Raw genomic sequence first — 60,948 nt, 5'->3', positions numbered from 1 at the left:
ACCAAACTCTAACCTTTGCTGAGTTAGAATTCTTTAAAATTGATATGGCTTTCATCTTGTTATTCTTCATTCTGATTTTAATTTAATGGGGTACATCAGAAATACTTCTTCATTTATTTTCATATTAATTTCAAAAAAAAAATTTTCACTACCCATATCATGAGAGTGCATAAAAATAGCAGTCCGCCATATTGGACTCAGAGTGAAGAGAATTTCATAACACATAATAATATATTAATGACTTATGAGTAAACATCGAAATATAAAATATGGGTAGTGAATCAAAAATTGCGTGTGATACTTTGTTTGTTCATGTAATGAATTACAAAATGTTTCAATCGTTTCGGGTAATGTCTATTACCGTCATATATCATATAGTTTTGTAGACTGTGGAACATCTCTTTCGGTCAATGTAAGTGGTAACAGATATATTTTTGTATTACCAGATCACTTTGGGTTTGAGGTGACTCCACAGTGACATATAATAAACAGGTTTTTCACACTGTAAGTGAAGGAATAATACAACTATTTTATTGAAAATTAACCCTTTCATTTGATAGATATATCATAGAAATGCATGAATAGAAAATTAATATTCAGCTTTTTGGGCTGTCCTTAGACCTGCTCTCGTCCCCTCTCACGAACGACAACCCTCAAAAGTCGAATCCTGTGGAAGAGTACTTTTTAACTTATGGTTCTCAGCGCGGGTTGGATGAAGAGCAGTGAAAAGCGATCCGGCCGTAGGGCTTGAACTACTACAGCGTTTCACGTAGCGGTCGACTGAACGAGTAGAATTATCCACTAATGCCAATTCATACGACAACCGATTTTTAACACGCTTTCATTAGCTTCACCTGTATGTATATATGTTTGTTTGTCAGTTTGTTTGAAACTCTCAAGCTCCGAATCTGTATTTGACAGAATTATTGACATTATTGCTTGATCTATTCGCGGACAGATCGCGCTGTACGTAACCTCCTTGATATTATTCGAAATCACTTTACATGAATTTCTTCATTTCAAAAAAGTATTTTTTTATTAACACGCGGGCCCCCTGCCTCATTTTTAACCCTCCTTTGCGCGCTTGCTGCCTTCTTTCGGCTTGGTAGCTGATCATCAGGCTCCCTCTCCGGAATCCGAAAATATCGATGGTCATTTTTGTAAACAGTATACGGCTTATTGATCCCAAAGTTTAGATAAAATAAATAAAGTTTAAAAAGACTAAAAAACAGGCTTTTATAGCATACAAAACTAAAAAATGAATACAGTTTAAAAAAATAATAAAAACTCGCTTTCAAAGAACATCCATATAAAAAGTTGAAAATATTTTTTAAAAATTAACTCAAAACAATAACGAACAAAAAATACTAGTGTTATTGTGAAAAAAGCGTGGGCGTTTGGTGCCATATTTTTTGTATATCAAGCGCCCATCGCTTTTTTTCAATAATACTAGTGTTTTTCGTTAATTATTGTTTTGAGCTTATTTAAAAAAAATTATTCGAGTACAGTAGGTCTAATTCACAGTATCAATCGCCCTCTTGTACGATGAACTCAGAAGTTTTCAAGTTTCTATGAGAATAAATTATGTAGTATCTTCATTGTTATTATTGTATATGAAAATGAATATCGATTGTGAATTGGTATCAGAAGTACGGTCCTGATCATTGAAAAATTCCAGGGATTTTCAAAGTATGCAAATCATTGTATGTGATTACTGAATATACTCGTAAATAGAATAAAATATAATTTATTCCTGATATCAAACAGTAATCAATGGAAATATGTTATTGTGATTGAAAATCAAATACAATTCAAAATTAGATTAATGTGTTGTGTGCTTACCAAAAAAAAATCCAGCGTAATAATAAGGATTTTGCTTACCGGGGAAAATGTTAAAGAAAAGTCTTTAGGACTTCACATATAATATTCATGTAACATTTCGATCAAAAAATTCAATTCAGCATATATGTCTCTCCAGATGAAAAAGAGCACTGATATTGTTTGGAGAAAAAAAGAAAGAAGTAACTCTCATTGTTCCAGAGGTATTTCAATGTTCACATTTAAAATGATTGTTGGATTGCCAAATTGAAAAAAAAGCTAGACTTTACGTAAAAAGTTTTAACAGTTTATGTGGTGTCAGTAACATAATTTTTTGCACTTTTGAATTCAAATGAAGAAATCCTCTTAGACTCATTTACATTTCAAAGGATCATTTTCTATGACGAAAGAAAACTCCAATGAAAATTTGAGCCAGAAGAAATTCTGATTTCAGGTTTTTTACTGTTAGGAGAGAATGAAACCAAACACTGAGATTTGTTATTTAAATTTTTCAAAATTATCTACCATCCTTCGTACAATAACATACCATGTGTGTCATAAGCGCTAAAACCTCTGAAAAAGAACTAGCTTGGATGATGAAAAAATGTAAAACATAAGCCAAAAGTATATCTTCACAGTGTACGTTGAGAGTCTCTTCTAGCAGATTTCAGTATCGTCAGGCACAATCAAACCAATCACCACTGAAATCTACAAAAAAAAAATGCAGATATATGCCGATTGAAACCTGATGGCACTATTTCATTTTTGAGAAAATACAAATTTCATTTCAATATTTATTTAGGTCGTTTTCCGGCATTCCATGGTTAATTTGTCCTCTTGAGTGATGAACCATAGATATTCCGCTCTTATTGTCATCTCTTTTGATTTCATGAACAGATGTTATATCAGCCGTTCCATTATTCTTTAAAAATAGGTACCCTGATGCTGCCAGTCCTGTAAGTGATCCAAATAGAATTATCCACTTGCTCACTTTCACTACTTTTTTCAGAGTAAATAGACTTTTTAGTTGACCTGTGTAGGTTCTGTTCAAATCCACACCCTGAAAAAATCAAATGTCATTATTGAAACAATATTTCTATTTTTCTATTTTCCATCAAATGATATAGACATGAGATGAGTTCGTTTTGTTTTAACTGCTTTCAGGCTCTTCAACACTTCATTCATTATTATAATTGAGTCGTGTTTACTTGATCTCCCCAGTACTGGGGAGATCCAATAAAAGATTCGAAAATTCATCTGAACCAGTCGATCACCTCAGTACATTGATTTCTGCTTACGGGGAATTACTTGTAATGCGTTTCGGAACCATGAGTTGAATATAAAATATAAAAGTCCACTCAATCAAGTATTAGACAACCAGAAAACTGCAACAACCAGTTTGTTGGTTTTTCATATCATTCATCATCTTAATCATCCAATACTTCGTAATTTTTCAGATTAGCTTTTGGTTTAGGGGTTACTGATTTGCCTAATGAGAGGACGAATGGCCAAGGTGGAAATATTGAGAATCACTTGGCCATTGTATAGCAGCCTTGGTTGAACCTTCAAAATTGATTGTGGAAGAGAACAAGGAGGACAATCAAAGCATTACCTACATCGCAAAGTGAACTCAGTTGATATCAATGTATGCTATCAATTTATGCTCAACAGATTTTCCTACTGAAGAACCAATGGTGATTAAACTGAAACTGAAAAATCTCAATGAACTTGTAATATAGTTTCATTTCAAAATGGTGGAGTGATGAGAAAATTATGAGTTGAACACTTCCAAATGCTTCTCAGCATCGAACTGAAAGACTGTTTTATATGTCAAATTGGGATGTGAATCCATAAAAAATATATAAAATTTTCTCACGAAGACAAATATTAGCAACTTATCTACCTACCATTTTTTTCACAAAAATAATGAAACTGGTTAAGAAAATATGTATTCCATTCATGATAATGAAACCTCGGTCTATTGAAAATACTTTCCCAAAACCATAACAAAAATTACGGTCTCTCGACTCGCGTTCAGCTGAACAAGTTATCGTCCTCAGGAGATCAGTATGACTGAATTTTACTATTATGTTAGTATTTTTATATATGTTAGTAACCTAACTATTAACTGTTAGTATTACCTATCTGCAATCGTTAGTATCACCGAACTACTACCTGTTATTGATAGTATCCTGAACTACCTATTTTTAATACCACTAATTTGTTATGTATTTTCTCTATGTTAATGATTATCTCTAATATTTAACGATTTTTCATTTAGAATCATGACGTATAAGACCAAACGAAAGGCTGTTCGAAATAGGACCTCTGTCGCTTTTCATAGAACTCATTTCGCACTTTTTGATTTCCAAGCTCACGAATGTATCTAAACACTTGTTGTCATGTACCGGTCTCAACAATTTCAAACATTTCTCACTTATTCTGTGCTCGTTCGCTATGGCATGTCGAACGACACTAGATTTCTCCGGTCTATGAAAAGGAACGTACTAAACATGTTCCTTGTAGCGAGCTAATAAATTCCATTTGGTTTAACCAACATAATCCTCCCATCTGATTCCGTAAATCCCAGACTTCATTGTCAACCTCTTGTTTTTTGGACTTCCCAATAATTTTTGAAGTGTACGTGCAGTTTTGAAAGCCACTCTCAATTTGAATTTTTTGAATATAAGGACCAACCCGTTGGTGTATTTGAATTCATATGGAAGCACTATGAATTTTGAATCATTCTTTTTCCGAGAAATCGAGGCATAACGAAAATACTCCCTGAATTTTTGTTTTCTAATTAATGTTTCCACTATGTTTGATGGATGGCCGTTGCTTTCAGCCACCTCCCTAATAACTTTTTTCAATCTCATACTTCTCTTTGCTCAAGGTACATATGAACAGTCTATGGACAAGAAATTATAATCCCGCTATTTTTTGTTGTGGACAATGATGGGAGCTATCAGAAATATACCTGAAAGTGCTTGTATTCTATCTATATACATACATTGATATGCATTCATTGATGTGTGCGGTAGTCTCTGCTGACAACAGCACACTTTTCTTGTCATTTTATTTAGATTCCAGGACATCGGCTTCTGATGCAGATCTTCACCGGCAGCAGGAAGTTATATACTTCAATAAGGATCTTGAGGTGATTTCGAATTAGGATGAAAGTAACCAGAATCAATTCAGTGCCACGAAAACCCCGGCATCGGTTTTCTTCAAAAATATAAATATCCCCGAACCGGACATAACAATCTCAGGACAGCCAATTCTGCTTTATGTTTCGATAAGTTTGTTGGGGGTTGAAATTAACACCAATATGCCTTGACATAATCATGTCGCTGGAATTGCAAAGGGTGGTCCTCATAGGCTTGGAACACCCGGTTCGAAACAGGAAACTGAACACACCTCAGCAACTTTGATGCTTTTTAAAGCTTATATAAGGCCTTCTTTGGAGTATTGTTTTCATATATGGAGCTCCGTCCCTAAGGATACCCTGAAACTTCTGGATTCAATCCAGAAAAGAACCATCCGCCAGATTGGAGACGCGAACATAACTTGCAACATTGATAGTCTCGAACATCGAAGACAGGTTGGAAATTTGTTTCTCTTTTATAGATACTTCAACTGGAGGTACTCAAGTGACTATTCGACAGACTGTGGCTGCTCATCTTTCTGGGTTTCAACTCAGTCAACCTCGAACTTCACTGTTTGAGAACACTTTCATTTGAAGAACTGTGTTTATGTGGAAAACATTTTCTCGAGGATTTTCCTGTAGTGTTTTTTTGGTCATCACAATTTCGCTTTCCGATTTCGAAAGTATTGATGATTGAAAACCCTATCTCTCATGGGACCATCAAGTTTATTTTATTCTTTCATATATTCACTCTCACTCTTCAGTAAAAAAAGTTTATGGTCGAGAGACTATCAAGCAATCAATACTCAGCTTGAATCCAGCTAGAGGTATACAGTAAGAGATTTGGAATTTGCCGTAGTGAAAATTTCGGACATGGAAAGAAATTATTTGCTTCTATTTTTCGATTACTTATCAGATTTCTCTGAAACGTAGCTTTCATATACATTGATGAATACGCTTCAAATTTGTTATACTACATCACAACCGAAATATTTGACAATCCGGGACATTCAACCAGTATTTGAAAACGATGTATCCGCTGAATTCACCAATTTTGAAGAAGCTCACTAAAAATTTCTTCACTCCTCCTACTCTTGCCTCAAGTCACAAATATCAAACTATAAAAATTGAAACTCCAGCCGTCCTGCTAGAAATTCATAATTCATTTCAAAAATATCTGGTCTCAATTTTAAATTTTCGAGAAAAGTCTAGAGCTGAATGTGGATTCAACATTGAATCCATGAAATAACAGACACCTGCAAAAACCATACCAATTCATATCTCCTTTACCATTCAGAAGAGCTTGTACATATATACGCTGAATAGATGCATAAAATCCATGCTGAAGAGTAATGGTATCGACATCCATATTTTACATGGCGTGGGTTTACATCAGCAGGTTCGGTGTGGGTAAATATTCAAACAATAAAAAATTTTATGCGGAGAATGATATTATCAGATGTGTTCATTAAATTTTGAAAAAGACCTCCCTGATATATACTCTGATATATGTTTTCTATTCAGAAGTGGTGGTGATATTTATGACAAAATGAAGTATCAGCAAATTATGAACTACTACTGTTATTCAGTGGTTCAGATGTGTTTGAAGATTTTCTCAATCAACACCAGTTATTCAAGTATTCGATAATGTTCTCGTTAGCCCTCGACTGTGTAGTGATTGTAGAAATTCAAATAATTTTCAAGAAAATAAATAACCCCATATGCCATCCACCCCTCTATTGATTTGTTAACTTGTTTTCTCAATCTACGTTAAACTTCCAATAGTCGACTTTTGATGTGCCTATCAATTTTTATCGATTATATAATGACGGGTTATTTTCAAATACTCAATAATTCAATATCATTCATCAATTCCATCTGCCAATATTTCGTATCTTCACAAATTATCTTCTGATATCTGTCTCTTTTTCTGATTATTTTCTTCAACATATACAAGTAGGTATTTCTGTCCTAGAAAGTCCTAATTTATTTATTACGGACTTCTAATTTTTGAGTTCGTTAATGTTTCCAGAGGATAGAAATCTAACATTCAACAATAGAAATATTATAAACCACTTTTTGAAAAATGTGTTTTATTCGACAGATATCGAACGATGTTCTAATGAAGAGTCAAATCCAGTCTGAAAATATAAACATTTGGGACGGATCAAAATTTTCTTTCAATAACATAATCTCAATTTCTAAAGTAAATATTTTGAAATTACACGCCCAAATCAAATTAAATTAAAAATATCATCAATTATATTAGAAAATGTTTGTAACTTACTTCTTCTATCCAAAAAACTGGTATCACAGTCGCCGAAAAATTTTTGAATAAGTCAACTTTTTGATTAGGCTCCAATGGCATATTGAACTGAAGCCGTTTCCGTGCAGACAAAGGACTTCCAGTTATCTGAAAAATTCAAAAGTATGTTTAAGAAACCTAACCCATAACAAGTTTCCAAAATCAAATCGAAATAGTTCGTGTCATCTTGCAAAAATTTATTCTGAATTTTTTTTTCTGGAAAAACCCTTCAAAAATTTTTCCAGAGCTCTTCTAGAATTCGAAGAGGGTGTTTACACCCAGCTCCAATCGAAGCTGTTGAACTCTTTACTAGTATTTTTGCTGAATCTATTCTCGACTATCGTTAACAATTTCAACTTCAGTTACGGGTTTCTCGATAGAACTATTCAGTGATGCATGTGATGCAACACTATCATCATAAAGTGCTAAAATAATGTCTTTTTGCATATATTTGTTAGATCTTGTCTCGTTGAAAAGTTGAAAAAAAAACAATAATTTTGCGTCTGCGGTAACAGGTCGTTCAAATAAGGATACTTTATTCATCTTCAACAAGTCCATACCCAGTGATAGAAAAAAATACAGAAAATAATAATATATGGTTTCAAAATCAACATACAGATAATAGAGGAGATGTAAACATATACGTGATGATAATAAGAGTTTCGATTGTGAATATTTAATACGGAATTCAGGTTGTCACCATGAAAATCGATCGTTGCATCATATGAAGACATTTCACATTTTGGTAATTAGTCACCTGATAAATCTATTCGTTCAACTCGTTGAATTATAGAATTTCATTTGTAGAGCAGATTAGTCACGCCTATCATGTATTGACTCGAAGTTGGAAGAGTTCATGTTCTTCAGTATCCATCATTCATTTTAATTCCATTTAACACTTTCTCTCCCTTCTGCACACTTCTCCATCCCGAACTTCTTGAAATTTTTATTCTACAAAATGGTTGAAGTTTTCACGGCCGAGGTTTTCATTGCCACTATTTTTATTCGGATTTGAAGGCCGTCGATTTTTGGAATTTCTTCCTGACGTTTCGCTGACTCTGAACAAGCTAATCACTCGTGACAAAAACGTCGGGAAAAAATTTCAAGATCGACGAACCAGAATGAAAATTGAGACACTATTTTATTCTAACTTAACTATTCAGAATAGTCATTATCGTCAAATTCCTTTATTTTGTACAAACACAAACATTTCTTTCTTTTGTCACGTAGTGATAATATCTCGTCTCATTTTATTAGGTTTTTCGAAACGAACATACACAAACAATGACTGATTAGAGACACGTACATCACTTGTAACCTTGTTAGTCCGGAACATCGATGTATCTATAGATACTTTCACAGGAAGTGTTCAAGTGACTTGGCACATTTGATTCTACTGAGAGCGGAACATATCAGAAATCAGAAATACGCGACGGAATGTGGCTGCTCATCGTTTTGAGATTGGTTCGACTCAGAACACTTCGAACTTCACTGTTCAATAACTCTTCTATTTGGAGAACTGCGCTGGAGTGGAATAAACTTCCTGAGATAAGAAGTTTCCTGTAGTGGTTGCGTTTCGTCCATAAAAAACCTGTTGATTTTTTTAAATTTTTTTATGATATTCCAACATTCTGCATTACATTTTCGACATTCCGTACCTCATTGAAATGCAGTTCAGCTCTATGTCTACCAATCAAGGAATACTCCCGTTACAATGTCTGCCGCTTGATTTGAAAACGGTATTTAGAGGGGTAATGGCTATCAGCGTGTGCCTGACGATGCTATCAGGTGAAACTATGATCCTAGTTTTTTGCACGTTTTCAAGAAGAGTTCAGTTCTGATACGATAATATTTTCTTCCTACTTTGTGCATTGTGCAGGGGAGTTCTGCAGAGCGCAAACGTCTTACAACTCAATCCAATACTATTCCAAGTGAATGTTCTTAGAATATTTGGAGGCCACTCACTTTCAGCAGATGATGATCATGGATATCCACAGCATGTTTATTGAAAACGTTCATATGAAATCCCCATGAAATGGAACAGAAATTCTTTTCGAATAATAATATATTCAATCAAATGAACATCAATGAACTGGTAACAAAAGCTTTGAACATATGTACATTACATATGATATAGTTATCTTTCAGAACGGCAAATTCGCGAACACATTGTGCGATAGAGCGCAGGATGGGCTCAAATTATGAGAAACATGGTGTAAGGAACACTCACTGTCGATCAATCCCAAGAAGACTGAGATGGTTCTTTCCACCAGGAAAAGAAGTTTATCGGACTTAAAATCTCCTGAAATCTTCAAAAGCAAACTAAACTTCTCTGAAGAGGTGGAATGCCTTGGTACTATCCTCGACAGGAAACTAATATGGAACTCCAAACTACAGAGTAGAGCAAAAAGAGCATGTGTGGCTTATGAGCAATGTCGGAGAACAGTGGGATGCGCATGGGGTCTTTCACCACGTGTGGTCACCTGTATCTACACTACAATAATAAGATCAATGTTAACGTACGGATCCATTGCATGGGAACTGAAAGTTCTACAAGCAACGGACATCCAACAATTATTTCAAATTCAGCGATCGGCTTGTTCAAACATCACAGAAGCCATGAGAACAACACCAACCGCGGCAATGGAATTAATTACTGGTCCCTCTGGACCTGTACGTTGAGGAGGTTGCGTTAATGGCAATGTTACGATTGCGCACGGCTGGTGTAAAACTCGAAGTAGGAATGGGTCAATTGACGCTCAGTCTACGGCGAGGAGCGCTTACTGTGCAACCTGTGCTGCAGGCAACCAGGGATTCAATTGGGTTTGTATTCAATAAACCCTACAGAATACAAATGAAACAGAACACAGAGTCAGCTGCTACAAATGCAATACGCATATACCGGGTGTCCCAGAGCTTTTAGGCCAGCAGATATCTCAGTCACCTGCAGAAAAAAATTGAAAAAAAATATGTATATCATAGAAGACCACCAGCACTTTCATGTAGCAGAGCAAAATCCACCCCCTCGCGAGCAACCCCTGCGAAACCACCCCTAACTTTTGTTTTTCAAATAGCAACCCCATGTTTTTTGTCGTTCAACTGACAGCTCTTGTTATTTCTCAACCAACGATATATCATAATTGTTCGAGAAAATTGAATACGTTAGTGGATACTATTAACTGGACTGATCAAATTGTTCTGCATTGTAGACACCAGAAAAAGTGGACGCTACGCAGAAAAAGAGGCGATAAAATGTTAGAACTTTTTGTGTTTCCTTTCATTCCTCTGATATCTGGATGACAGATTCAGGCATTAATTAATTCAGTCAACCATTTCTTGTCATTAAATCATACTGAAAGTTATTATGGACATACATACAGAGTGAAATATCAATTTTGCACCAAAAAGCGAGTGAAAATTTGAACCATTTTCAACAAACATCGATATACTTTACAATAATGAATTGGATTAGATTTCGTAATGAAATATGATTATAGTATTATCAGGCAAATATGAGATACCAGTTCTCTTTATGAGGCTAGAACTATTAAAAATGAATATATTTCGATTTGTTACTTAGGTGGCTGTTATTTCGAGTCTGAATATTATTTTCAAATTTAAACAAAAAACAAAAAAACAAAATTTCAGTTCTCTGCAGCCTCAATTAGAATCAGATAGAATTTCCCAGCTTCATTTTGTACATCCTTACAACGTATTTTATACAGAGTTTTCACCACTTTACAAACTATAACTATCAAAATGAAGCAGAATGTGACAACTGACGTAACGTTACGTCAAATTCCGTTTCATAACCAAACTCATGAATCATCATGAATACGTTTAAAATCATAGTTGATGTGACGTCATCGTTTCAACGACAGAATTAATGTATTCGAATCACAGACGAATAAGTTTTGAAAACATGAGCGCCAGAAAACGCCTCAAGTTTCCCGCAATGCACCAACTTCTACCTGTAATAAAATTTTCTGACAAATTGATAATAAAAAAGTTTTCCATATAGTGCACACTTTTTGAAACTCACTGTACGTGAGACTTGTCAACAGATTACAAAATAAGAGAGTGACCAAGATTGCACTAAATAGAAAAGAAAAGAGATGGCTGGAAAAAGTACTGCATCAAATAAAATATAAATTTTACTTGAAACATTAGCAAAATTATCAGATATGGCAACGGCACTATTATACAGGGTGTAATATAAGTACGTTGAAATATTCAAGTGACGTATTCCTGAGACAATTTTGAGAAAAAAAGTACATATAAACTTATGTCCAAAAATGTTTCGTTTCGGAGATACGGGGTGTTGAAATTGAATTTGTTTGTTACCTTTTTGAATATAACTCTTGCAAAAAATAAGTTATTTGCATGGAATTCCGTACCCGTGGTTTTTTTCACGTAGAAAATCATAATTTCGTATTAATTTTCATGTAACATGTAGAGGGCGCTGCATACGCTGTCATTATTTATTTCAAATTGCCTTAACTTTTTTGACAATAAACTTTTGGTACTTCTCATAAAAAACAGGATTCTCACACCTTTTTCAAGTAAAAAAGGTACATCTCCTCAGCAACGCTGAATCTGATCGTTTTTGAGATATTTACAATTTTCTATATCGATGCTTATTACTTAGCTCCTAGGGCGCTGAGTGAAGTTGCTGAGAACATTACGAAAACTAAGAATGTTGTGGATCCCGTCAAAATAAACAACTTTTCCCTATAAAATGTTCAACAAAGAATAATTCGTTTTCGAATTTTTTTTTGCAATTTCAGTTATTTTCATCAAACTTTATACGCAGTATACCCGTACAGACTTCTTCTAAGCTGAGCATTATCAAACCAAATTAAAAAAAATTGTCAGGTTCAGTTATTCAATTAGAAAGTGCTACATTTCAGAGTTTGTAAAAAAACAATTCGGAGAAGTACTATGTTATTTATTGGGAAAATGAACATACAAAAATTTAACGAAACAACTATTACAATAACTGTTCAAAGTGACGACCTCCAACAGTAATACAAGCTTCTGCTCTCCTCATCAAAGAATTCCCAGAGTGTTTCTTATCGTTTCGCAGCAAGCTATTTTGCGATCCCTCAGCATTTCCTCGTTTTCAATAGAACTAGCATACACTAGTGTCCCCAAAAGAAAAAATCGACGGGATTGAGGTCCGGTGACCTCGGTTGCCAGCTCAGTGCCTCCTCCTATCCATCGTTGGGGATATGCTACATCTGAAAATGTTTTGCTATCACAATGAAATGAGCAGGAGCTCCATCGAGCATAAACCAAGAGTGATTTCGGAGACCAATGGGAACATCTTCCATAAGTTGGGGAAGCTCGTGTTCCAAAAAATGTAGGTAAGGATCTCCAGCCAAACGTAAGGGAAGAAAATAAGGCCCAATCAAATAATCCCCATATATCAAAAGAGAATCTGTCTTGGAAATGAGTTTGCGTTATCGCATGTGGGTTATCTTCCCCCCAGATGTGGTTGTTATGAAAGTTCATGATACCATTTCTTGAAAAATTAGCTTCATCTTTGACTCATTGAGCAAATTCGATACGTGGTTGGAAATCACGTAGCGAAAGTGCCTGGACACGCTTAATATGATAAGTATATAATTGCTGTTCCTATAAAATTCTGTAAACTATCATGTGACTCACATTTGAAGCTTTACTGATTTTTCTTGTACTTGTCTCTGGATGTTCACTAATTTCTTCGAGAATCGCCTCCTCGAATTCTACAGTTCTTGTAGTCCGTGGCCGTCCTACTGCAGAATTTGTTATAAAGCTTCCAAATCCGGAAAGTCGCCGGAAAAAATCCGCAAATGTTGCTGCACAAGGAGTACGCGTTGGGGATTGTAAGATACCCTTAACGGTTCTTTGTAAAAAGTCCCAGATGTTTTTATATATATATATATATATATATATATATATATATATATATATATATATATATATATATATATATATATATATATATATATATATATATATATATCAGTAGTATGTATTTGGCCGTCAATATAGTAAGTTCGAATTGAAGCTGTGTATTATTATTTCCTATTTAAATGTATGTTTGTTTGATGTTCAAATTAATATCGAACATACATAACATTATTGGCGACGAGGATATTTGGAATTCACGTACTCATTGGAAAAATAGTGTGATTTTTTTTTATTTAGTGGAATTCACGAAATAAAAATGCCAGGTGATAGTGGAAGTCAAAAGTGTTTCGGGTTTCTCGGGACCTTGGAAACCTTCGATCCGAGCAGTTCTGATTTTTCGGTTTTTCAAGAGAGACTCCAACAATTTTTCATTGCCAACGACATAGTGGACGCTAAGCGTAAAAAGGCTATACTTCTGAACACACTATCGGAAGACTGCTATAAATTAGTGCGTAATTTATGTGTACCGAATCTTCTGGAAGCAAAATCTTTCGAAGATCTGGTTACACTGATGAATGAACATTTGACACCTGTAAAATCCTATTTCGCAGAAAGATTAAAATTATTTTCTGCCCGTAAAAGTGAAAACGAAAGTGTCGGTGATTGGGAAGCACGTGTTAAAAGTTTAGCTTCCAAATGTAACTTCGGCACGGAACTTCAGATTATATTGCGTGATATATTTGTCATTGGAATCGCTGATAAAGATATTATGGATCGGCTATTTGAAGAGGATGCTTCAGACGTAAAGGTCACTTTGAAGTCAGTGTTGAAAATTGCGCTGTCCAAGGAATCGGCGCTGAAGGAGCATTTATTCAGAGAAAAGGTATGCATTAAACAAGAGCCCGCAGATCCCCTAAACTTTCATAGATCCCAGTCAAAAGGAAGGTCGACAAGTAACGTCAACCAACAACGTAGTGATACGGTCCAAGGAAGCAGTGGTGCGACTGGTAAGAATAATTTGAAGAATCCAAGGGTGAGTCAAAATAAACGTTTTTCAACGAAGGTATGTTGTTTCGTTTGTGGTCGCAGTAATCATAAGGCAAGTGATTGTGCTTTCAAAAATTGTAATTGCCATAAATGTGGTAAAAAAGGTCATTTGGCGCCACAATGCAAATCGACATCAAACAAATATTTAAGCGTAACTGAATGTCAAACAGATATAGATTCAGATCAGTCAATTTTTAATTTATCAGATTTCAAATCCAATTCTGTGAATAACTGTAATTTCGATCAATCAATATTAAATTTAAGTAATTTTGATACTGATATTGACAGTAATGGAAATGTACAACCATTTTTTATTAATTTAAGAGTTGATAATATCCCAATTAGTTTTGAAGTTGACTCAGGATTTGCCCATTCTGCCATTTCCGAAAAATTATATTTAAAGCATTTTAGTAGTAAAACGCTGTTCAAAAGCGATTTGTCGCTAAGAGATTATGTAGGTGTCACATTTCAACCTATGGGATTTTTGAACTTAGAAATATTTTATGAAGGTGAAAAACATATATTAAAAACTTATGTGGTAAAAAATGGTGGTCCTCCACTCATAGGTAGAAATGGGTTGAAAATGCTGAATTTAGGTTTATGTAAGGTTAAGGAAAATCATGTTGATACAAATTCATCATTAGATTATAATATACTGAATTTTTCTGACCTTAGTTCTTCAACAGAAGTCAATTCTCTGATCAATAAATACAATGAAATTTTTGACAATAATTTGGGAACATTCAATAAATTTAAAATTTCTTTGAAACTGAAAGAGGGAGCCATCCCAAAATTTTGTAAACCACGACCAGTTCCTTTTGCATTAAAACCGAAAGTAGAAACGGAAATTGAGAGATTAGTTAAAAATAAAGTTTTAATACCAACTGAATTCTCAGAATGGGCCACGCCCGTTGTACCAGTTTTAAAGCAAAACGGATCGGTTCGTTTGTGTGGAGATTTTAAAATTACACTGAATCCTAATTTAGTTGTTCAACATTTTCCTCTTCCAAGAGTAGAATATCTTTTTTCTCAGTTGCAAGGAGGTGACAAATTCTCAAAAATTGATCTTTCTGATGCTTATCAGCAAGTTTTATTGTCAGAAAATTCTAGAGAATTAGTCACTATTACAACTCACAAAGGTCTTTTTTCGTATACAAGACTACCCTACGGAATTTCAAGCGCCCCATTCATTTTCCAAAATATCATGGAGCAGATGTTTATTTTTCCAGGAGTTGTCTGTTTCCTCGACGATATAGTAATAACGGGAAGGACTGATAGAGAGCATCTCGATAGATTGGAAAAAGTTTTTAAACGACTTCAAGAATGCGGCTTGAAGGTAAAAAAAGAAAAATGCTTTTTCTTCAAAAATTCTGTCAAATATCTTGGTCATGTAATAGATAAAAACGGACTACATACTTTAGATGAACGTGTAGTAGCAATTGAAAAGGCAAAAATTCCTGAAACTGTAACTGAACTAAAATCTTTTTTAGGTATGTTGAATTTTTATTGTAAATTCATGAAAAATGCTTCTCAAATTTTGAAGCCACTTTATAGGTTATTGAAAAAAGGTGCAAGTTGGGAATGGAATGAAGAGTGTAATAAAAGCTTTGAAGAAGCAAAAAAGTTATTGGTCTCTTCCTCGGTTCTGGCACATTTCAATCCAGAGGAAAAAATTAAACTAAGCGTAGACGCTTCTCAATTTGCTCTAGGCGCAACAATCTCCCATATTTATAAAGATAACTCTGAAAGGCCAATTGCTTTTGCTTCAAGGTTACTGACGACTAGTGAAATAAAATATTCACAAATTGAAAAAGAGGCTTTAGCTATTATTTTTGGAGTAAAGAAATTTTTTCAATATATTTACGGCCAACGGTTTGTTTTGTACACGGATCACAAACCTCTGTTAGCAATTTTTGGTGACAAAAAAGGGTTGCCGGTTTTTGCTGCGAATAGATTGCAAAGATGGGCATACATTTTATCAGCTTTTTCCTACGACATAGTGTACGTGAAAAGTAGTGATAATGTTGCAGATTTTTTATCTAGGCTGCCCATAAATTCCTCAAAAGACGAAGAAAGTAATTGGTTATCGATTTTTCGGTTCAACAGTAACATATCGTATTTAAATTTTATTGAAGAATCGGATTTTCCTTTAGATGTAAAGTTAATAAAACAAGCAACAGCAATTGATCAGATTCTCAGTAAAATTTTGTTCTTTGTTAGAGAGGGTTGGCCTGCAAGCTGTCCATCTAATGAATTTCAACCATTTTTTCGCAGAAAAAATGAAATTTCTGTCGAACAAAATTGTTTAATGTGGGGTTCCAGGTTGATAATTCCAAAAAAATTTCAAACTTCAATTTTACAAGAATTACATAGCTCGCATATGGGTGTTGTAAAAATGAAGTCCCTTGCAAGATCTTATGTTTGGTGGCCGTCAATTGATAAACAAATTGAAGATCGGGCAAAACATTGTGATTCTTGTGCTGTTTATTCAAATAATCCGCCTAAATCATATTTGTCAACCTGGAGGTGCCCAGAACAACCGTGGACTAGGTTGCATGCCGATTTTTTCGGACCAGTATTTAATAAACAATTTTTAGTGATAGAAGATGCAACATCGAAGTGGTTAGAGTGTTTTCAAATGCGAGACATAACAGCATCTAGTACCATTAAAATATTTCGCGAAATATTCAGTAGATTTGGTTTACCTTTTCACCTTTGCACAGATAATGCAACCACCTTTATGTCTGATGAATTTCAAATTTTTTTAAGGTTGAGCGGTGTGAAACATTTAACTGGTGCTCCCTATCATCCGTCAACAAACGGGTTAGCTGAAAGTGCGGTTAAAATTTTAAAAAGAGCCATCCTGAAAGCTAAGAATGAAAATAAAAATGCAGATATAAATTTAATAATACAACGTTTTCTGTTTCATTATAGAAACACACCGCATACTACTACCGGCGAAACTCCGTCAAAAATATTATTGGGGAGGAATATGCGAAATAAATTTGACTTGTTGATGCCTTCAACAAATCTAGTAATACAAAATAAACAACTGAAACAACAACAGTATTATCGAGGAAACAGAAAAACGTATTTCAATAAAGGTGACCAGGTTTGGGTACGCGATTTCAGACCAAATAAGCAGGAATGGTGTACCGGGGTTATTGAAATTATTCGTGGTGGTAGAACTTATATAGTTAAATCAGAAGATGGAATGATCTGGAAGCGTCACATAGATCAACTTAAACAAAGAAATTCGACAAGTAAACAAAATGAAGATCATGTTGATAAAGAAACAGTATCTATCATTCCACGCTCTGATTTAGATGTAAATAATGTATATAAAGATATTAGTGTAGTAACTCGGGACGAATCGCATCAAGGTGAATTAGAAACTAATAGTGAAACTGTTATATCAGAGACTAGTGATAATACGCGAGTGTTACGACGCCGTAGTAAAATAAGTCAACCTGACAGACTTGGTTATTAAGGTATCGGGTGGTTACGACTTTTAAAGGGGGGAAATGTAAGATACCCTTAACGGTTCTTTGTAAAAAGTCCCAGATGTTTTTATATATATATATATATATATATATATATATATATATATATATATATATATATATATATCAGTAGTATGTATTTGGCCGTCAATATAGTAAGTTCGAATTGAAGCTGTGTATTATTATTTCCTATTTAAATGTATGTTTGTTTGATGTTCAAATTAATATCGAACATACATAACAGGGATACTTTTCCTGATATATGCGTCTGGCCTCGCTTGAATTTCCGTCAGCCAAGCCGTATGCAAAAACCATATCAGCCATTTCAGCATTCGTAAAGTCACACATGGTACCAAAAAATCATTTCATAAAGTCCGAACAGTGAATTTGTCAATTAATAGTTTAAAATGTGACAGCGAACTTCTATTTTTATAAACAAAGTTTCATAGCCTACTCGATTTAATTAACTTAATTTACAAGCGGAGAGTGACAAAAATTATTAAAATCAAATTTGGCTATAAAGTAATATGCATCAATTTAGAAAATTGTAAATATCTCGTAAACGATCACCTCCAGCGTTGTTGTGGGGATGAACTTTTGTTACCTGGAAAAGGTGTAGGAATTAGGTTTTCTCATGAAAAGTACCAAAAGTTCACTGTCAAAAAAGTTAGGGCAATTTGAAATAAATAATGACAGCGTACGGAGCGCCCTCTAGATGTTACATGGAAATTAATACGAAATTATGATTTCCCAAGTCAAAAAAACCCCGGGTACCGAATTTCATGAAAATTACTTATTTTTTGCAAGAGTTATTTTCAAAAAGCGAACAAAAAAATTAAATTTCAACACCCCGTATCTCTGAATCGAAGCATTTTCGGACACAAGTTCATATAGACTTTTTTTCCTAAAATTGCCTCAGGGATACGCCAATTGAATAGTTTAAGGTACTTATGTTACACCCTGTATATGCATGCCAAAGCGATGGAATATTATTACATTTCAAGTAATCCTTCCTACTCATCCACCATTCTTTTCAGTAAATTTTCGAAACAAAATACAAGTGAAATATAAACTTCAAAAATGAAAGCTGAAACTGAAACCTCTGGTGTTAAATAAATCTAAAACAAGCACTTTTTCCAATCACCAGAACTGCAATACTCTTCTCGATGAGAAAACTGATTAGTTTTTTTTTCAATCCAAACGCATCAAGACGAGTATTACATTTCTGGTGATTGGAAAAAGTGCTTGTTTCATGTGTACGACAATATTAATATACATTCAGTAGGCTTATTTCATAGTAATTGATCAATACCTCTTTTTCTTATCGTTCTTGGAACTTCCTTTGAAAAAATTGAGATATGATTAGCAATAATAATACCACAATACTGGTTTCAAGTAACAGAACAGTTTTTTTAGTCATTATGAACACTAATTTCGATCAAGTATTTGAACTTCGGTAAATTTTATAGCCAACAAACTCAAGTTATACCCTTTCAAACAAGATCCTAATTGCATGCTTCGTTTTATTTGGAGACAATCCTTTGACTCCTCTCAAATAGCTTTCATCGCTTTCATAAAAATGAGGCAACGAAACATATATCGGTACTCCTGAACATTTAAAAAGATCCATCATTCCCTTTTTGAGACATGTGTCTGGTGTTGTGCAGTAACATTTCTCCTTTTCATTCGTGGACATGTCTCCTAGGTTTGCTGTGTACTCTCCGCAGGGGATACCATCATATTTGGTTTTCTTCACAAAAAATGCCAGAAGAGACCTGAAATTTACAAAAAACAATAAGTTAACCTGGTTTTAACTATTATCAGTCATTTTCAATTTATCATTTTCATAAAAAACAAATTAGTGTCATTGCATTTCAAATAGTTTTGCCGATATTAAAAGATATTGTCGTATCTTGACTTGTCTCGAACTTGTCTAGACAAAAAAAGATCGAATCATCTTGATTGAAACAACATAAGACGAAAGAGTCCTCTCTTGACAAGAAAAAACAAATGAAGTTTCATGCAAAGCTTTCTGAGAGCAATTTCATTTTCAATTTTGATCTTGACAAAAAAAAATATATTTTTTAAATTTCTCTTTGATATAGTATGTGATGTTTCTACTTGGCCAGCAATAGTGCTATTGAGATGTTTCCGTAACGCCCTCATGTACACTAAATGATAAAATATAATGTTCGATTTTTGTGAAAGAAAGTTTTTGGCTTTCTACTACTCCATCTTGATACAAAAAAATATGGAAATCTTCCAAAGAAAGGAAGGAAGTGATCAATTTGAAAATAAGTAAGTCTATAGATGGATTTGAAGATCATGCAAAGAAGCAACTTTCAGACACAAACTGGAAGAAACCCTCCTGAAACGGCTACTTTCATATAAATATTGAATTATACGAAAGAAAAAAATTCTTTCGAAACAAATACTCAGTTTGTATTCCAAACACTCGTTATGAAATGAAATCAGATATCATTCACAGGAGTTCTACTTTAAATGAATGTTAACAAATTAAACTTACATGGAACACTGTCATCCTCACTGGTAGACCTCGATGTTTCGCCGTAAAACACTTGCCTTAGGTCTTTTCAGTACCAATCTGGATAACATTATAGAAAATACACACAATTCATTCATGAATTACGATTTTTCAATGTCACGGAAGGAATTTGATCTACTAATGTCATCGATGACATCGTAATGACATTCATTCACCTATTTGATTGAATCCCAACCAGTGAGGACGACAATGTTCCATGTAAGTGCAATTTGTTACCATTCATTTAAAGTCGAACTCATGTGAATGATAACTTATTTCATTCAATAACGAATATTTGGAAAACAAACTGAGTAGAAAAAAGTATCTTCTGTATAATTCAGTGTTCATGTAAAAGTATTAGTTTCGAAAGAATTTTTTTCTTTCATTCAATTCAATGTTTATGAGAAAGTAGCTGTTTCAGGAGGGCTTAAGCAAAAAAACTGAAATGAAATAATAGTGAAATAAAATAGAAGTAAAAATAGAACAATCGATCAGAAAATAAAAGTATAGAAATACAAAATGAAAATAAAGATAAAAATAAAAAATTTGAGAGATTTCAAACCAAGTTAGTTCACTACGTTTTGATTGTTGGTATCCACAGTCGTCTTCGGGTGATGACTGGACTGATTCTTCCGAGAGATGACTATTAATGGGTCTCTCAAGTACTTTCACTCATCTCCACTTTTCCGCTTCACTGGTTCAGTGGGAGATGACCGTTTTGATAATGAGGAGCCAATATGGAGGGTTGGAATACGGTACATTTAGAAAAGAAACAAGCACGTGCAGGTATATTCCTGACAGTTCACATCACTGTGGACAGCACAAACGTGATAGGTTCACAAAAAAAAGACGTACAATACAGGAAATAGCAGCCACTAACGGTTTCTCGAAGGGTATTGTAGATGACATGATAAGGAAGAAGAAGTTAAGGTTAACGAAATCTCGACTTTCAGAAAGGACAAAAACCAAGATAAATACATCTCAGTTCCATACCACCAATATACGAGGAAATTTGAAAAGATTTTCAAGGAACTAGGTATGAAGGTGGTTTTTAAAAGAAGTCATACACTACAGAGCCTTTTGGGAAGTCCAAAAGACAAAGTCGAGAATACGGAAAAGTCTGGAATTTACGAAATTGAATGTAAGGACTGCGATGCAAAATATTATGGACAGACAAAAAGATCTATCAAAGTAAGATATAAGGAACACACTTAAAATATGGAAGACCTGAAAAATCAGCACTCGCCCATCATATTTTGCAACAAAACCATTCCATAGACTTCAGTTCATTGAGATTAGTTAGACAAGTTAAAAACAACAGGCAACTAGATACCTATGAGAGTGTAGAAATAATTAAACACAATAATATTATGAATAACGATGCCGGACCTATACCAAAGAGCATAACTATATAGCTTGTTAAAATAAAGTAATGTTGTTTGGTTTACTGATTACTACATAAGGACACATTGCAAAAATTAATTTGAATAGGCAATATTGTGAAATTAATTTTTATATAGCTGAAAATTGTTTTATATAAACATATATTGTAAAATAATAGATAAGGCAAAATTGTAAAATTAATTTAGGTTGGTATACCTGTATAGGTGGTATACGCCTGGACGGTTTACCTGTATGGGATACCTATATAGCATAAATAGGGTTAGCTCGCATTAGTTTCTAGTTTTATTGTTCCTCTTTGAAGATGATCACTTGGTGATCGAAACACGTATCGAGGTGTTAAAAATAACGATATGGTGTTGGGAAAAAACTTTAGTACTATTCTTTTATATATTAGACAATGGAAGTCCGAACTAGTGAAATTCATCATGAAACATTGTCAATCACCTTCAAACATCCATAACGAATGTTTGGAATACAAACTGAGTAGAGAAAAAAGTATCTTCTGTATAATTCAGTTTTCATGTAAGAGTATTTGTTTCGAACGGATTTTTTCTTTCGTGTAATTCAATGTTTTCAGGGCTCTCTTCCAGTTTGTTTCTGAAAGTTGCTTCTTTGCATGATCCACACATCCATGTATACAGTTACTTATTTTCAAATTGATTACTTCCTTCCTTTCTTTGCAAGATTTCAATTTTTTTTTGTATCAAAATGGAGTAGTAGAGAGCCAAAAACTTTCTTTCCCAAAAATTAATCACTACTTAAAATATAACCCCTTCAATTCAAATAATGTTCAATATTTGGCGATCAACTTTTGCCTCTACAGTCTAAATACTTCAAACTTCTCCAACCGCTGAAATACTTACAAGTTATACGGATTACTGACATATACAATAAAAACCAACATGAAAATTAAATCAGCAGCCATGTTTACCGTATACAGTGTGTGCGACATCAAGCTACCAGTAGAAGTTTGTGATAAAGGAGTAAGGTTAACAGAAATATGTTGAATAAAAGTTTCAGATATCCATGCATTGGGCTTCTCCGGGATATTCTTCATTATATAAGATGTGGTATCACAACATTAGATTTTTCATAATGAAATGACACAAATTGGTTAAGGCTTTCGCGGCCGAGATTTTCAGTGTTACTATCTTCGTTCGGGTTTGAATGCCATCGTAGTTTGGGACTGCATCCTAACGTTTCGCCAGCATGAGTTGCTGGCTTGTTAAGAGGTTCATTCATCTTCATGATTCACCACTGACTCAAGATGAATAAACCTCTAAAAATAATAGCCACTCGTGCTGGCGAAACGTTAGGATGCAGTTCAAAACTACGACGCCCTTCAAACCCAAATGAAGATAGTGATACTGGGAATGAGACTGTGATGTTTAAATGAAACTACGTTCTTACTTTCACAACACAAACTGTATTTTCTTGGGAAGGTAACAAAACAAGTACACATAGGCTGCCAATAAGGAACACGTCCGAAAAACAGATTCCGGTGCGCGCGCCGTTTGTACTGATGGTATTGCCTATACAGGGTTGTTCAACTATACTACATTACACATGTTCAACTATACTACATTACAGAGACAACATGGATTTCGTATTTCGTTGGGAAGATAGATTATAGACCAAAAAGTTGAAGAGATATTTCAGAAATAATATCAGAAAGCTGATATTTTCAGTTGTCTATATTATTAATGAGTATTCATTTCGATATTCTTTTTTATTTTGGGAATGTTTCGAGAATGTGGTGTATCATTTTTGACTAATAATTTGACCTCAATAATGAGTGGAATGAAACTCAACAGTTTGTTTCGTTTTACTCAATGAACACTCAATATCTCATTTGAGATGCGATTTCTTCTTGAACAGAGGGAAAATATATGGTTGTAGAGGTGAATATCAAGCATTTCAAAACTCAAAATGAATAAACAAAATATATATTATTTTTCATTATTTGAATTCTCGAGCCAAGAACTTGAAAATGAAACGAGTTTGAAATAAAATCAGGAGATTACAGTTTCAGTCATCCCCTTTTAAGATAATTTGTTTAGGGAAACGCACGTGAAGAGACAGTATTTTGGTTCTGGTGTGGTAAAAGTGTTTTGAACAGGTTTATTTTACGCCAAAGTTTTCAATTTCAACTATCAAATTCGGAATATGTTTGAAAACACGCGGCACTTACCGGTTACTATAAATTCTAAATGTCAAGGACGTTTTCTCGTTAAGAGAAGTCGAGAGAAGTTGAGAGAGGTCGAAACGAGACAATATAAAAAAAAAGACGAGAACGGCTTCTCTCGTCGAGAGAATTGGTATTTTTGTGTAGAAGAGAAGTAAATTTTCTCTCAACTCAGTCGAGACAAGACGTGAGAAGTCAATTTTTTGCCTTGACAAGTAGTAACAACTAATTTCAAAATATTGAACAAGAGAAAAATCATAAAAACATTCAATGTCATCAGTCATGTACAAAATTTTTCCCTTCACTCATGTAAATAATTTTACCATCAAGAGTTTTTATAGGTTTGAATAATTTAATGATCATTTTACCTGCATAAACTTGGAGAAAAAGAAGAAAGTCCGTCGCTGAATTGCATCAGAGGTGGAAAAATTGTGCCATCAGTTCCTTCAATTTTGTTACATTCATCCGTTGTCCACACGTTCATCATATTCAAACTGTCGTATTCCACAATTCTTCCTACGTCACGGTGATCCCTTGTACCTCTTCGAGCTTTGATTCTTTTTTGTAACGTACCGTTCATCTGTAGGAATGAAAAATTAATCAAGATATTTAGTTATTAGATGAATGATCATTATGTTTCGTATTTCAAAATCATTAAAACCGTAATATTATATCATATTCATGAAATATGTCACCAATGTTCTATCAAACAGAAAGCATTTCATATGTTTCCATCAAATTGACAAAATGATTTCTTTTTATTTTTTTCGACTTTTTCAATTTTCTCAAAAGGATCGAAAAGCAATCTACAATTCCATAAATGACATTATTTCATTCATATTGGCATTGAGGAATTTTGAATCATATCATTGAAAAATGAGATCACTTCAAGAATGAAATCTAGATCAGTGTTAGTTTCGTAAAATACTGTAATTATCGAAATATTTCCAAATGAAATAGAAGTCAAATCGAAAATGTTACGTAATATAACAAAATTGATTTGGAATAGCACCAACTGTAAGTTGGAATTAATGTAGTAGCAGTCAACAATAGAAAAATAAATAAATAATTTCTTTTTTTAATTTTTTTCATCATTTGAACTTACTGGTCCAAGGAGAGAAAACACCAGTTCATTTTCACTAATTTTTTTCAACATATCTGCTCCCTTCAGCTGACTGCAAATGGCTTTCCCAGCAAAATCACTGACTCCGCAATTGATAATGACTCCGTCATAAAGAATATCATCCGCTTTGGCTGTGACAAAAATTGATGAGGGATTACCATATATGGATTTTATTGCTTTGTTGACTAAGGAAAGAGCTCCTGGTTTCTGCCGGACCACCATATTAACTAGACCCTGCAAAATGAGTCTGTACACAAATTTTTTTCCTGAAGATGACGTTAGTGAAGACTTCAGAGCGAGAGAAATTCTAGAAATATTTGTATAACTTGTTTATCCCAAAAATTTTCTTTTTTCATAATGAAAAAAGTTCGCGGGGAAATTTCAGGTTATTTAAAGAATTGTGGAATTCACATTTCCTGACAGTTTTCAATGAACACTGAAGATAATGACTCCTTTCTTCTCTTTCATGAATATTTCATATTCGACTCTCACCTCTGCTGTTTCGGAAACTATACAGATACTTTGAAATTTGAAGAAAGTTGAGTATTTATGTGACTGACAAAATGCCGTTCTGAATGTTTTCAGAAACGAAACATTATGGAAAACTGGAATAATTTTGAAGGAATATTCGAAAACAAATATTTCATTGACAGGTTCCGGAAGCGAAACAGTTTATCAGCGATAGTTAGCATTCATCAATTTATCACATTCCATATCCTATTGTCGTCAAAAATCATACTAAAGAAGAAGAACCGAAAACAAAATTAGACATGCATGGAAAACTTCATTTCCAAAGATATTACTGTATGATATGTTGCCGTGATTCATTTTTATCCTTCTCAATCTACCAAATTCTCTAATGATATTGTGTCGAAGATTTTCGAAATGTCATGCCAATTTCAACACACCGATTTTTCATTTCATTCTAGCTCATTTTTTGGCAAAAATGCCAAATTTATCATACATTTTATCGACTGACTTGAACAAAATTGAATACATCATCGATGTTTTTGTACCGTTTCTATAGTTTTTGTGTCAATTTTAATTTTTAAATTCATTGGTTCAATTTTCAACTACAGTTCAAAATTTCATTGGCTACTAGAATATTTTTTTTATATTTTTGAATTTTGTTGGTGAATGGTACATTGTGATGTATCATTGGAAAGATGAAAAAATTTTCAAAAATTACAGAAATCTAATACAGTGCTCATGAGAAAGAACAAAATTAATTATAATACAAAATAAGACGAAACGTTCGCTGTAGTACAAAGAGGAATACTCTAGCATTATTTTTACAGGTTTCTTCAAATTTGAAATTTTTTATGTGATATTTTTTCAGTCATATGAATGCAAAACTTCAACTCAATTCATTTGTTCTCATATCCTTCTAAAAAGGCAACCTTTATTCTCAAATCACATATTATAAGATGAGTAACTTATAACGTGACGGACAGTTACAGTCAAGTGAGTTTAAACAAGTTTGGTTCGATAGAAGCGACGATGTTCTCAACAGAACGTGAATTGCATTCGGATTTTCAATATTGAAAAGCTATTTTTAGAGGACTCACCAGTATCATCGGATGTGGTATAGTAATGTATTCCTGGCCAGTCCTACAACCAGGCCGTGTTTTCTTCAGAAAAGTATCTTTTGGATTGTATGAAATTGTGTCATCTGCATCCAAATCTGTAACGTCTATTTTTTCTTTCCATTCTCTAAAAGCAGTATTTGGTTCTGTTCCACTATCCAAAGTTGGGCCAGTGATTGGACATATGAATAAAATTCTTCAATGTTGATGAAGTGAATGAAATATAGATATGCATTGTTGATGATGTCGATGTTGAAAATGTATATGAAATATTATGATAGAGTTTGACTGAAACAGCTAAATCTTCTTGTTGAAACGTATTCATAAAAAATTGAGTGAGACACAATACTCACTCATAGCAAAACGGTCCAACTTCTTTGACAATTGGTTTCTCTCCATTTTGAATTTCCATTGGATTCGTCACGTTGAATAGGTACACTTTTATGGACAGTGGGAACGGAACCTTGATGAACATTTCTCGTAAATCGTTCCCGGGACCTAGATTAATCATCTGAAAGAGTAATTTCACTATAGTACATTTCTATGTCGATATAAAAAATCTATTCAAATGAAATTAAAGCTCAATAGCAGAATGCTAGAGATATATTTATGTAGAAAGTTGCAATCATTATCAGTCATAGAAAATCTGACAGAAATCATTTATACTTTAAGGTCGATAATGATAATAACCAGGTCTTTATTCCTAATGAAAAATGAGATAATACATGATATTCTCAGGGGAAAAAGTTTTTGGCCTTCTATTTTTCCACCTAGATACAAAAAATGTGGGATTCTTTGAAAGGAAGCAAGCAATCAACTCCAAAAAATTTAAGCCACACGAGAATGGGTAGATCATTCAAAGAAGTAACTTTCAGACACGAACTGAAAGGAATAAAACTACATTGAACATTCCAAACAAAAACTTATATGAACGCTGAATTATACGAAAAACACTTTTCTCTATTCTGTTTGTACTTCAAACATTCGTCTGGAATCTAATCAGATATCATTCACAGGATTTCTACACAATATAATCAATGAATTAAGTAAAAATTTCACTTACATGTAACACCGTCATCCTCACTGCTAGATATCCTATGTTTATATTGAGTGAATTTTTTGAAATTAATTCTTTCCTTTCTTTGGGAGATTCCCACATGTTCTGTATCGAGATCAAAAACTGTCTTTCCCAAAAAGTAATCTCTTCCAAAAATATTCCCTTTCAATTTTAATGGTATACTCCTTATGATCCTCAGAAATCCCAAAGGGGAGTTCACCCAAGGGTGCTCTACCAGTCAACCCTTGCTATTTTGAATGTTATATTATGAAAAAACTTATTGATACCGTCTATTTTGTTTCTCACTATGAAGGGTTTTACAAAAACGGCAACCAGAGTTTCTCTATACAATAGCTTTCTCAAGCAGTTTATGCTTGAAAATTGAAGTCTTGTGTTATGATGATTACATTTTTGTTTTCCAGATTCACGTTGTGTACGTCGGTCCTGAATGTTATTTTACGATATAAATGAGGCGTATTTATATATATGATATAACACACATATTGAATGGAATTTGAACCTATCTTTCATGGTAACCAAGTTCAGTTCTGTAAGTTCCTAGGACACATGTTCAATCTCCCTTATTCCATAAATATAACGAATACCAGGGTTTTGAACACACTGTACTCTTGACGAAGTATTGTAGTCAAGACAAGGTCCATAGACCTTGGAACAATAATCAAATTGTGATAAAACTAAAGACTCACAAAACATTTTCTATATGGGTGAGTTGAGAAACATTTTGTGAGGATATAGTAATCTTAGTGCACCATAGGCTCTTTGAATATTTTGACTGATATGTTTCCTAAACCTTAACAATTCATCTAAAGTCAAGACAATATCTTTTGAATTACTTTCAATTCTAGTTACTTCGTGTCAAGTTATTTTCAACAAGCCATGCATGAGCATTGCTTCCAAATATAGCGCTACTGATATTTTTTTTGATTAAGCATTGTTTCAGTTTGCAACAGCGTTGCCACGGTCATTAACATCGATAGAAAGGTATAGCTGAATATCATCAGCATAGATGTGCATTTTACCATGTTCAACACAGTAATGAAAATGGCTACTATAAAGTGTGAAAGAAAGCAGTCCCAAAACTGAGCCCTAAGGTACTCTCAAGATGACATTCCTAGCTGTGCATAATTGATTTCCAAATTTAACGCTTTATTCACGATTGGTGAGATATTACTGACAAAGCTGAGGAGATTCCGAACAGACTCTACTTGTTTTCAATATGTTTGAGTTTTTTCGAGTCAAATTTAGTAATTGGAGTTTGACTCTATTCCTGTTGACAGATTGATTCAAAATTCGGTACAATTTTAGGAATTTTGTATCATTGTGAATCCAAGATTGTCGCAGTTACAAAATGGCCGATTATATATTATTCCACAACTACCTCGATATGGGTATCAAATAACAGGGCTTGACTTGTAAAATTGAAGTACCTACAATTTGAAAGAAAATGCAAATTCAAGATGACTGCAGCTACAAAATGGCGAAATACATATTTTTTCACAACTACCTCAATATAGGTATCAAATAACAAGGCTTGACAACTGAAATAGTAGTACACTTTTGAAAATATGCAAATTCAAAATGAACGCAGCTACAAAATGGCGGATTACATTTTTTTCACAACTACTTTATAATGGGTATCATATAGTAGAATAAAAGTACACTTTGAAAAAGATGCAAAATCAAGATGGCTGCAATTACCAAATGGCGGATTACATATTTTTTCACAACTATCTCAATATGGGTATCAAATAATAAACCTTGACTTGTAGAATAGCAAAATTTCAAACTGAATATTTCAAAATGAAATGAGTGAAAAAAAATTATGTTAAATGTTTTAATTGAATAAAAAAGATAATGATGTAGATACTGTTATGAAAACTGAAAAATAATTCGGACGGTCCTAGGTAGCAGTCATCACGCCAATCTCCTCAGCAATATGCAGTATTGATCAGTTAAAAAATAATAAAATCTTTGGACGTAGTATTTACATATTTACTCAGGTTACGCTACGCTCAATAATTTTATTATTTTATCAATACCGTATATTGCTGAGGAGGGGGTTGTGATGACTGCTACCTAGGACCCTCCGATTTTGTTTTCAGTTTTCATTACATTTTTTTTTTAATATTCCATAACATTCGTTATGGAATTGAGTCAGATATCATTCACAGGATTGCTACATAATATAGCATAGTACATAGTATAGTATAGTATAGTATAGTATAGTATAGTATAGTATAGTATAGTATAGTATAGTATAGTATAGTATAGTATAGTATAGTATAGTATAGTATAGTATAGTATAGTATAGTATAGTATAGTATAGTATAGTATAGTATAGTATAGTATAGTATAGTATAGTATAGTATAGTATAGTATAGTATAGTATAGTATAGTATAGTGTAGTGTAGTGTAGTATAGTGTAGTATACTTTTTTCTAGTGTAACTTTTTTCGAAAAGTTCCAATGAAGTTTAAATTTGGCACTTGTTTGTGCTTTGAATTTAACTCAAAATGATGCGGCCAACTGCGACCCACTGACGTTCAGTGTTTGTCAAATTCACCTTTTTTTTTGAAAAAAATTGAAAAAGTGCATTTCTAGATCGAATTTAACAAAAAATTACTTGAAAAAGTTGTATCTACGGCAATTTTATATTCATATGCCAAATTTTATGCAACTAGAATAAAGTTAACGTTTTGCTTATTTTTGACAAATAACCCTTTTATTTTAAGAAACAAGTTCGGTTAACTGTCATCAATTCATGTATATATATCAAACTCATCATGGAATTTAACTTTTCTGATACATTTTCACTCATACGGACATTTTTAGAGAGAAATTGAAAACGTGCTATAAAAATTTTAACATGACTGGTGAAAAGTTTCAATCACTTGGCTATTTTCTAAAACAAACGTCAGTACCTTCAATTTTGAAAAAGCAGACCCAACTCAAAAACAGCAATAAGTATTAATAAAATTACTAGAGTTGAAAGTACATTAAAATTTCGATATTCAGTATTTACAGATTATTTATAAACACTAACTAGGGCGGTAAGGGTGCTCAATCACGTTGAATCACGTTGTTGATTTACTTGTCAAATTTTTAACAGTTATTGTTGCAATAATGTTGTCTCTTCAGGAAAGAATAGAAATAGTTTTAATATGTGGTGAGAATACACCATACCCGCAAGTAGCTTACATTTTTAATGAACGGCATCCAGGAGAAAATGTTCAACATACAACTGTGTCAAGGATAATGTCGAAATTCACATAAACAGGCTCCATAGCGTATCAATTTAAGAAAAAGCACACCCCAAGTAGATATGATGAGGAGGCCCAACTTAACATTCGTTTAAAAGTTATTGAACACGGGCAAACGAGCATAACCGATATTATAAAAAATACTGATTACAAGAGAGAAAGTGTTAGAAAAATTTCATTAAAGAATAAATTTTGGCCTTACAAGCCAAATTTTATTAACACATTGAAAGAACGAGATTTTGATGTCCGTTTGGGGTTTTCATTCTGGTTTCAAAGAGAGAGAGAAAAAAATGTAAAGTTTCCGTATAAAATTTTATGGACAGATGAGGCAACGTTCTCTCCAAATGGAACGGTAAGTTCTCAAAATTACCGATGGTGAGCCCAAGAAAATCCCAATTTCACAGTTGAATGTGGTGGTCAGTATTCCTTCAAAACTAATGTATGGTATGGGATACTTAACGACCAAATAATTGGGCCATTTTTCTTTGGGGAAAAATTTATCATCCTTCGGTTATCTCAATCTTTTGAATAATGAGATTAGTGAAGTTTTAGATAATATGCCTTTGAATATTAAATACGACCTATGGTATCAGCTTGATGACGCACCAATACATCACACGGTTGCTGTAAAACAGTCCCTCCAACAAATGTTCAGAGGCAAAGTTATTGGACGGAACTGGGAACATTATTGGCCACACGATTTGACACCTTTCAGACTTTTTCTTGTTGGTCACAAAAAGTGTACCAAAGTAGACCAATTACTGACATACAACATCTGGAAATGACCATTCGCGAGAGCTGTGCAAATATAAATCCCTGATTCATTAAAAATGTCAATATATGGTCCAGTAGAAGGACCATAATTTGTATTGAACTTGAAGGACGACATACTGAAATGTAGGCTATGAGTGTTTGACCTCATTTAGATTAATGAGTTATTTTTTGTACCCATTTGTATTTTCTATAATATTATTGTTGTTTAAAATTTATAATAATAATAATAGTTCTATCGAAATTATTTGCATTTAGTTGCCTCTACTAATTCGAAATCAAAGGTTTGTTTAAGAAAATAGCCAAGTGATTGAAACTTTGCACCAGTCATGTTGAAATTTTTATAGCAAATTTTCAATTTCTCTCTAAAAATGTCCATATAAGTAAAAGTGTATCAGAAAAGTTAAACTCCATGATGAGTTTGTTAAGTATACATGAATTGATGACAATTAACCGAACTTGTTTTTTAAAATAAAGAAGATAGATATCTGTCAAAAATAAGCAAAACGTTAACTTTATCCTAGTTGCATAAAATTTGTCATATGGATATAAAATTGCCGTAGACACAACTTTTTCAAGTAATTTTTTGTTAAATTCGATCTACAAATGCACTTTTTCAATTTTCTTGAAAAAAAAAGTTGAATTTGACAAACGCTGAACGTCAGTGGGTGGTAGTTGGCCGCATCATTTTGAGTTAAATTTGAAGCACAAACAAGTGCCGGAGTTGAACTTCATTGAAACTTTTCGAAAAAAAAGTTTCGCATATGGTGCGCACTTTAATGGTGACACTGTACATATATAGTATAATATAGTATAGTATATTATAGTATAGTATAGTATAGTATAGTATAGTATAGTATAGTATAGTATAGTATAGTATAGTATAGTATAGTATAGTATAGTATAGTATAGTATAGTATAGTATAGTATAGTATAGTATAGTGTAGTATAGTATAGTATAGTATAGTATAGTATAGTATATGAAAGAGGTGAAATTGTGATTACATGAATCACTATCACCCTCAATGTCGGACATCAATGTTTCGAGCTGAGACACTCCTCTTCTTGTCTCTTCAGCATCAATAAAAGATGAAGCGCGTTTCCAAATCACGAATGACTTAAATCCAATAATTAATCTCTGCAGAAAATATATCCCATTTAATTTAAACAAAATTTTTTTGTCCGGCATCGAATGTCAGTACGTACTTTCATCGTGACATAAGTAGGAATGATAGATTCTTCACTTAATATTGGGAATGAATTGAGTACTTCTTTATGTAATGTAATCCAGATAGGTGCTGAAGAGGCGAAAAAACAAATATCGTATTCTCAAATATTGATGTCCGCCATTCGAGAAGAAAGTGAAGTGAGTGAAATTTCACCTTTACTATATTGTGTAGCAATCCTGTGAATTTTGTCTGACTCAATTCCATAATGGTTATTTGAAGTATAAAATGAATAAAAAAGTGTTCTTTTTGTATGATTGAATGTTCATATGAAAGTAATTGTTTCAAAAGTTTGTTTTCCGTTAATTCAACGTTTATCAGAAAGTATTTGTTTCGATAGGGCTTTTGTAATGAGTTCATTTTGAAATAGATTGCTTTTCTCCTTTCTTGGGAAGAAATTGATATAACGCTGGTCAACATAATTGAAATTGCTCATCACATTTTTTATGTATTTTCCGAGACGTAAGTATTACTCAGGTTATGTTCAATGAACTCCAGAAATTGCGACTGGTCCCCTTCAAAAAAACGTCTCCTGAAAATGTCTTTATGATACTATCCTTCATTTTTTGAATGAAAAATAGACGTTTTGATTCACGTATTCAGAAAATAAATGTTTATTGGGTTGTCATAATACGTGTATTGGCACTGATACGAAAAAAACATTGGATATTGGAAATGAAAACCACATTTTTTGTAGACTGAACAACGTACTCCTGAAATTGAATAGTTTTGTTCATTGTTAATGTTTTCATCATTTTTAGCCAGACGGACGTAAACAGAATACCTACTTTCTATGTTCATTCCACTTCTGACAATGTTGTTAATAACAGTAAGACAAAACAATGAATGGATACTAGATACTGGAGTTTTATCCCTACACCAAACCGTTATCTTTTGGGAGGAAACAAGCAGTTACAGGTATTTTCCTTACATTTCAGATCACTGTGGACAGCACAAACGTGCTGTGTTGAATTCTCTAGTGCATCGTCTTTTGATATTTCCTCCCACACAAGAGAGATTCATGACATTTCCTCTAACACATGGGAGGTTTACAAAAAAAAGTGACAATACAGGATATACCATCCAGTAACGGTTTCTGGAGGGGTATTGTAGATAATATTATCAGGAAGAACAAGTTTAAGTGGAGAATGAACGAAATCTCGACTTTTAAAAACGATCAAAACCAAGATAAATATATCTCAGTTCCATACCACCGAAACACGAAGAACTTTGGAGAGATTTTTGGAGAACTAGGTATAGAGATGGTATTTGAAACAAGTCATAGACTACAGTCCCTTTTAGAAAATCCAAATGACGAAGTCGAGAATTCGGAAAAGTCTGAAATTCACGAAATCGAAGGCAATGCAAAATATTATGGACAGACTGGAAGATCTATCAAACTGAAATATAAGGAACACTTGGCACACCTAAAATATGGAAGACCAGGAAAATCACCAGTCGCCCATCATGTTTCGCAACAAAACCATTCCAGACTTTGATTCATTAATATTAGTTAGACAAGTTAACAACAACAGGCACCTGGATGCCTATGAGAGCGTAGAAATAATAACATAATATTATGAATAACGTTGATGACCCAATACCTAATAGTTCACTAAATAGCATGTTGAAATGATATTTGAGTTATCAGAATCAGCTGACTAGTATATGAGGCAACATTGTTGAATTCATTTAACAATTGAGACGCAGGTACCCAATAGAGGTATCTACTGTGTGGAACCAAAGGTTCCACACAGGAACCATTGGTTCCACACAGGGCATCACCGTGTGGGAAGTTGAAATTCCGATCTTATATAATTTGAACTTTCATAGAATTATGATGTTTTCAATAGTATAGTTGTGTTTACCTAAAGAGGTATTTCATGTTAAATCATGAAACCATAGATACAACGAAAATCGTAATAAATTTGAGAATATAACGAACTAACATCCACTTCGATAGTTTCACATTTACTCTCCAGTTAATGACACCACTTTTTGCATCAATGTCGTCGTGATCAAAGTTGGAGGCCGCATACCCCACAATTTTTGTTCACTCATTACCTACAATTTTCCACTGAGATTACCAATTCACCGAACAGTTAACAAGGTATCCGCACTCCCACGTGCACGAGAGAATAATAAAAAACCAGATAGTTCTATTTTTATGGAACAATGGATATTTTCCTTCCTGTCTGAGACCTTGTCATTATGAAATAACTTTGATGAATTATTATTATGCGCTATTATGACATTTGAGAAATACAATGGAATATTCTTGAAATAAGAGATGATATTTTCAATATTTCACTTTGAATCGCGCATACTTCCAGTATGCTGTTTCAAATGGATTACTCGAACACATTTTTGCCTTTTGTTTCTATGTGTTGTTATTCTCATCTATGCCATACTGATGAGGTATAACTAGCACGAGACACTTTGCGAATTTCAAACTCTCAGCATGTTTACACGAGTTCATATTCATTAAAAATTTGAAGTCGCAATGGAGGGCTTATATAATATTCATGGTTTTTTTTGGAAGTGGACGAAATAAAATTAATTACAGTCAAGGTACGGATGATGAATTGGGGTGAATGTTAGAGGTGGAATTCTCCGAACGAAAAACAATTGTCACAATAATCAAATTGAAATCAGGATATGCATCCTACCGAGCTCACCTTTACAAAATAGGAATCCTAGATTCAAACCAATGTAATACATGTAACGTAATATGTGATGTTGATCATATATTTTTCAATTGTTCTGAATATCAGGAACAAACCAAAGATTTTATGGAAACAGTAAGACGGGAGAACATGATATAAAAAAAATATGTTCAAAATATATTTTTTCTGTTAACCAGCTGTCGCACTCCTACGAATGACAACTCTCAGGAGTCGAAAATTGTGCGAACTAAGGACTAACGAAGTCTTACCTTTCAAAGTGTGATTCCTAACACGGGTTGGACGATAACAAGTGAAAATCGAGCGTTCAGTCTGGAGCTTGAACCATTAACTCACACATCGGCCGATTGACTGAGTGAACAAAGCACCCACGTCGAACCGCCCGGCTACCGACCGACCAGTCGAGTGGGCTGAAAGTCAGGGGTTCATCATGGCTTTCCAGGATGGTGTCTTCATGTTAAATAAACGGCGTGAATCATATACACTAACTTTATTTGGCAAAACGTATTAATTTACAAAGGTTCAACATAAACGTATTCACTAAAAAAACAAAAAAATATGAATTCAGTTTTAGCCATTTTACTCCCTGTCATATTACTGTCAAGCACACACTCACTTAATACAGGAGTGACAGGTGACATAGAGATGATTCGAAAAAAACTATTATTTAACACACCTCCTTTCTTTTTGAATCATATCATTAATATAAACATTTTTAATACACAATTGGTATAAATAAGTTTCTATCATATTATATTAATAAACACCTAACAACTTTCTTAGTTTATCAAACCTAACAGAACTTAAGGCTTTTGTTAATACATCAGCCAACTGTTCTTCAGATGAAATCTTTGACACTTCAATGATCTCTTCTTTTAACATAATCAAGATCATAATAGTTTCCAACATCTATATGTTTACTATCTTTAGAAGAATTTACATTATTAGCCAAATGTTTTGCTGAAGAATTATCTTCAAAAATTTCGACTGGTTCACTTACATTTAAAGACAGATCTTTTGCAATACCTATTAGAAACATAACCTCATCTGTGGCTTCTGCCAAAGCAATATATTCAGCGTGACATGAGGATCTAGTAACGACTTTCTGTTTTCTAGAGATCCACAAAACTGGATTTCCTAATACTCTTACTATAATACCACTTCTTGATTTACGGTCAACAGTATCGCTTGCCCAATCAGCATCTACGTAACAATCAACATGTACATCACAAAACGAGTTAAAATTCAGCTTTAGATTTTTTGTTGAATATAGATATTTTAAAAATCTAAGAGCATATTTAAAATGAGTGTTTGAATAATTATTTTGAAAACCGCTCAAATAGTTTACCGCAAATGAGATATCTGGACGGGTTCCCTGACTAATATACAATAATGCGCCTATCAAGTTTCTATATGGAATTTCGACTAGGCAAGTTTCTGCTGCCTCTAATTTTGAATTTGATTCAATTGGTGTACGATAATTTTTGCTTTCTATAACATTATATGTTCTTGCAATACACTCGATATATTTCGTTTGACTAAATCTCATGTATTTCTTATCTCTATCATAATCAATGTCAATGCCTACATAGTTTTTTATTTTGCCAAAATCTTCCATTTCAAATCTCTTATTCAGCTCTTCTTTTTTACATTTCAACTCTGCGCGATCAGGACTACACAACAATAAGTCATCAACATACAAAATGACATAAACAGATTTTTCTCCCACATCTTTAATATATAAACAGGAATCGTACCTTGAACTGACAAATTTTTTATTCATGGAAACAATCATACCATGTTCTCGGGCTCCTGCGCAACCCATACAGAGCTTTGTTCAATAGACAGACCATATTCTCATTTCTTTCAAAACCTTCAGGTTGGTACTTATACACTTCCGAATTCATTTTGCCATTCAGAAAGGCTGTTTGAACGTCCATTTATTCTATATGCCAACCTTTACTACATGCTACTGACAATAAGGATTTGAGTGTAGGCATCTTTGCCACTGGTGAGTAGACTTCTTCCTCTAGTTCTCTTGGTTGTTGATATCCAAGGGCCACTAATCTTGCTTTGAAAAGATTATTTGACTTTACTTTAAATGTCCACTTGGCTTGAATAGTTTTTTCACCATCTGGTACTGAACTTATATGTACCAATGTCCATGTTTTATTTTTGTGAAGGCTGCTCAATTCATTTTCCATGGCCTTTAGCCAATAAACCCTTTCGATTGATTTTACTGCTTCAGAGAAAGTATTCGGAACTACTACATTTGAACAATGTGCATCTATAACATAATTATCATGACATACTGGTTTCTTTCTGATTCTTTTCAGTTTCTCATTTGTCACACCTTCAGTCATATTCTCAGGTTCTCTGTTATTTAACTCCATTTCATCTCCACTAGGGTTGTCATACATGTCTGATTCGTTTCCATCACATCCATTTCGTATCAAAGTACTTTCATTCCCTTTTGCACTACTTCCATTTTCTTTTCCATCACTTTCATTCTTTTCTGTTATTCTTATGTATCTCTCACCTTGTTCAATAAATTTAACATGCCTACTCTCAACTATTTCATTATTTACTAAGATGCGATAACCCATATCACAGTAACCTATCAAAGTACCTTTTTCAGATTTAGGTTCCAGCTTTTTGTCTCAGTTATTCTGACAAAAACAGTACTTCCATATAATTTCAGATTAGATACATCAGGTTTCCTGCACATAAATATTCCAAAACAGGTTTTGTCAAAATTATTTTGTTTTATTACCCTATCGCTTAAATAGGCGGCTGTTCTAACACATTCTGGCCAATATTATCTAGTTTTGCATCAGTTAATAAACACCTCGCGCTATTCATGAGGGTGCGGAGGGTGCGGTTATATTTCTCAGCTACCCCGTTTAATTCATGAGTGTAACTAAGACTTGATCTCAACCATATACCGTTTTTTTTAGCAAATTCGCAAAACTTTTTATTTAGATATTCGGTGCCCCGATCACACCTAATTTCTTCAATTCGTTTTCCCGTTTTATTTTGAACTAATAATGAATATCTTTCAGGGCAATCAAAAAATTCATTTTTTGACCTTATACAGTATACTATAATCTACTGAAATCATCAACGAAGGTTACAAAGTATTTTTCACCTCCCTAACCTTCTTGATTTATGGGGCCGTTTACATCAGTATGTATAATTTCACATAAATCATTAATTCTTCTTCTGTCACTATGAAATTTTAAATTTGAGGTTATAGAAATTTCACATTCAATGTTTTGTTTCTCTGAGGAATTTGGTAACCCATCACCTACTTGTTTCTTACACATGTATGACAAGGAATCAAATTCGACATGACCTAATTTCTTATGCCACTTTTCTTTTTCATTTAGAACAACAGAATGGTTAGAAATCAAATTAAATTCTACATTACCGGATAACTCGTACAAGTTTTGTTTTTTTTTAGCTCTAGCGATAACCTTGTTCTGATTATTAATGATTTCTAAGTAATTTTCTTGGGCCTAAATTTTGTGATTATTATCTGTAATTTTCGACATGCTCAACAAATTTTTATTCATGTCAGGAGCAAAATAACAATTATTTATTACAGTTTCAATTTCACTGTTACCTTCTTTAGAATTTACAATAATGGTTCCTACAGCAAGAGCTTTAATGATATATCCATCACCTACCTTGATATTTATATCTGTATCTAGCCATTCAACTTCTGAAAAATACTTATTGGTATTCACAATATGTTCACTGCAGCCACTATTTAACAACCAGGTCATTTTGTTATTATCAACAAATTTTGGTTCTTTTTTTTCTGACTTCATTAGCATCTCCTGGAAGCAATTTCCTTCTGACCTATGATTCTCGTTAACCTCCGCTGAATTTCTTGCTGATATTCTTCTTCATCCTCTATAATTACCTCTATAATTTGGGCTTCCTCTATGTCTACCCCCAAAACTTCTGCAGTAGCGTTTAATATGATCGAGACGTCCACATCTGTAACATTTCTGTTCATTTCCTTTTCTCTGGAAGTATTCGTCATATCTGTTAGAGCTAGAAGCATGTGAGTTGAATACATGACCTAGACTTGTATTTTTGTGCTCTTCTGTATTATTACTTTTGAAATCTATCAACAGCTTTGACTTAACGTATTCAACAGTTCTTTGGGTTGGAGCTAGTGCATCAATGATATCTATTATCGTACTGCATGAATCTGATAGAGCTAACAACAGATAATTCAATTGATCCTCTTCCTCAATAATTTCTCCAGTATTCTTCAATTCATTTATGTGCCTTTCAAATACTGTTTTAAAATCCTGAGGGTCATCTTCTTGTTTAATTTTTAAGCCCAGCAATTTTCTCTTGGCAAGTAGTTTTAGTGCCGTTGATGAGGGTTCGTATATTGCGTTCAATTTTTTTAACATGTTTGCTGCTGTTTTTTCGTTTGTTATTAGTTCTAGTTGTGCATTACCAACCCCTTGTACTATTATGGACCTACCTTTTACATCAGATTTCTTCCACTGTTCAATACTTGCTGCTGTACTTCCTGTACCTTCCGGAATTTTATTATTCAATATTTCCTTGCAATTTTTAGTCTCCAGTGATAAATTTTCATTTGGCCCAGTCTTTTCCATCGAATACCGGCAGAGAGATAGCTTTTTTGTCCGCCATTTTCTTCCTTTCTATTTCTAGGGCAACTAATTCTTTTACTGCAATTTCTACGCTCTGCTACCATGTTAAATAAACGGCGTGAATCATGTACACTAACTTTATCTGGCAAAACGTATTAATTTACAAAGGTTTAACACTTCAACACCTTAGTCTACCACAGTCGCGTGATGGGTATACACGCACCTGACGCAAGGTGCAGGGCCTGTCGCGAGGCGCCCGAAACCCTAATGCACTTACTATCAGCATGTCCAGCATATGCGGTCTCAGCCTATATCCATCTACATAACGCGTCCCTGAGAGTGCTATATTACCATCTACGACACTCTTACGGTATTGACAAGACCCCGGTGTTGCCCTACGTTCCGGGGGATATTGAATCCGTTGTGGGGAACGAGAAGTGCTGAATTTATTGGAACTATTCGTTCCCCACCCTCAGGCTCATACAACCTAATACGCCTAATGTCGTCCTTCTCGACCACCAGAACAAGACGATATTGTCGTGGAGCTTTCAGCTCCTGGCGAGACGAATATCGTCCGAAAAGAGAAGGAAAAACGGATTAAATATCGAACCCCACCAGGCCACTCTGTCAAGATGGTTGTTCTGATTATTTCAGTCCTTGGTTGAACGATCCCCTATCTACTCTCGAATCTTAAAATCATACCGGCTTGCCGCACTAAGGCAGACATCTTAGCCGGACGGATGCAGAAGGCTGTCATTCTTGGCTCACTACGCTTGCTCAGGACACATGATTCTCGGACCCAATGATCATTGATCCACGGTGTAGGGAGTGGTCGTTGGTTGATAATGCTGGCGCGCCCTTCCAAATGTATGTATCGGGGGGGGCTTCGGAGGATAGGACCTGACTAACGCATACTTCATTAAAAAAAATATTTATTGGGTGAAATAGAATATAACAACCAAGAGGGGAAGTTCAAAACTACAATGTAGAACACTACAGGTTTGTTCTACCACGTAACAAATACAAAAAATAAAAAGAAAATACAAAAAGAAATACAAATTATTGAGTAGTCGAGTTTGTTCACGTAGTAGTTGAATTTTCAAGTTTTGCCTAAAAACACCTATTTCAAAATATTTTAAATGAGGGGAAAGTTTACTGTAAAACATTGCATATCTGATACGTGAATACCATAATATCACTTTTGAGTATACTGCACTTATTATCACTGAACAAATCACAAGTAGAAGCTGCTATGATGAAATTTCTGAATGATTGTAACCTGAAGTTGTGGACGAGACTAAATGTGATTCCGATGTACACATTTTCTCATCCTTGAAATTGTTTCTTTCGGCGACCCACCTATTATGTATTCTGTGCAAAGTAACTCTAATCGACCCCTGGGTGTGAAAAGTAATACCCTAAAACCCTATCCCTTGTTTAGGAAAGAAGCTAGAGAAGAAAAAAAATAGTGTCTGGCTATTATGGACTATGCGTCTGAGGGCAAAAAAAAAGGATCTATCATGAAAATAATTTAGTGTTATGATAATACCCACCTTTTGGTATTTCTAATATGCAATAGTTCAATTTGTTATTCAACAAAAAATATACCTCATTTTTAGCTTCATTACCGATATGCAGAATTAACTGAGGTGATCCTTTCTCAAGCGTTTCTATACTTGTATAAAAACAATTGAGAAAGCTATTATATAGCGAAACACGTGTTGCGGTTTTGTTAATTGCCCAATGAAAATCTCACAATAAGGTATCGGCCAATATATTATATCATAATGGAAGTCGATCCAAGTAGAGAGGCGTGAAACGAAATGAACTTCAGTGAACACTCTTCTTCATTCTGATGTTGAACTTGAGTAGGCCTCGTCAAAAGATAAAAAGAGTTTTTTTTCAGAATCATCAGTTGTACTTCTCATTGATGCGTTTTCTTAGTGTTGTGTAGAAAAAATTTAAAAAAATTATTGAATTTGGATTTTTCTACAAATTGCATTTTTTCTGATATATTCTTCAATAGTTCTGCATTAAAATTAAATGTACCTAATGGGCACCAAATATAAAAAGCAAATGATTTTCAGAAAATTTTGTTGGAACAGGTGGAAAAATGATACATAACAAAATATAAATCTTTCTAGAACGTTTGTATTGAACACTCTGCAACACTCAGTTTCGGTGGAAAGCAAAAAAAATGATTTTTTACCCCTAAATTTTCCCCATCTGATCAGTTGTATGTTTGATCCCCATTCAATCTATCTGTTCTCTTATACACACAGTATCTTCTACTTGTGTTAATGAATTTCACGCTGTCATCAATTTTTTCTTTTTCTTATATTTGTAAAAGGATTTACATTGGTCTACAAATGAAAAGAAATTGAAATGTTTTGAAAATTTTTGAATTTTTATTTTTGATATAACAAGTTGTTGGAAGATTTTTTTCGAATTCAAAATAAAAATACTGATTATAACTCGAGAATAGCTTCAGCGTCTGGAGTATAAATACGAACGATTGGATTTGCAGAACCTTGGCAGAAATACATGCAGGGTGTTTCCTTACTACGGAACGAAACTTCAGAGGGTGATTCGTTAGGTCGTTTTGAGAAAAAATAGTCTTATGAGCATATGTCCGGAGTTGCTTCGTTTCTGAGATACAGGGCGTTGAAATTTCTATTTATAAAATATCAAAAATATTTTTACACCGTTTTCGTTGAAATTTGCTAGAGTTATTCGAAGTAAAAGATACTCATTTAGCTCTAACCAGATTGGAATTATTAGGTCCAGTGGCGTCTCAGTGAGCGCCACAGCCAACAAAAATGAGGAAGAAAAACGCCACTGACTTTTTATGCTTGCAGTTTTTATTTTTTCATGTCAAGCAACTGAAAATACAAATGTGTTGTCGCTTTTATTTTCTCCATATCAACCTTCGTTTTCGAAAAAACAATCACTTCTCAAAATTATCTTTGGACAACAATAAATAAAAACCAAAAGTAAATAATAAACAATTTCGATGTTAGAAAAATGTGCAAAATGTCCATCTTCTGAGAAAATACACTTCAATCGATTTTTCATCGACTGTCTGATACGTTCAAAAATACCTGAAGTATTCCTCATGACGTTGCAATTGTCAATTATTCGATTCCTCAAGTCATTCACATCTACTACAGGAGTTTTATGGACAAGAGCCTTGAGATGACCCTATAAATAGAAATCTAGAGGATTCATATCAGGACTCTTAGCTGGCCAATTTGAGGACCTGCACGACCAATCCAGCGATAAGGGTAGGTGATGTTGAGACGCTGATGAGCAAGAACCCTTAAATGAGCTGGAACGACTTCGTTGAGATATCTGTCCTGGTAAATTCTTTTTGCTTCTTTCGCATTTTCATTTGCTAATATACAAATGAAGTGGTCCTTGTGAAAGTTCATAATAGCATCTCGTGAAAAATTTGCTTCGTCCGTAAATGAAATATTTGATAAAAAATGATTGTTGTGTGCCATCATATGAATCAACCACCTGCAAAATATATACCTTGGCTGAAAATCGCAAGGCAGTAGAGCTTGAACCCGCTGTATGGGTATAGGTATAGGAGATTTCTTTTTAAAACTGTCCATTTGGTTTTTGGACTGACTTTCAGCTACAGTGCAATCTTGATGGTACTATTTGAATGATCATTTTCTATCGCATCAAGTATAGCTTTTTCTAGTTCAGGCGTTGTTACAGTTTATGGTATTCCACCTATTGCATTTTCGTCACACCTCCCAGTTTCACATAATTTTGCATATATCGTCGTAAATGTTTTCGCACATACTATTACTCTTTTGAGATATCAGTTCTGGTACTTTCTCCGTGCATCTTCCGCATTTCCATTCGCTAATCAATGAATGAAGTGCATGTCAGCTATTCCGTTTCTGGTAAAATTATTCAAAATAGAATCACTGATAATTGACAACTCTTTCACTGATTTGACAAAACTCTAACCGTCATCTGGTCTCCAAAGCAGTTGTTCATGATCTTCAAAGTAGCCTCCATTTATTTTTCTCGGAAGCGAAGCTAGGTATGAAGTAAACATAAGCAACGAAAAAGTTGTATTTTCAGTTGATTTATGTAAAAAAAATGAAAACAACTATTTCCCAATATTGTTGGCTGTAGTGCCCAATGAGACTCCACTGAACCTAATAATTTCAATCCAGTTAGGAAGAAATAAGCGGCTCATTACTTTAAATAACTGTAGCAAATTTCAACCAAATCTGAGTAAGGAAGTGCATGATATTTCCTAAATACATTTTTTCAACTTACTTCAATGCCCTGTATCTGAGAAACGAAGCATTTGCGGACATATATTCATGAAAACTTTTTTTCTGAAAACGACCTAATGAATCGTCCTCTGAAGTTTCATACCGTAGTTAGGAAACATTCTGTATATGGCAGAGAAATAAGTAAAATTCAATTCACAGTTTTTCATTTCAGTTTTTTTTTTTATGTTCGTTTGCATACCACAAAAAAAATCTTTTATTATCTAAATAAGACCAACATCGGAGATGAAAATCAGTTTTGTGGAAATTAGATACCTACTGGTAGGTGAATATAACTAAAAAAAAAAGATTTCAGTGAATGTGTATGAAAATTGTAAAAAGTGGAAGAAAGTTAAAAATTAATTTGATTTTAGCTCCCTTTCGAAGTAAATTGAAATTTAACATCGAAGTGTCTCACCCCTTTGACTTTAGATGTCAGCAGTTTTGGAAATATCACAAATCCCACGGGTATGATGAAAATAAAAGCACTAAACGAACCAATAGCCAACTTCACTGGAAATCTCATTTTGATTTTTTTTTTTGTCATACACCAACGTAACACTCGATGATTTTGTAATGAAGCCAATCCAGAACAGTTGTAAAACTATGATTCAACTAATCGTACTCTATCATCAACTATTTTTCTGTGCATACGTCTGGGAGGACTGAACATGCTATGACATTTTCTAAGGGAATCAGAGTAGGGATAATATAGTATCAGTATTGGTTGCTAACCTCTTTTCTCTTTATTTATTAATTTGACATAACTTCAAATGCTTGTATCCGATCGAAATGACTGAATAAAATAATGTTTTGGAATAAGGAGATGATCAGGGAACTTTCAATTGGTTACTAGAACAAGTAGGACTGTAATTGCGGTTCACTTTAGCGGAAATAATAACGATAATTGCATATATCCTTGCAAAAGCTTAGTCAATTCGGTAATCGATTGACTGCAAGTGGAAATAAGATAACTGAATTGATTTGTATCGTCCTCAAATTTGTTAATAAAATTGGTGTTGTCGTTCATGAAATACTGGGTGTATACGAGTAGAATAGGTTGATTACATTGGGATAGTTGACGGATCTTCATCAAGGAGATGCCTTACGAAAAAGTGACAAATTACTAAAATTTCATATCTATATCTGTTAAAATAAAATATGTTGAAATATGTTTTTCGTTAACCAACTATCTTCCCCTACAAACGACAACTCTCAAAACTCGAAACTTGTGCGAGCTAGGGAGTAACGAGGTCTTACTCTTTAACGTGTGATACCTAACACGTTATATTTTTCATGGCCTTGTGAAGTTCATTTCACAATGTTGCTTTTTTCAAATAACAAAGTTTTTGAATAGGGTACTCCAGAATTGAGTAAATTGAACTTGGAAACAATTTGGAGCCAAGAGCAATATTTCAGAGCTCTCGCGATTTTATACAGAAAAGAAATCAACTGAAAGTTTCAATTTCGTACAAAACATTCTGAGAAGTACCGAATTCAAATACAATATTATTTGCAATGTGGAATGGAATATTATTTTCTTAATGAATATACTAAAATTGATGCTACAATTATATGATATTTTGAACTTTTCCATCCACGTTCTGTTATTAATTGTGACATATTGAGATCGTTTTATGTCAGCTGATCCTACTATCGCTCTCTCGAAGAAATTTTTCGAACGAGAAAGAAGCTGCCTATTTGGGCTATCAATGGTCGTTTTCGAGATATTTTGAAGAAAGTAAAATTACCAGGTTTCGTTTTGTTACCCCAACCGCCCACATTTAAAATAATACCAAAATGAACAGAGGAAAAGTATCTGGTGTTTCGTGTTTGTAACTGATCTGGTATGAACAAATTTCCAATATGACGTTTCGATCATTGGATTCCATTATAACAATGTTTTCAATATAGACATTCAATTTTTTCGATTTCAATGATAAAACGAATTCAACCATGTATCACAACACATACATTTTTTGGCATTTCTCTTCAAAAAAATATCATGAGTTTCATGTCAAACAATTCTTCGTTAGACATAACTAAAAAAAGTTATAACAAATATTTTTGGTATCTAGAACACAAATATATTAACTAATTTCAAATAACTTTATAAACACAAACTCGGCCATTTCTATCTTGAAAATCATCATTTAAATTCAATAACCGAAAAAAATTTTTGTCCAAATTTACCCAACTAGATAACTTTCGTATAATTCGACCAATCTTTTGAGAATATCCATTTATTTTCGGTAGAGCTATAGAAAGAATAGTAAAAAACGGTTGTAGAAAGCAAAAATTTGTAATTTTCACAAAAAAAATGCGAAAAGACAAACTGTAGTTGAAAAAGATTCATTTCATTTTGAAAAAACTTCAAAATCAACTTCTATGATGAGCAATACGAAGTTCAACAAAAATTGGATATCATAGATTTTGGGATTCAATAATATTTATAATAATGATGAAAATGATAGCGAATAATGAGAGTTTCTCTGGGCACCCGATTCTCGGACCCAATGATCACTCATCTGACGGTGTGTGGGGTGGTTATTGATTGATAATACCGGCAACCCCTTCGAATATGTTGAAGTTACTCTCTCAGGTTCAGGTGACAAAAATGATGATGATTATTTTAATTTTCTCTCATCCCATCTCTATCACAAGAAGCACAAAGTTCTATTCTATTGCCCCCTCACTTACCTGAATAATACCTCTATAAATCAAACGATATCAAGTAAATATAACTCAATCCACCCAATACAAAAATGCATAACCTTTAACTTTCAATTTGGAAGGGTATTCTAAAGAACTGTTCGAAGTGAGGCTGGAAACTTTTCATTTTAAATTAGGTTGGAATGATGTTATATATTTGGCAAATTTGGTAATTGAATGATCTCCTGGTTTCAAATATATATCATACACATTTCCACGGCAAAATTTTGTTTCATGTTTTCCATATTCAACCAACCCATTTCATATAGTTTATAGGATTTTTTTTACGTTTTCTTATTCCATAGTTTTTATACTTTTTTATATTGGTTATTTATTTGAAAGCCATAAATCGTAAAGTATCATGAAGTGAAAAAACAAAAGGTGTAACTTTGAGCTTTGATGGTAAACAATACCAAACTCGATGTACTACATGCAAATAACTGATAACTCAGTTATTTGATTATATTGAAGTACTAACACGGAAATCTGGATAAGTTGTTATATGTTAATATTTTGTTTCAATTGTTGAGTGTCCTTTCTAATATATTTATCTTGTCTTTTTAAAGATCAGTTTGTCACGAAGGAAGTGCAAATATAGTAGTGATTTATTCTATTATATTTGTGGTATTTATATATCAAAAAAACAAAACAGAAATATCACAGACTTTGTTAAGGAAACTTATGCTGAATATTTCGGTTTTAAAATGGACAAATTAGATAAATCATGGGTTCCTAATAGAGTTTGTTGGTCTTGCGTTGAGTCTTTGCGTTTGTGGAAAAAAGGAGAACGTTCTGGATTAGACTTTGGTATTACTATGATCTGGATGGAGCCTAAGAATCATTTCGATGATTATTACTTTTGCGTAGTAGATGTTAAAGGTTTTAATCGAAATCAAACGTGGAGATATCCAGACTTACAGTCTACAAAATGTCCTGTTTAACACAGTGAAAATCTCCCTCGGCCTATTTATGTTTCAAAAGTGATTTGCATGCCCTCAGAAACAATGATGTTGCAAATTCATAGAAATCGAATCAGTCTACCAGTGGAAGTGAATGGGAGGGTGAAACATCTACGCCAAAGTTGTTTTCTCAAAATGAACTCAGTGATTAAATACATGATCTGAATTTATCAAAACTGTTAGCTTCAAGATTGAAAGAAAAAAATTTATTGGCACCGACAGTTACAATTACAACGTACAGGATGCGAGCTATTACAATTTTTTGATAAAAATGAAGGATTGGTATACTGTAATAATATTGCGAAGCTACTTCTGGACATGGGTTTGAAAGAGTGGCGTCTTTTTATCGATAGCTGTAAAAAAAAATTAAAATGCGTCTTACTGCATAATGGAAATGAATTTGCATCAATTCCAATTGCCCATTGTACAAAACTCAAAGAAGAATATGAAAATGTCAAATTAGTTTTAGAAAAAATCAATTACTCGGAGCATCAATGGTCGATCTGTGTGAATTTAAAAATGGTTAATTTTTTACTTGGTCAACAAAGTGGATACACGAAATACCCTCGCTTCATTTGTAGGTGGGACAGTATAGCAAAGCAACGTCTTTGGGAACAATATGTTTCGCCTGAAAGAAATTATTTAACTGTCGGTAAAGCTAATGTAATAAGAGAGCCGTTGGTGAGCAGAGACAAAATTATACTTCCACCATTGCATATTAAGTTAGGAATGATAAAGCAATTCGTAAAAGCTTTAAATATATTTGCAGAAAATTTCCAAAACTTAGTATGGAAAAGTTGAAAGGTGGAATATTTGATGGTCCTCAAATACGGCAATTGATGAAACACACTGATTTTATTAAAGTTATGACTATTCCGGAAAGTAAAGCTTGGGAAAGTTTTGTGTTGGTGGTCGAAAATTTCCTAGGTAACCATAAAGCACCAAATTATGAAGAAATTGTACAAAATATGCTGACAGACTTTCAGATTCTAGGAGCAAATATGAGTATCAAGTTACACTTCGCAACCATTTGGATAAATTTCCAGATAATTTAAGAAATTATAGTGAGGAGCAGGGAGAGCGGTTCCACCAGGATCTAAAAGTAATGGAAGAAAGATATCAGGGTCGATGGGATTGTCACATGATGACCGATCACTGCTGGTTTCAAAAAGAGATTGTCCTCTGAAAAATTATAAAAAAAAAGCTCTTAAATGGCGTTTCATGGAAATATAAAATGTTTTCGAAATTTCCCTCTCTATTCACTTCAAAGTATCATATTTTTTTCCAAATAAAGCTGACATTATAAATATTTCTGTTACTTTGTTTCTTGTTTTCGAATTTTTGTAATGTAAAATGAAAATACATATTTAAAAGAAAACGAGAGCAAATCTTTCAGAACCATTGATAATTTCATGAATTGTGATTATAAATACACCCAAAATCAATCTTATATCTAGAGCAACAAAACCACTGTAGACCAGTATAATTTATTTACAAGTCTTTTGAATTTAATATGATAATCCAATAATGATACAGAGAATTCCATTATTTGCAATGTAGATCACTATTGATAGTAGTGTAAACTGGCATCGTTGTCGATGCCAGCGATGGAGGCATTAGTGGTAGCGATAGAAAAATAGGAATAATGATGCTTTCTTTAATTTTTGGTCTTCAATAGAGTATAGTTCGTTGAATGTAGTGCATTAGTCAATTGATGTTTGTTATAACAATAGTGTAGCTGAGAAATTGTGAAAAGATGAAAGGTCAAAATTTCGAATGAAAATTTGGGAAAAAATCAAGTCGACTTCATCATCCAGTGAATCTCATTCTGGACCTTGTCAAACATGAGGTTGAAAACGAATTGAAAACAACGGAAAAAAAATAACGAAACGAAAGGAACATGAGTAGAAATGTTTATAGTTGTTTGAATATTGATGAACTATTGATTCCAGAATTCCATCCAGCATGTGAAGTCATTAATTCCGTGAGTTGGACTTGCTAACATGAATAAACTGAATTCAAATATGAGTAACTAGAATTTTAATTTGATTATCGAGGTTTTATAAAACAAGATCAATACAGTTTTCGGTAGGGCACTCACGGTAGAGCAAAAAGTAATGGCTGGTGAAAAATGAATTTTTTCAAATTCTTCTAAGGTATTTTAGGATATTTCAAAAGGTACATCAAAAGTTGTATCAGAATTGTAGCACTCATCACACGGCTACTTGAGGCCATTTTTGTTATCTGAAGATCAGGAAGTGGCTTTCAAAGACAGTGCTCCTTACATCCAGACCAATAAGGTCTGATCTGAGCTTTATGAAGCATCAAAAGTTGTTCGGGTTTTCTGTTTCGGAACAGTGTTCCAAGCGTTTGAGAAGTAGCCTTTGCATTTTCAGTGACATGATTGTGTCAAGACATATGGAGGTCTATTTTAACCCACAAAAAATGTCAAAGCAAAAATCGGAATTTTCTGTTCTGACATTATCTTTTTGAAGAAAACCGATGCTTGGGTTTTCGTGGCATTGAAGCGAACCTGATGATTTTCACTCAAATTCGAAATCACCTCTAGATCCTCGCTGAGAGGTGTCACCTCCTGCTGCCAGTAAAGATGTGCATCCGCAGGCGATGTACTGGAATCTGAATACAATGACGAGACAAGTGTGCTGTCGTCAGCAAAGCTATATATTGGATCCTTGTTTTTTTTTCTCCAATCGTTTTTATACAATAAAAAGAGGGTTGGAGACAATATGGCTCCCTGAAGAATACCAGCGTTGATCGAAGTTGGAGAGCCATATACAAAAATTATGATAGCGTGGAATTTTTGCCAGCAAACCTTTACGCCAAGATGTTAAATACTTACAGATATCTGAGGATATGGTGGTTCATGGTTTACAAAGCAACTGGTTTTATTTACTTGGAAGTTGTTTTTGTCGTTTTTGAGGAACGGCTGAACTTCCTTGTAGGACAGGTTGAAAAATCTGCAAAATACTGTTGCAAGTACGACAACAGGCACTTCATCAGGACCAGCATTGATATTGAGCTGTTTCAAAACTCGCCTGACTAGACGTTGTCGAAAAGTAATTTCCGGAATTGTGGATTCTAGTGTGACGATAGTGGGTGGTACTTTTCCCAGAAAATTGACTGTGGAGTGGAAAGCAAATTGTTCAGCTAGTTCAGCTACTCTACTTTTCAAGAGTTTCGTGTGTATTCGATGGGTTTTAGTTACTTGGAAGATTGTTTTTGTCGTTTTTGAGAAAAGGCTGAACTTCCTTGTAAGAAAGGTTGAAAAATCTACAAAATACTGTTGCAAGTACGACAACAGGCACTTCATCAAGACCAGCATTGATATTGAGCTGTTTAAAAACTCGCCTGACTAGACGTTGTCGAAAAGTAATCTCCGGAATTGTGGATTCTAGTGTGACGATAGTGGGTGGTACTTTTCCCAGAAAATTGACTGTGGAGTGGAAAGCAAATTGTTCAGCTAGTTCAGCTACTCTTCTTTTCAAGAGTTTCGTGTGTATTCGATGGGTTATCGGTTTATAGATGTTCAGATCTTAATGCAATTTATGTTTACAGAAAAATGCAAGATACCTAGAGTTGACAGATGGTGGTTACGAGATCGAGATTTAGATATTGAAAATATTTACCTGGTTCGAAGGTAGAGCACGTTGACTTAACCGCGTTCCGATTGAGGGTTACGTCAATCTTCTGAGTATGTATTGATGTTACTATAGATGATTGGATTCTTGCTGCTTGACTACAAAATGATCAGTTAAAATCAGATGAAAGAATACCATGAAAGGATGACAAAGTACTGAATGACAAGTTCGTAAACAACATGATCAGTTGAAGTCAGATGAAACAATACGATGAAATGATGATAAAGTACTGAATGAAAGATTCATAAACTTTTGCATGGAAAAGAATATTGGTCACCTCTTCAATGCGGTAGGAATGCCACAGGGGAATGTACAGATTGAAAGATACGATGAAACTATAGTAGATTGCCTAGCCACCATGGATGCTGACGAACAAGATGAAGAATGAGATCTGAGTTATGTTAGGTATCAGTGGTGGCGATAAGAAAATAGGAATAATGACAATAATGTCTTCGATAGAGTACAATAATGACAATAATGTCAATAATATCTTCGATAGAGTACACTTGAATGTAGTGCATTAGTCAGTTGCTGTTCGAAATATTATTGGTGTTCAAGTGAAAGTTCAGTATATTATTTACAATTGAATTTCACAGTAGTGAAAATAATAAAAAATGGGAAGTAACGATAAAAAATTGTGGAAAATACAGATGTCACCAACTAGTTACTACTGGCGTTGTTGATGTTCATATCAAAAATATACACTGTTTATTTTCTCTGTTGAAAGTCGAAATGTTATTTCATTTTTGTTTGTGTCATGATACAAACGTTCACTTCATATACAACGAAAGAATAACAAATTTCGAAAGATATTGAACTATTAAGAAAAATGCATTTTGACCATTCTATTTGTAGATCAGAAAACGAAGAAATGTTGAAATCAAATATGGAATTCTGTAATGGAAGTGGCCGCTACTTGTTGAGATTTTATTATAATTGAAAGCTATTATATAGCGGTTCTGTGAACTATTTAGTGAAAATCTCACAATTCAGAATCATTTGAATACATTAATATCGAATTAAATGAGTGTGAATAGGTAGATTTTATAATTATATTGATTTATAACTAATGAATTTATATCGAATCAATTCAAATAAAATTTGCCAACATCAGCTGCGGAATTACTGAATAATGACAACTCATACAGCAGGGGGAAGTTGAAAAATACGTACTTGAAATGAATAATCTGTGGTTCTTGATGTGATACCAACTCAATTATTTTAGAATTGGCAGAAATGATGAATATCTCAACTTTCACTGAAAATTTTTCGGAGAGACTGCAAAAGGTGATGAGTAGCTGATCGAAAACTATGGGGCAGTATCGATTACGAATTCATTTCTGGAACTTATAGAAAATGCAGTTCATAATCGAATAACTTATTATTCGAACATATATATATATATATATATATATATATATATATATATATATATATATATATATATATATATATATATATATAATAATTCAAACTGTATGCATCAAGTTCACGGGCATGCATTGAGAAGGCTAGAAAATGGGGTCACCATTAGGTGTACTGCGACAAGTGCGAGAATATTGAGACTATAGATCAGAGTTTCTCAAACTCATTTTGTCTACCGCCAACTTTAAGGATTAACTATTTTCTAGCGCCCCCCATTTTTTTTACTTTATTATATCTTAAGAAACACAATCGCAGTCATCATTTTGATAATTAAATTATGTGTGCCATGTGAGAATAATGTAAAACACCATTTTGTAATATTAGGAAAACTTTTATTCATGTTTTTGAAACAAACATTTCAATTTGAATTTTGAAATCAATCTAATGTTGAGGACGCGGTAAGTCACCGCGTTCGGTAATCTGCAACCGATTTCTCTTTTTAGTTAGCAACGTTGCCACAGCACTAAATCCACGTTCACACAAATACGATAATGGAATTGCTATCAAAAATCATTGAATGATGGACCACAATCCAGGGTACAATTGCAGGATTAGCTTTTGTAGCCAAAATTCTTGGTATCCATTTTTGAATTTTATTTTTATTTCCTCGTTCGTTATCAGTTCTATGAGATGAAATCGTCGCTGTTGAATAATACTGCTGACAAATTAGGGAAATTGCGAAACTCACATCTGCCGATATTATTCCTGTATAAGAGCAATTTGGCTACAGAAGCAGCATTTACATTTTTTGTTTTAATCAATATCAAGTTGTCACCTTGAAGTTGAAGATTGACATCATTGAATAAGTTATACAGGTCTATCAAGTACGCAATATAATTCTTTGAAGTGATGAGGTTGTCGTGCAATTCTTTGTCTTTGTTTTCCAAGAACTCTATTACAGAGTCAAATAGATTGTAAAATCGAGTCAGACAGTAACCTCTTGATAATCAACGCTTTTCTGTGTGAAATAGCTATCGGTTGGAATCTTCATCAATAGCAGCACAAAGCTGATTAAATAATCTGTCATTTGAAGAGCTGTTTCGGATTTTATTGACTGCTTTCATGATATATTACAGTGATTGAGAGAGGCGCTCTCTCAAATTTTTCGCAAATAAATGTTGCCTATGAATGACGCAATGCACAGCGAGCAAATCTGGAATTATTTATGAATCGTTTATTTGAGGTAGCGGGCGGGCCTAGTACTTTTGAGAATGGAGACTAGAAACTTCTCGCTTCGCATTGAAGCTCACCGCCATCTATTGTACAGTTTGACAAGTATCGGAGAGGAAATATTTACTGCCCCCTATAGGCCTCCAGCGCCCACTTTGAAAAAGAGTATTATGTATGCTCTAGCATTCTATCTCTGAGAAAATTCTAATTGAAATAGGTAATGAACAATACTTCTTCGCAGCAATTCATTGTATCATGTCAAATAACATTGATTCATGATGTGAATCGTCTCAGATTTATTGTATACTTTTATAAAGAGAAACATAATACGAGTTATGTTCAGTTCCAAATATAAAACATTCTGCAGAAATAACACGTGGGCTGAAAAGTTTCGGGCTCAAGAAAGAAAACGCGTTTCTTTTTCAAAATTGAATTTATTCATCAACATAATATCCATCAAGAGCCACACAATCATTCCAGCGCCACTCTAGCAATAGCCCTTTCGTAGAACAATTTATTTTTTGCCTCAAAATAGACCTCAGTTTCAGCAATAACCTTTTTATTCGAGCAAAATTTTTTACCGGTGAGTATTTTTTTGCGAACAACCAGTAGTCGCTGGGAGTCAAACCTGACGGATGTGGGAGAAATTCGAAGTTCAATTCATTTAGTTCAGCCATTAATTTGATTGACATGTGACACGATTGGTTGCCTTGATGAAACAAATTTTTTTTCTTTGCCATATGTGGTCGTTTTTTTGCAATTTTGGCCTCCAAGCGCTCCAAGCGCTATATGATATTCAGTGTTGATGGTATTTCCCTTCTCAAGATAGTCGATGAATATTACACCACGCAAATCCTAAAATACAAAAGCCATAATTTCAACCAATTGTTGTGCTTTCGGGCGCTTTTGGCGAGGTTCGCCAGTTGCTCTCACATATCAACGTGAAAATTTCAGTTTGTTATGTTCAAACATAGCCTAACCCTGTTCTGAATCATTAAGACGTTCTTGTTTTTGATCAACAGTGATCTTGCGCGGCATTCACTATGAACAGAGCTTTCTCATAGTCCAGTGATCATGCAATATAAAGCAATATAATATGTACAATATTAGCTTACTCACGCACCTTCACTTTTCGATCATTCGAAACATCATCTTCGTCCACCTTCTGTCATATACTCTGAGTACTGTGTACAGTATTCATTGAATTTATAAAATCTCTAGAAGTTTATATTTTGTTTATTTATTGTTTAATATTGTGCACATATTTTTTTTTAATTTTTTAATACTAAGCCAAGAAATATCCATCCTGAAATTAGGTATTGCCTTGAGTTGATAAATGTAAAACGAATAGATCGTAGGTAAACTCATATGAAGATCTACGTGTTTTTTTTTCATGAAACAAGATAGTTCCCAATAATTTTAACGAGGCCACCATGTGTATTTATTTTATGGAGTATATTATGGAAGTGGAAAAACTTGCGGAAGGAGTACTTTTTATTCGACCATTTGACAACTTTTGGTATTCCGTGATGTTCCTGTTTCCTTAATGATTCTTAGTCACAAGAACAATTCTGAATCATCGACTCATTATTCGATATCTATCGACTGTTTTCCTAATTCATTTAATGATGCTCTGAGTCATTGATAACGAATTGAAATCTCAAATGTTTGAGAAGAGTTTAATGTATAAGTTTCAAAATGTCCTTATAGGACGAAACTGCAGTAACGTTAAGTTACATGTGACAGTTTCAATTCTCTTTATTTCAGTATTATTTTTTTTTTCCATTTTGTACTTTTGATAAATTACGGTGCTTTATACACCTTGTCGTCCTCCCCATATAAAAAGGATTCGATTGATCTACAATATTTCAGAATATTCTACGGCTTCCGGGATTATCCTGGAACGTTTCACAATGATCTAGGATGTTCTGAAAGTATCCCTAACTTTCCAGATCCCTCCTAAGCAATCCACAGCATTCCACATTGTTGCGATATATTCTGGAATTTTGTGAAATGCTCTCAAATGTTCTGGATTGTTCTAGAAATAATAAAGGTCAGAACTTTCTTCCTCATAACAGTAGTATGCCCTTCAGAAAAAAATTTTTTTTTTCTCTTGGACAGGGTGAAATGAAGGGCTACTATACTGTATGACTTCCTTGATTTTTCCACAGAGAACTGGGACTTTCCAGGATGATCCCGAACGTTTCAGACTATCCACGAACATTGCTGAATATTTCGCAATGTACTGGAATATTGTAGAATGCTCCCAAATAATCTTGATAAGTTCAGGTGGAAATGGAAACCTCCTCATGGATGAGGATGTAACGCAACATTTAACTCATTCGATCATTACACAATTATCTGGAATGTAAGTTTCCGAAGATTTTAGATCATTCTGGTCATTTCTCAACATTACAGAATATTCCGAAATATTCTGGAATGGATTGTTCTAGACTCCTCCGAAACTTTCTAGAGGGTGAAAATCACATCCCCCATATCTTCAAAATTACACCATGAATAAGCTATACAAAAAGTTTTATTGATCGCTGTGCAGAATGGGACAGGAATTCAGACATACCAACTGTGTACGTTCTCAGACACATTAGTTGGGAAATAGGCCATCGATTGGAAATTTGCATTTCAAATTTAATTGGAAAACTTTCTATATATGAGGTGGTAAATGAAGTGAACCGTGTTTAAATCCAACGAATCAGACTAAATCCTTTCTATAATTCATAGTAACATAATATATTGATTATGTAGAACAACAGTCAAAGCATCAACAATAGATTGGATGGTGAAATTGATCCACTCATGATACAAGAATGACTCAGTGTTGGCGTCAATAAGGAAATATTAATTGAGTGAATTATTGACTCCTTACCGTGTATCCAAGATTCAATAAATTGATGTAGCCGTTAGTTACTAAGGGGTAGGAAATCATTATGGAAAATATAGAATAAAACTTTTTTTTCACCACTTGTATTAGTTACGAATACAAGTGGAATAAACATAGAGAGTTTCATTTCCCATTATTCAAGATTATTAACAAAATAGGCCATATAAATGAAGGTTTGAAGGGAAACTGCTATATGGACGAACGTTTCACTTATTGGAGATTTACGAAACGATCTCTTCTCTGGAAGTAATATGAATTTGAAAATGATTATGAAAGTTGAACTCTTGCGTATTATAATTGATTTATTGGTTGTATCATGTGAAAAGTACTGGTTTGGAGTGGAATTATTCGAGAGAAATTACTTCATCAATAATGTAACTGATATTTATAACCTCGACTAATTGACTCTATTAGCGACGAATTGGTTCATAATTCGCATGCAGGACACAAAGTCCAAAGATCATGGATTTGAATCCTTCTATCAAATTTGTTTCAGGTTCTGAGTACTAGCGGTGCTCATGGTTTGCTTTTGCCAATGTTCTTTTGTTTCGCAAGTAATTACCCCAACAAAATTGGTTGACTATAACTGTCAACATTCAAAACTTGGTCTGGTCTCGAAATCAATTTTGGATCAAGCAATGGTGATGTGATCTTCTTTTCAATTATTGAAATGAGGCTTACTTTCGACTTGAAATTATGAAAAACATCTACGATATTGGTTAATAGTAGTGATATAAAGCTAGATTTGTAAGTCTGTATGATATAGTGCACCCACTGCTGCATCAATGGTTCATAAGTAGAATAAATAGCATATATTGCCAAATTATTACGTTATCAATTGATGTTTGTTGTATAAAATAATATTTATGTCCATTCTGCATTAATGAAAAATACACTGTTTTATATTATGAATGTTTTTTTTTATTCAACTACTTCACATGGGGTCAGATATGAAAACGAAAAATTGAAACTGTTGAAATATTACCTGAAGCTCGAACTGAAGACTTGAAAATAAAATAAAGATTTGTTTCAGACCACCAGAGCCGCTTGTCCTTGGTGAATACATTTTCGTAATTTTCTGAGCAAAAATTCAAGTACTTGTGATGCTCTGTTTGGAACCTTTGGTGTAATATAGAATATTACTAGAGTTTTACCCCAACACCTCGACACGTGTTTCAATCACCAAGTTATCAACTTCAAGAAGGTGTTCGAAATAACTGTTTGGTGTACTCCAGTAATATTCAAGAGAAAGATTAATGTTTCTCTTGAAAATGATCACTTGGTGATTAGAACACGTGTTGAAGTGTTGAAAATAACGGTTTGGTGTCGAGATAAAACTCCAGTAATATTTAAAAATTCGAAGTTTTCATGACCACGACAGACATAAATAGTGAGCCTGTAGAGAAGAAAGTTGCTCTCTTACTTAATTTAATCTGTGATGAGGCACATTGCATTGTATGATACCTTCAAAATTGATGAAAAATCTAGTTGTCTTGAAAAAGTTTGACAATTATTCTACTTCAAAGAGGAATGTGAAGATTGAGAGATACAAATTCAAGAGCATAGTTCAAAAAGGACAAACCATTAATTATTTCATCAGTTGGGACTTCCGTTGTTTAATATAATATAAATTGATTTGAAATCTTTTGAGAGAATCTGTAAAAAAATTAAAAAGATCATACGAAAAATAACAATTTTATTGAAGAGAAAACTGAAATTACAAAGGAATAACATACAGGCAACAAACAAAAAAATTAAAAATCAAAATAATAATACAAGCTGAAAATTAAAAAATTAAAAATAATATCAACAAAAAATGAAAACTTGAAATTAAAAGATTTCAAACCAAGTCACGTCTTCGGGTGATAACTGCAGTTATCACCCGAAGACGATTGTGGATACTAACAATCGAAACGTCGTAAAATAACTTGGTTTGGGATCTTTTAATTTTAATTCTTCATTTTTTGTTAATAATATTTTTGGATTATTCAATTTTCAGCTTGTATTAATATTTATATTTTTTTATTTTTTTGGTTGTTGCTTGCATGTTTTTTTCATTTCAGTTTTTTGTTTAATAAAATTGTTATTTTTTGGGTTATTTTTTATTTTTTTCACAGATTCGTTCAGGGATTTCAAATCAATTTATATTATATTAGACAATGGAGCAGTTATCACCCGAAGACGATTGTGGATGTTAATAATCGAAACGTCGTGACAATTTATTTTGATATTTATTTCCTATTTTTTTCTGTTTCTTTTCGATGCTTACATTGAACTTTCATTCAAATATAGTTGATACGATAATATTCTATCTACCAAAATTTCATAAAATACAATGAAATTATTCAATACAGGTTTTCGATTATTCCGAAAAATTATGAACAATTTTTATTATTTTAATATATCCCAGGAGTCATTTATCGTCATACCATCTCTTTCTCCAGTCAAACCACTTGTAACACTTCAAATCTCAATGGAGACTATCAAAACAGAAAATATCTTTCAAATTCTACATAGATTTGAGGAATATTCAATACTGGAGAAAAATATAGGTACCTTCGCCTAAAAAGATACTCGTTGAATCTCTACAATCAATAACATAATTGTGCAATCACTAAAATAATTTATAACGTAACTTATGCAACCAACGAATAATAATTGCAAGATAAATTACAAAACGAATGGAAACTTACTACTGTTGCAAAGTAATAACTAAAATTTTACGAGAACTTTTTAATGGGGATCTGAAGTTTGTCGGGAGATTCACAACTCGAAAGATAGCGATGTCAAATTGTTCAAAACAATTCGAATGTCGACTTTGGAATTCACAGCATCAAGAATATTCAATTAAAATTGTAGATAAAATCACAGACCATGAATAATACTTTTTGATTTGTAAAGATAGCTGAATCAAGTCGACATCTTCGTACTATGTATCATAAAAATAACTGAACAAAATAAATATTCAGCAAAGCTTCTTAATTTTTTTAGCAAAAGGTTTTAGAGGTAGGTAACTAGTAATACATCTAGAACTCCTCATATTTTGACTACACCTACAAAATTCTTCAATGGGGAAAGTCAACAACGTAAACAGTGAAATCTAGTTGTGGTTGTAAATAATTTTTTCTGCCATACATAGTTGATGAAAACCTATCTAGATGGTATCCAAATAATAGTATGACTTTTAGTGACGAATACATAGTAACGTGGATTACAACAGTAGTGGAGAGCTGGGAAATACACAATGAACGATTCAGGCACCACTGAATAAACTGGAAGATTAAAAAACGTGAAAACCTTTGCCATTATTGTCAAAACGAATGATTTTTCATTTTGATATAACGAATAAGAGGGTGGAATCAACTTACCACGTTACAAAAAATTCAGTTTGTAACAATGAATTGATTGAAACAATAAGAATAAATACATTATACAATAATACATAAGTTAAAAACACTATATATTCTTCAACAAATTCCTCAGAGGATACTTTTCCAAATGATTTTTAGGCTGTAGAAATATCGCATTCAACTTCATTTCAAGATTAGAAGTAGGTTATTATCGATACAGGTAGATGCGTGTTCAGCATGATGTCTTCAGATTTTGTGAAAA

At 33.5% G+C, this 60,948-nt stretch overlaps 1 protein-coding gene across 2 annotated transcripts; it reads right to left on the bottom strand.

Moving 5' to 3' along the window:
- Positions 1–2,307: 2,307 nt before the first annotated feature.
- On the bottom strand, positions 2,308–45,168 carry LOC111507454 (sensory neuron membrane protein 1). 2 transcript variants are annotated; one of them, XM_074185217.1, is made up of 8 exons: positions 44,931–45,168; positions 26,910–27,067; positions 26,539–26,683; positions 24,953–25,204; positions 24,216–24,427; positions 19,203–19,488; positions 7,251–7,376; positions 2,308–2,878 (listed from the first exon to the last, which is right to left on the bottom strand). In XM_074185217.1, the coding sequence occupies exons 1-8, from the start codon at positions 45,057–45,059 to the stop codon at positions 2,606–2,608; spliced, it is 1,581 nt and encodes a 526-aa protein (XP_074041318.1). In that variant the 5' UTR covers positions 45,060–45,168; the 3' UTR covers positions 2,308–2,605. The 2 variants fall into 2 exon arrangements, with proteins under 2 accessions (XP_074041318.1, XP_074041319.1); XM_074185218.1 differs by lacking the exon at positions 44,931–45,168 and adding an exon at positions 34,759–34,952.
- Positions 45,169–60,948: the final 15,780 nt, after the last annotated feature.

This window comes from Leptinotarsa decemlineata, unplaced genomic scaffold (assembly GCF_025532065.1).
Source record: "Leptinotarsa decemlineata unplaced genomic scaffold, Ldec_3_MD MMD2_tig00026369_RagTag_RagTag, whole genome shotgun sequence".
Lineage (NCBI taxonomy): Eukaryota > Metazoa > Arthropoda > Insecta > Coleoptera > Chrysomelidae > Leptinotarsa > Leptinotarsa decemlineata.
The sequence above is the reverse complement of the archived record's forward strand: the minus strand, read 5'-3'. Positions and strand labels throughout refer to the sequence as shown.

Excerpts from the sequence above, each read along its gene's own strand:
- LOC111507454 (XM_074185217.1), bottom strand. The coding sequence starts at position 45,059 with ATGACAAAAAAAAAAATCAAAATGAGATTTCCAGTGAAGTTGGCTATT. Across the intron at positions 26,684-26,909 it reads GTTGGACCGTTTTGCTATGA|AGAATGGAAAGAAAAAATAG; the intron begins GTGAGTATTGTG and ends TACTGCTTTTAG. Across the intron at positions 2,879-7,250 it reads CAGTTTTTTGGATAGAAGAA|GGTGTGGATTTGAACAGAAC; the intron begins GTAAGTTACAAA and ends TGATTTTTTCAG.